General features: G+C 38.1%; 1 long non-coding RNA gene and 1 pseudogene across 1 annotated transcript; both read left to right on the plus strand.

Annotated features, from left to right (window-relative positions):
* The first annotated feature begins 21,930 nt into the window (after positions 1 to 21,930).
* LOC125185245 (uncharacterized) lies at positions 21,931 to 23,044 on the plus strand. Its single transcript, XR_007170085.2, has 2 exons — positions 21,931 to 22,739; positions 22,819 to 23,044. It is a non-coding gene; the product is annotated as an uncharacterized LOC125185245 (long non-coding RNA).
* Positions 23,045 to 41,227: 18,183 nt separating this feature from the next.
* Positions 41,228 to 43,228, plus strand: LOC148934165 (putative receptor-like protein kinase At5g39000 pseudogene; annotated as a pseudogene).
* Positions 43,229 to 72,089: the final 28,861 nt, after the last annotated feature.

Genomic DNA, 72,089 nt, shown 5'->3' on the forward strand with positions numbered 1-72,089 from the left:
CCAGGTGTGTGACAGAATCGCTAGATCCAGGAGATGCTGGAGGAAACGGTCTAGCGAAGGAATGAAGGAGAAGTGAACAGAATTTAAGGAAAAAAAAAAGAAGGCTAGAAGAAGGGAGTCAATAGCTGAGGGCAACAAAGTCTATCTATACCTCGCTGGGCCCCACTTCAACGCCTATAAATAGAGCAGCATGCAACACACAAGATATACCACTTTTTTCACTCTTAGCTCACACACAACACACACACTTGGGAAATGGGAGTTCTGGGGTAGTTAGGTATTAAGGGGTCGATTTACTTTCGGTGTTTTTTGCACTCTATTTCGCTCGAACTTCACTTTTGGAAGTCGATTTAGTTGTTGATGTTACTAATTTTCTATGCATTTCTTAGTTTTCGTTATATTTGAGTTATCTCGTGTTGATATTCGTTTATCCTGCTGTTAAGAGTTTTTATTTCGGCGAGTTGCATGTTGATCTCTGTTTTTGTCACTTTGGTGCTCGATCTGGGGAATTTGGCTGTAGATCTGCGGTGTTGTTGTTGATCGGAGGTTGTTGGTTGAATCTGAAGTTATGGAATGTTTTTTTTTTGCTGGAGTTTGTGTCGGATGCTTGGATCCGGAGTGGATTTAGCATCCGAGGTTGGATTTGAACAGGGGAAGTCGAGTTATGTATGGATTTTGAGTTTTCTGTTTACTTTCTGTTTTGCTTCGTCTAGCATCCGTAGATCTGTGTAGTTCTTAATTGTTCTTCATTTAATCGTTACAATCCAGTCTGCTCTGTTTCCGATTACGCTCATACCTGTTTCTTCTGAGTTTTTATGCAAATTGGTTGAAGAAGATGATGTCGCTGTCAGTTAGTACCTTAGTTAGTTGTTTTTCCAGCTTTTCGTCCGTACTCTGCTTTTTCAGTTATGGTCCCCACCGTCAGTTTATTTTCCAGATCAAGGTAATTAGAATAGTTTCTCAGATCTAGTGATTGTTTCGGTTCTAGTTTACGTGCATGCTTTTGTTGTTTCGCCTAGGTCTAGCTATTAGCGTAGCATGTTTAAAATCCCAAGTTTAGTTTAATTTCCTCAACCCAAAAAATGCGTGGCAGCAGCCAACCCAAAAACAATTTCCAAATCCTTGAGCATGATTTTTACGCATCCATCTCTGTGGGATCGATCCCTACTTCCCTGTGCTAGGTTTTAGTAAAGTGGTTGAGGGTTTTTGAAGAAGTGCTCTGTGTGTCCGACGACCAGGATTTCCCAACGACCAATGAGTTCCTAGACCGTGTGATCTAGCGGATTAGCTGGACCTAGGAAACATGTTATTTCTTTCTGTGCACACACTACACTACCACTACGTGTTCTTCAGAAGCCTACCCCCCAAGACTGCCAGGATCTGATGAATATGCACGGGGCTCAGCATGGGTTTCCTGGAATTTTGGGAAGCATTGACTATATGCCAACCGGTTTCAAGAGCAAGCATCCCACGATTGTCCTTGAGGCGGTAGCTGACTACCGGCTGTGGGTTTGACATGCATACTTTGGAGTAGCCGGTTCGAACAACAACATCAATGTCCTACAATCGTCCCCTCTTTTCAACGACCAAGAACTTGGTATTGGTCCGGCTGTCAGTTTCGTCGCCAATGGCAACCAGCACAACATGGGCTACTATTTGATTGATGGGATTTAACCTATGTGGCCCGTCTTCGTGAAGACGATCAGATGCGCAACAGAAGATAAGAAGAAATACTTTGCGAGTCGTCAGGAGGCAGCACACAAGGATGTGGAGCGGGCATTTGGTGTGCTCCAGAGTCGATGGGCGATAGTGAAGGGTCCATCGCGGTTGTGGCATATGGGCTGCATCGCTGATGTCATGTACGCATGTATTATCATGCACAACATGATTGTCGAAGATGAAGGTGCAACACTAACTGATTGGGCCAGTGACGATGATTGTCACACCTCAACCCTTATGACGTATGCACTTACTATAAATAAATTCACTATTTAAAATGGATAACCCACGCTTCAAGTACATAAAATGCACATATTATATCATTTCAAAAACCAACATTTATCAAGTACATATTTCAAAACATTCTGAACATTAGTGGGACCCTCTTACCACTTTTTATACTATACATTTATCTACATGCAAAAATGATGAGGAGGACAAGGTTGCAAAAACGCGTCAGCCGCCGACCCTGATAACATGTGGGGTTCCTATGACTCACATCAACCCAAAACGTTCGCTGATATCTTATTCCTGAAAAATATTAGTGGTTTATATGAGCCACAACTCAATGCATATAAACCTTACCTTTAATTCCACATCCCAGATATCAATATATTCTTTAACCAATATGTATAACAATAACCAACAAATATTAGAAACAAGTTCATGTACATATGCATATGCCACTTTGTTCAGTTTATTATTTTGTGACAAATCAAGCCTGACATCTGCCCGGGATTCCATTGTATGATGACCCGAAGGTTTCATTGCCATTGTACATATATATATGACCCGAAGGTCCATTGCCATTGTATATATGACCCGTAGGTCTCATTGTCATTGTATACATATATATGACCCGGAGGTCCATTGCCATTGTATATATGACCTGTAGGTCTATTGCCATTGATATCAGACTCAAGGCATGACTGTCACAGATTCTCTTTAATCCAATTATTCAAATAATTCCAAAACCATGTGCAAACATATCAATTGCACTAATCACATATTTCTATCATATAATTCATTCCATACCATATTCCACCATCTATATCAAATAACACATAATTATATCAGAGTCACATCATATAATCAAATTATTCACTTTATTTAACACCTAGCAAAGAAGCACATAAAACATGCAAAATTAAAAATGTGATTTATACACACCTGGCTAAGACAAATGATCAGGTCAAGCACTTGGCCCTGTTTCTCGATCTATGGCCCTTGTTCCTATATAACACATGTACATTTAAAATAATATACCTGAATATGTATTCTGCTTGATTATCGGATGACTAATATGTATGAATAATAGCAATTTAGCCATAGCGTATGATAACAATTGCTAACTGAATTTGATTGTATCAAGGACATACCATCTTCTGACTTATTCATTATACATCAATAATTTTTTTCTAATATATTTCAGAATATAATATAAATGCATTAAGCCATTTTTAGTCAATATTTCTCCTTAATTAATTCACCTTTATATATTAGAGAAAGATATACAGGTTGCCAAAACATAGAACCTTGCTTATTCATTTTGAATGGATACTATGCCATAATTTTCCAACCCAAACTTTATACAACACACAAAAGGTAAATATAAAATATGTTAGGATAGATTTCAAATAAATTCACATATACGAAGAGTACATGAATTGATTAAACTTCCTAAACTTACCTCTAAAACTCGAAAATTAAAAAAACATTTAGGAGCTCTCTCTTTCTCTACTTGGTTTAACCTCTTCCAACTCCTTTTTCTTTTATTTTTTTTATTGTATATTTGCTTTTATAAAAAAAAATAACCGCCTTACTATGTAGCTTAGGTTACACGACCCTAATTATCAAATGTTATAAAAGTTACACGTATCCATTGCCAAACTTATCTCATAAGTTAGATTAGTATAAAGAATTACTTTCTTTTCGTTCCCTACTCTCACTACATATTACTTTAAATCCCATGCACACACATGAAATTATATTGCATTAAAACAAAACTAAATGTACATATATAAATACTAAGTAGATTAATGTACTGACTATTTGTACATATATAAAACGCATGAGACATAATTAAGTTAGTCATCTAACTTTATAATTATGTTTAGCCTATATACAAATAATTTTATTTATTACTATTAAAATAAAACAAAACAAAACAAAACAAAAATGATTCTTATGATATCCACTAAATATGTATATTACGCCTTGACAATAAAATATGCAATAATGCAAAATGGTGCATGTTTCGGGTTAGGGATGTTACAATGATGACGGTGCCGGTCCAATCCACGGTGTGCGTGTGTTTGCCAACATGCGCCAACGACAAGCCCATATTCGACTCCAGAACGATTTAATTGAAGAGCTATGGTTGCGTCGAGGTTATCGTTGATACGTTCATGAGTGTAATTTGATTAAGTTGTTTTTTTTTGTTGTTTTTTTTTTATCTAATGAAATCATTTTGTACTTTGTTTAATTCCGTATTCGTGCCGAAATTTTAATACCGTACATTGTTTAATTCCGTAAATTGTTTAATTTGGTGAATTTGTGAATTTTTTTAACTGCGGGAAGTCCGCGCGGGAAGGCTATGGGATGTCCGCCACTGTGCAGTGGGAAGTCCTTATGACGTGGCAGTGCTGGGAAGGCTATGGGAGGTCCTTATGACATGACAGGAGGTATTTTTGGGAAGTCCGTCGGAAAGGCTATAGGAAGTCCGTCCCCACTGGGGATTCTCTAAGATGTAAATAAATTGATGTGTATAAGTAATAAGTTAGAGGAAACTTTCCATAAATAAAAATGAGATAATTTTATGGGATAAACTTATCCTTATTTTTATAGGACGGTGGACGTAGTATATACCACTTCGTATGCAATATGATCAGTTGACACTGCGGCATTTTTTTGTCAAATTATATAGGTCACCTATTAGCATTTTACATAAATAAATGTAACACCACATGTTTCTTACATTAAATACATGATATCTGATTGCATTTATATGGAAATTATGTTTCACGATCTTTTAATTCTTATCTACGACTTTATTAAAACAACCATATATTCATGTAAATGGCTAAGCAAACTCTTGTATTGTCTACATTCCTATTTGGGGAGAATAGTCCAATAATTATATTAGGACCCAATTACCAAACTCTTATTGTTTTGGCTTTGTATTCCACATGAATGATAGAAATGCATGTTATATCGATGTGGATCCATGTATTTTATGATCCATTTCTCAAGTATTACCCATTTAATGATGCTTGATCTAACTATTTTTGTGAGATTGATTTTCAATTTATCAACACAAGACACAAGATAATAAAGATCCAACAAACAAAAATTGGATCTAAACAAGAATGGATGGAAGATTAGGAATGGAAAGCATGTGTATAAAGATGAGATAAGAGAGCTACAACCATAGGACCTTAACCAAAAAGATGGAGACAACCCTAGGCAACTTTCATTAGCTCTATCACCCCTTGGCTCCACTACTAAATGGATACACTCCATTGATGCATACCTCTACTTGAATGAATCAAAGATGGAAACAAGCAACCTTCAAGGAAGGAATTGGATACAATCCTCAAAGAGGAAACTCTCTAGGGTAGAAACTTTAATTCAACAAAAACCTAAAGAAAATAAATGACATAAAAAGGTATTTATACTATGGGTCCAAAAATAGAAAGTTGGCCCACAAAATCTAAAAAATCGGCATAATCGCCCGGTCGGGCGTTTTTCACATGCCAAAATGCCCGGCCCGGGCGTTTTCCCTGTCCCCGGGCGATTTTCACAAGCGAAACGCCCGGTCGGGCGTTTTTCCCGAAGCTCCCGGCCTTCTCTGCGCGACTTCCGTAAAACCGCCATAACTCCCTCATTCGGACTCCGATTGGGATGTGCAAGATACCCACGCGAAGCTGTTTCCAAGACGAAGACAATGGTGGTAGTTTCATAGCTTTCGGATGTCATCTTAATAGGACGATTTCCAGTTGAATCCAACTGTAGTTGAAATCCTTGACACACGGCTTCCATGATCGTATCATCCTCCCTTTCTTGGAAAGGATTTGTCCTCAAATCCGAGCCGTCTCTATTCATTGCCTCATCGGGAATCCCTATAGCTTTGTTGGACCATTGGCTTGTCTTCTCTTTCATCCTTGGGCCCCAATCAACCCATGGCTCACGCCGAAATGAAGACCCTTGACGTCTAGCACTTGTGGTCATATCATCCTCCCCTCCTTGGAAAGGATTTGTCCTCAAATCCGGATTTCGTACACCTATGAAATGGAAAAAGAGCAAATAAAATATGAAAGTATGATGACAAGGATTAAGACCACTAACGGCTCTAAGAGACAATAATACACCAAAGACGTTGTGTGGGCCTCCAGAATCATGTTCCCTCAAGCTCAAGGCCAAGTGACAATAAACATGAGAGCACGAATTAATGATTCCTTTCATGTCCAAATCCCTCCCATAAGAAATCAAGACAAAATCATCAAGATACCCTTCATAACAAAACTCAAACAACCTCACAATATAGGTATAAGATATATGTGCAAATAAACATAGGCATTCCTTCACAATGTAGTCCCAAACAAAGCCATTAGATATAAAGTTCTTCACAAATAGACCATAAAACATCCCAACTCCATTGAATGGTTTGATGGACATGCAATAAAAGCAATCAACATGCCAAAACACAAATGCCCCAAGCACCTTGTTTCTATTTGGTTCGATCATCCTCATACAAATGATGTCCAAATCCTTGAACATCTTCACAAAAGATTTGGCATTCTCAACAAGACTAGGCATATACAAGAAAGGGTCCTCATAGTGTGTATATTCAAAGGTAACCGAATAAGGTTTATTCACAAGATTCCTATTCTCAAGGTTAAACAACAAAAGACCATAAGGAACCATTGATACATCATTCTTGCTCAAATGAGAGCTACTCCACAAATTGACAAGCCCATATTTAACACATAGAGTAGGTTCATCACAACACACATCAAGTTTGCAAGAAGGATTATCATTTAACAAACAAAGTTCATCAATATGGATTTCATCTCATGGCCCCATCAATTTCAAGAGATTATCAAACATAAGGGAGCAATGTGTCCATAAACCTTCATGCACGACATGGAGACAAGACACAACACCATGCATATGATACTTGTAAAAAACTACATCAAGTATCATGAGAAATGTTTCCAAATTAGCCCCACACAATTGCTCTAGCAATTTTAAAACAATACCACAAACATGAGAACGATGCAATTTTATGCCATTAGTCACAACATCATCCTCAAGAGACATATGAGTGGAAAAATCCTTCACAAAACGGCCATAGAATACTCCAATCCCATTGAAGGGTTTAATCACTTTGCAATGAAGACATAGCAAACACCAAGTTCTAAAGTCATTATCCATGTTACTCTTCTTGATCTTAGTATCCTCATCCACATACACACGAAGCTCAAAATTACCAACAAATGAAAGTTTAGGCATCTTAGCATGCAAGGAAGTCACTCCAACATTCAAGGTAGAAGCCACAAGAGAAATGTCATGTCTCTCAATGCTTGATTTTACCAAGAAAGGATCAATATATGGTGCAAAGGTAGATTTAGCATTCAAAGTTTCAAGCTCATGAGACCACTTTTTACACAAGACATCAATAACAAATTTATCAACACAAAGGGGCTTCTCTAATATAATCTCATTCAATGAAACATCACAAGGAGATAAGGATAGTGCACTTGAACCATGGGCAAGGAGTTCATCCACTTGCCCTCGTTCCTCTTGTTCCTTCTCCAGGTGAGTAGTTTCCGAGCCATGTACAATATGATGCCTCACTTCCATGCCTTCAATTAAATTTCCTACAAATTCATGAACACAAAAAGACATAGAAGAAGTGTTAGTGGGTAAGGGTTTAGTTTCCTCACCAAGGGCAAGAGGCAAAGGATCATTTGGTGCCCACCCAAGGTTGACCTTAGAATCTAACAAGCACCCTTTACTCACTTGTGCTTGTGGTTTTTCTCTCATCTGATATTTTTCTTTTCTCTCACCCCCACCACTCTCTCTTGACTTTTGCACCTCACACTCTTGTCTTTTATCACACTCTCTTGGCTTTTTAGACTCACATTCACTCTCAAGCCTTTTCTCTCTCTCTCGTTCTTTTTTTCTACTAATTTGGATTAAGCTCTTCGAAGAGGAGACATTTCCATATACATCAAGAGACTTATGTGATAAATGGAAAGAAGAGGGTGTAGCCAAATTACTTGATGAGTTACCTCTTTGGTTTGTGTCAACACCATCATGTGGGTAGGTAGGCCTCAATTGAGCTCTATATGAGACTTCTTCTTCAATTGGCCTCTCAAACCCCTTATGGCTAACTTGATCTCTCACCCTCCTAGAACACCACTCTCCATGAGACTTGGGAGCTCTTTTCCCATTATATCCTCTATCAAGCCCATCTCCATGGTACCTTGATTCATAGTCACCTTTAAAACGGCCACGAGCACCATTTCTTCCCCCAAACCGATCATTCTCCATGTGATTGACTCTATTTCTATCATTCCCCCTTTACCATCCCTCATACACCACTTCTTCCATCATCTCCTCCGGGGCAACATTAGGTAGATTGTTACCCCTAGAAGTAGGAGTCCTAGATGTGCGGCCTCCCTTCAAGGTGTTGAACTCCTCAAATAAAATGTTTTGGGCGGCAAGCATGCGGGCTTCGGATTCTTTTGATTGAGCAATGGATTCTTTTGCTCGCACATCCATTTGGATCATCATCTCTTATTTGAATTCCTTCATCATGCGTGCCATCATGCTCACAAGATCACCTTCGGGTTTGGAACTACTTGAGCCCGCCCCCTGCCTTACTTCCTCCTCATGGACGTCCCCCATCTTGTTAGATCGAGTAATATGAGGCATCCAAGTTACCTACAAACACAAAGACAAAGACTAGAAACTAGCCTTAGAGATTAGCAAAATAAGAAAAAGAGATTTAAGAAGCTAACTCACCCCAATGTAGTATCCCCTCACCCCCCCAAGTCACTCACCAATGTCACTCGGTAGGTTTAGAATATAGTGGGACTAGTATCACACACTCTCGATCCAATTCCCACTCATTGGCGCCCGGACAACTCAATCAAGGTATACACCTCAAGAACATATGGACACCAAGTAGTAAATACCAAAGTAATAATGATTAAACATATGAAAGCAAAGAAAACTAGGCCTAGAGCAAACACACACACTAAAGAACACAAGACATGGGATGAAGCTTTATGCTGAAATCTGGCTGATCTTTATGAATTTTTTTGGTATTGATCCCCGCGCCCAATTTGGATGAATTTTAGTGGATAGATTCTCAAACAACTCTAGATCAAGGGAAAAATAGCCATATATAGTCAGATTTGATGATTGGATATGTTTTGTATGGTTTTCCCCAACTATGCCAAAACAGGGCAATGATGTTAATCTCCACGGTTAACTAGGCAAACGAAGGAATTTTTTGATGAAATTTTGCAGGTACGTAGGTCACATAACATAGATCCATGTATTTTATGATCCATTTCCCAAGGATTACCCATTTAATGATGCTTGATCTAACTATTTTTGTGAGATTGATTTTCAATTTATCAACACAAGATACAAGATAATAAAGATCCAACCAACAAAAATTGAATCTAAACAAGAATGGATGGAAGATTAGGACTGGAAAGCATGTGTATAAAGATGAGATAAGAGAGCTACAACCATAGGACCTTAACCAAAAAGATGGAGACAACCCTAGGCAACTTTCATTAGCTCTATCATCCCTTGGCTCCACTACTAAATGGATACACTCCATTGATGCATACGTCTACTTGAATGAATCAACGATGGAAACAAGCAACCTTCAAGGAAGGAATTGGATACAATCCTCAAAGAGGAAACTCTCTAGGGTAGAAACTTTAATTCAACAAAAACCTAAAGAAAATAAATGACATAAAGAGGTATTTATACTATGGGTCCAAAAATAGAAAGTTGGCCCACAAAATCTAAAAAATCGGCATAATCGCCCGGTCGGGCGTTTTTCACATGCCAAAATGCCCGGCCCGGGCGTTTTCCCTGTCCCCGGGCGATTTTCACAAGCGAAACGCCCGGTCGGGCGTTTTTCCCGAAGCTCCCGGCCTTCTCTGCGCGACTTCCGTAAAACCGCCATAACTTCTTCATTCGGACTCCGATTGGGATGTGCAAGATACCCACGCGAAGCTGTTTCCAAGACGAAGACAATGGTGGTAGTTTCATAGCTTTCGGAATTCATCTTAATAGGACGATTTCCAGTTGAATCCAACTGTAGTTGAAATCCTTGACACACGGCTTCCATGATCGTATCATCCTCCCCTTCGTGGAAAGGATTTGTCCTCAAATCCGAGCCGTCTCTATTCATTGCCTCATCGGGAATCCCTCTAGCTTTGTTGGACCATTGGCTTGTCTTCTCTTTCATCCTTGGGCCCCAATCAACCCATGGCTCACGCCGAAATGAAGACCCTTGACGTCTAGCACTCGTGGTCATATCATATATATTGAAGGAAAATGGAAGCTTTTGATGCTATATTAACTCAACATATGTAATACCACACCAAATTTCACAAACAAAAAATAAAGTCTCACATGAAACTTTTGCAACATAAATAAATGACTATACATAAAATTCTTAGTATCATTTGAATAAATCAAAAGTATCATCCAAATAACAAATAATTCAAAAGAAATAGTATCTCAAATATTACGTGAACTCAAAAGAAATACTATCAAGCGGAAGCGTTCAAGAGCAAATGATGACATATGTAAAGCACATTAGAATACTAAATAAGAATACGTTTTCATTGATCTTCCTCAATATCACCCATCATCGTCGCCGCTCAACATGCACATTTTTAAAACATATGCAGGGTTGAGTAATTGATGCATTCGTGGACTCATACCGATAATACATTTTCATAAAAATATTTATTATACTATCATCGAGTGACCGATAAGTTTTAACTTGGAGAGAGTCCGAGACACAAAAACGGTTCATCATATCGTCCATCATCATCAACATCATCATAGGGTATCACCTGAATCAGGTTGATGATGTCTGCTTGATCAATCTGTGCTTATTTTCATCACAACCGTGCATTTCCATTTTGCTGAGTCTTTCAAGTATCTAGCAATAGAAAGTAAACCATTATATTATATGATTCCTATACTAGAAATCACTAATTGATTATGAATGATTCTTTTCTTTTAACTCTCCCCCTTAAGTTAAGTAGTGAGATCTCCAATGCTTAGCTTGCCAAATACTTCCTCAAAGTTTTTTGAATTCACGGCTTTAGTGATGATGTTTACCAACTATTGTTTAGATCAAACAAAAGGGAACTCCACAACTCGCTTTTCGATATTCTCTTTGATGAGGTTTTTGTCAACTTCCACATGTTTGGTTCTATCGCTGGAGCGGATTCTCTTTGATGAGGTGTTTGTCAACTCCATAGTCAACTGCCTTGTTATCGCAAAATAGCTGACTGTTTTTGTGGCTGAAAACCGATTTCTGTCATGAATCCTTAGCCATAATATTTCCGTCAATGCACTCTTGATTCCCTGAAATTCTCCAAGGTGAAATATCCTGAAGTGGATCGTCTATCTACTAGATTTCCTATCCATGTACTTCTAGATGATCCCCCTTTTTGAACAACACACCAAATCTTATTGTTCCCTTTAAGTATCTCACAATTCTCAGTGCAACGTCCATTTGGTCAACCTGTGGTCGATGCATAAACTGATTCATCAACCCGACCGCATAAGCAATATTTGTTCTAGTATGGAAGAGATAGATGAGTTTCCCAACTAGTCGCTAATATTGATTAAGATCTGCGAGTTTTGCTCATTTCTCAATTCTTAACCCACGATTCAGTACTATAGGAATGTCTGCTAGTTTACAATCCATTTAGACCTATCTCAGCGAGAATATTTGGTATGTATTTCGTTTGCCTTAGGAAATCGCTCCTTTGCAACCTAGGAAGTTCAATCCCAATAAAATACTTTAGATTCCCCAAGTCGTTCATCTCAAATTCGTTAAAAAAATTCTTCTTCAACTTTTCGATCTCTTCAAAGTCGTCGCCTGTGATAATCATGTCATCGACGTAGATAATGAGACATGCTTTCTTATCCTCTTGTTTCTTCATGAGTATGATCAAAGTGGATTTGATGGAATTCATATATTGAGCGACCATAAGTGATGTTCCCTTACCTTATTTATTACTCCCTACTTTTCCCATTATGCATATAAGTTTTTCATGTTTTTCTGTCGCTTAATTGTCTCACTTCATTTTTACTCCATGTGTCCGTTTCATTTTGCCATTTTCTGAGTGTTCGCAATTTAAAATCCCATTTACCCTTTCTCACTCTAAGTAAATGGACCCCATCATTCACCTAAGCCATTAAACTCACATTCTATTATAAACCAATATATAAAAGTGGTGTAATACCCCATTCTCTTAATCACGTTAACGTTTGTCAATACGTTTGTAAAACAAGTAAATGATTATATTAAAGTGAGTAGTACTTCGAACTACTATATTTTATTACTTTAGATCCTTTGGTGTTTTTTTTAAATAAGTGACAACATGTGAGTAACTATGCTCAATGACTTTGAGGTGCAATGAAATATAAGTTAGCGAATAATTATCCGTGTACAATTATAGCACTAATGGATATCAAATGTCCATATACAGAAAATAATCATTTTCTCTGCAAGTGAGAAATGGTCAAGTATATTTAATCTATGCTTATAACAAAGGCAAGTTAGAGCTTTTCAAGAAAGCAAGTGCTCTATCTATGGGAAGATCCAATTCTCTTAACCAAGCTTCTACATGCACCCAAGAAAAGGATGATACAAGACATATATATTTCAAACATCAAACAGTATAGAATAGTAAATCAATCAATCATGGTCCTTTCCGTATATATAATGAGCCTCCATGTGACTACGTAGTGGCAATAGTTAGCATGCAAGTTTTGGTCATCCCCATTTTGTGGGATTTTAATGGTAATTGAGATACAACTTCCCGAAAACATGTTCCCAAATATCATGCAAAAGAAATACATGCGTCAAGGAAGAGACTTGCTACAGTAATGAATAGTGTTGTGAATTGCATAGTGCCAAATAGTGCCATGAATAGTAAGTATGCATAGTGCAAAAGAGTAAATGAATAGTCGTGCATGCATTTATGGCCATCCGCATCCTTGTCTCTTATCCGTCTCTTAACTATTCATGGGCCCCACTGTACTTTTCATCTCATCTCTTAACTAAGAGACAACACCTGCATCCCTCCATCTCTGAACCATCTCTTAACCATCTCTTAACTATTCATTCAATTTAATTTTTTATTTTTAATTCCAACAAACTCAATTAATAAAAACACACTTCATTAAATAAAATAAAAATTACAATTTAAAAACCTAAAAAATAAAAAAATACATAATTTCAAAAATCCTAAAAAATAAAAAAATACATAATTTAAAATCCTAAAAAATAAAAAAATAGTACATAATTAAAATACTCTAAATTAAACTATAAAAACTACTCAGATGCTCCCAAGCTAGATCGATCCCGAATACCAAGTTGAGCTCTCAGATGCTCAATTCCGTCCATATGGGCTTCAAATTGGCGAGGATTCATTTTTGACATCTTTGTCGCATCGGTCCCAATGACTGCGGAGCATCTTCACGTTGCAGGCAAAGGTGTTCTTCGGCCTTCGTGCGTTGTAAACATCGGTGACTTTTTTCCAAAAACACTTGTTGGTTTGTTGATTCCCGACGACAGGATCGTACGAGACGCTGATCCAAGCGTCATATAGAGCCAACGTCTCTTTTTGGCTGTATGGATGACGGGTGCCGTCCCCCACAACCTCGTGGTCGCCCTCTTCCTCCTCGGCATTGACACCGATCCTGAGGCCGATCTTGCCGTTGCCGGAGCCTCCACCTATTGGCCAGTCGGGCAAAGTACGTTCAGGAGCCAAAAAATTCTCCGGAATTTGGGATAATCCCGGCGATTGCCCGTACCTCTGGGGGGGGGGGGACGATAGTATGCATCCACATCAAAATGTGGTGTTTGGTACGCCGGCGGAGTGGTCGAGGCTTGGGTGCCCGGCGACGAACCGGGAGTGCCCAAAAAGTTGTACATGCTCGCCCAATCGTCGAACGAGTTCAAGTCGAACCCGCCGGAGCGCCGCCTGCCGGAGCCGCCGCCGCTGGAGTTTCCATCGCCGGACATTTTTTCAACAATTTGAGAGAAAGGAATAGATGAGTGTAGTGAATGGAAGAGGAATGAGAGTAGTGTTTGTGTGTAAAATGGTGAATGGAGTATGAAATATATTTATAGAATAATAAGAGAAAAGAAAAAAAAAATTTAAAAATCGACCGTTTGATACAACGGTCATTTGACCGTTTAATTTTTTTTTTATTATTAAATTCGAATTTTTTGAATTTATAAAAAAAAATAATTTATTACGTCATAATTCCGACGCCCACTCACGGGACGGCGAGTGGGCAACACGCCATACTCCAGCACGCGCCACGTGGGGCGCGCGCGTCGTCTCGCGAGCTCGAAGCCGGCCTCGCCGGTACGCGTCGCGCGACGAGATGCCTCGTCTCGCCGAAACGAGACGAGCGTCGCAACGCTGTCTCGTCTCGTCGAGACGAGACCGAGATAGCATCGCGTCTGCGACGTGGATGCTCTAAGAAATGTGTTTATTTTAATCCTACATGATGCATAATGATGTCAAATCCCATAATTCAAGCTTTCGAAAGATTGGTTGAGGATTTCACAGTAGAATCCTTTAAAGAAGTAGTATAAAGAGAGGGTTGTTTTCTTCGCCATGACACACCAAAACTTTAGTTTCACAACACCTCTGACATACAATCTTCCATCAAGTTGCTACAAACTCAAAATATTTCAACCCACTTAAACCTCTTCCCTGTCAAGCAAACAAGGAGAAGGAGTTGTGAAGATAGTAAAAGGATTATTATTCCAATTCATCAAGTTTTGCAATTTTTTGTCTCGGTACGTGTTCACACCAAATTCATTCTGATTCAAGCATATCTTTTAGCACGTAGAAAAATCATAAATAGAACATATATCATAGTTAAGCATGCTCTTTTTATTATCAACTACTCCATATTTTTATTTCATATTCAAGAAACTAGAAAACCTCCTAACATGTTTCAATTTGGGAACAAGCACCTTAAAAATGGCAGCACCTTTGAAATATAATTACTGAAGTTCGAACCATTCAAAATTAAAATTTTCAAACGATCGGACAATGTTTGAACCTCTGATCGGGTACAAACCGACGCTGCTACTGTTGTAAATGGCATCAACTTCCATAGTTAATAATGGAAGATCTAACCTTTAAAATTTGATCTCCTTTTGTAAGAATGATGCTTCATGAGTTGTTTACCTTCGCTTAAAATTTCGGGATAGTTGGATAATGTTTGGACATCGGTCGTGATGAAAACCGAGGCTATCTCTTGTTTGGCGGAAAAGAAAAAGAAAGAAAGAGAAAGGGAGAGAGGGAGAGAGGTAGGGATATGTTGAGAGAGAAGGAGAAATCAGAAGATGAAAGCATGAGTGGTAGAGCATACTCTTTACTTTTATTTGTTCATGGACTCATAAAATTATTTTGCAGTGGGCTCAGATGAATTAATTTAATGGACTACAACTATATAAATCTTGTGCTAGAATAAGATAGCATGTGAGCCCATATCTTTTAATTAATTGTTTGGGCTCAAGTTCCTTTCGACTAATTTAAATAAGTGAGCTTGCATAATTGATTCAAGTAAATCTTTGGAAGTATTTTATGAATCTCTTGATTAATTACCTTTACGAATTAAATCTCTTAATTTAATTAAAGTAAAAGAAGCAGTGTTTGAAAGAACGAGATCATAGGATGCTCCATATGGCATATCATCCGCTTTTATTTACTTCCTTGAAGCTAAATAGATTTTTATCTTATATTGAACAAGGTCCATCACAAGGAATTTAACTCCAAGTGAGTTAATATTATTTTATGGAGTTTGGAAATATACGAGATGAACTCTTTTATCCTACATTAAAATGTGGATAAAAATATGACATATATTTGAGATAATATTTATTTATGCAAATGGTGTTGTCTTGCCATAAATGAATTGTTTTATGTTATGTGATGCCTCTCTGCTTTGGTTATACCAAATGTGCTATGCTAAGATTTATAAACTGAATTCGGGTCCAACAAGGGCAAAGTCCCTACTCGGACTAGTGTACACTTGGACTGTGTGTCATCAAAAAGGTTGGTCGGTCGGTGACCGTGGAAAGTGGCCACTTTCCCGTCACAAAATATTTCAGATACGACAAATTGTTGAAAGAACTTAGATTGCGCAATCAAACCTTTAAGTATGAGAATTGGGTAAGGCTTTTATGAAAAAGCCCTGAGTATTACTGTGATTTATGGCTTGACAATATTATAAATGTATAATTGTATCTTTTGGCAATGTGTTCACTGAGTGTCTTTGTACTAAGCCCTGCATGTATTTCTAAATGTGCAGGTTGAGCTGTGATGTAGTGGAGGGTGCTGATCCAAGTGGGGCTTACTCTTGTGTCTATAAAGTACTCTCGGAGGTTCATGTCTTCATACATGGAACCGCGTTCAATTGTTTCCGTTGTACTATTTAAGCGAGTCAAATCCTGCTTTCCCCTTATGACTGATAAATAATAAACACTATTGTAAGAACCTTTAACTCGAAACTTTATGCTCGAGCGTATCCTATTCAAGTATTCCATTAGAGATGCTTCGTAATCATATGAATTGTCCATATGCTTTTTCTTAATTTCGACCTCTATTCACGGTTAACTGAGTTTTACTATTGTTAGTAAAATGCTCGTGATAAGTGGGGTCAACATTCTACTAACTCATTTTTCCATTTTTCTTCATAAATTTAATTTTTGAAAACCCAGCCGAATCAAAATAAGACTATAAATTGCGGACAAATGGAGTATTATTTTTATTTTCGACTATATTCCACTAACTCATTTTGCTCTTGTTGTATAATAATAAAATACTCCCTCCGTTTCCACCATAGTTGAGTCGTTTTTTTCATTTTCGGAAATTGCTTCGTAGTTGAGTCATCTTCCTATAAGGTACTCCCTCTGTCCACCATTTAAAGAACCATTTTGTCATTTTAGGTTAATCACAATTTATAGAGCACCCACATTCCACCAACATTTTACACTTACAATTCAATAAAACCAATACTTTAAATGAGTCTCACATTCTACTCATTTTCTCTCTTTACTTTTCTTCATTAAGTCAAACAATTTCTTCAAATCCATGCCGAGTCAAAAAAGCTCAATAAATGGTCGACGGAGGGAGCAGTAATAATTAACTAACTTTTTCTTTCCTATTTTATTCTCTCTCTTATTTTATTTTCTCTACTTTATTCACATTTTTACTTTGTTCTCTCTACTTTTTCACGTCTCTTATTTTTCTCTCCCTCTATTTAACACATTTGACACTTTTTTCTTAAATTTTGGGCCGAAAAGAAATGTCTCAATCATAGTGAAACAGAGGGAGTATAAAAGTAGGATTCTCATTCTACTAACTTTTACAAACATTTTTCTTTGTAATTTTTAAAACTCATATAAGATCAAAATGGAATATATTATCATCAGACAATATGATCCACTTAGTGGACCACGCTATAGTTATCGAACATAACTGTTCAATATAGCGCCATTGACTTGTTCCAAATACTGCGAATCTTTTTTTTTTTTTTCCATGGGACTGCACGACAATTATATTACCAGTAGTTAAATGATACAAAATGTTAAAGAAGCTCAATCTCGCTAGCTATAACGATGATGTCCTACTCTCTTTACTTGTTCTTGCTTATCTCTATATATTCAACGGTCAGAATCACCAGCATCTCCACCGCGGCGTACACCGCCACAGAATTAATTCTCCTAAGCTGCGGTGCATCAACCATCACAAACGATACCAGCCACCGGAGATGGGACAGTGACCAAGGTTCAAAATACGTGCCATCAAACGCTGCCTCCTTATCTTCAGCTTCCAATACTTCCACTATGGAACCTTCGCTATCTCTTATCCCTTACAAGACTGCTCGTGTTTTCCATCCCCCTTTCACGTACACTTTTCCTCTTACCAGAGACCATAAATTCCTTCGTCTTTACTTTTACCCCAATGCTTATTCCAACGTCGACACTCGTCAATCTTTTTTCTCTTCCAGAGCTAATTCTTTCACCCTTTTCACAAACTTCAGTGTTTTGCTTTATTCCATCAATTTAAAACGACCTTCTTTTATGATGGAATTCATTGTTTACATTGGAGCAACCCAAAGACTCGATTTAACCTTCACCCCCAATCCGAAACATTCTGCTTTTGTAAATGGAATCGTAATTTTGTCCATCCCTGATAAACTCTACCTTCCGGAAGAAGACATGTAAGTTTTATGTCTCACATAGTGACACGTGATAAAATCCTAAATAAAATTAGATTTTTGATGTAATGCATTAACTTGGTATAAGACAAATTTTTTCCTAATAAAGTAGCTATTAATATATATTTGAATGGGACGTTTCTTAGTATGTGATTAATTAGCCATTTAATTGGCAGAATCAATTAGTAGTCTATCACCATAAATAGAATATTTGATTTCTATTAATAAGGAAAATATATGCGTATATATATAACTATTTGATTAGCATTACGTAGGCAATCAAATGAGAATATATATATGAGTGTGACTACAAAGATTGATTCATATTATTGACCAATTAGTCATTACCGATTTGACTATATATTTCATATGATTTGGATCAAATTAATAAGGTTATAAAAAATCGTCCATATTATTATATAGTCACTTTGATGGAAAGGGCTTTAATGTTTTATAATTAGAGTTTTTCCGTTCTCTGCCTATAAATAAAGTGCGATGATCTCATCAAATCACACACATTACAGAGAACACATAAACGAGGGAAAGAGAGAGAAACAAATACTTGGAGTTGGAGTTGCACTACTACACCAAAGAAAGTCCGAGGAAGTTCTCTCCGTCTTCCCTAATCGCTTCCGCCATGGATCGCCAAGGTATATTTCGATCCTATTATGTTTATGGTTTTACGTGAAATATATGATGTTCGAAGATCTTGGTTTATTTATATTCAATTATGCAATCTTGAATATATGATGATAAATAATTTCCAACATGTAGTATCAGAGTATGGTTGAGAACTCATGTATTTTCATATGATTGAAAACCATACTTTCTGAATTTATTTTTGATAAATTACTGTGAATGAATCGTCTGTTTTTAAAACATGTTTTAAGCATATTATGAATTCAAATTTGAGAATTATGTATACTTGTATATTTGGTTTCGGTTCGGCATTTTAATGGATTATGATTTCAAAGAAAATTAATTGAATTGATGTATGACGTGACTGTAATGAAAAACATATGCTTTAGTTGAACAATTATGTATTAATTATTCTCTCTTTATGGATTATTGTTCTTGCACGTCGTGGCAGTGAGATATTTGAATTGGAAAATTTAGTTTTATGCGCATGATTTAACTAAGAATTGTATTGGTCAATTGCTTTATTTATTGATGGTTGTTCGTTCTGTGTGAATATATTTGATATATATTCGCGTGATGTCATGTATAAGAATGATTGTTATCTATTGCCATAAATTTGAGAGAGAAATTTGTGCGTATTGTCTCTCAAATTTTAACTATATCAGTGTATTATTGATTATATTATATTTATTTTATAATTATCAAAGTGAGGCAAAATGAGAAAAGTCTATAATCAAACTCTTATTAAAACTGTTTAAACAATCAAGCACTATATGGTTTGGATTATATTATATTTATTTTGCAATCACTAAAGTGAGGTAAAATAATAAAAGTTTATAATCAAATCAAGTGAAAATTAGGTTAAGAAATCAATTACTATACATTCTTGATTATATTATGTTTATTTTGCAATCACCAAAGTGAGGTAAAATAAGAAGAGTTTATAATCAAGTTAATACGAAAATCTATTTATGCAATTAATCATCATGCTTGTTGTGACTATTCATTATCTAAATAGTTTGTTTGTCATAAAAGGTCTAGATTCCCAAAGGAAATAGTCTTTGCGACATAATGAACACTCTTTGCGACATAATGAACACTAATGGAGTTAATAATTTAATTTGGTGTCACGACCACAAACTTTCTAATGATAGTGACTGCATCTAAACGTGAATCAAAAACACCTTAGAGTCAAGGGATGAAAAAAATAAACACGATTTATAAAAAGAAACCTAGGACAAAAATCTCGCAGGTGAAAGTGAAATGGGACAATATAAAGTCAGAGTGCGGTCTGGGTTCACAATCCTTCTAACATAGAATCCTATTACAGCGGAAACGTCCAAGACAAGGCAGTATGTATGGAGACATACTACCCTGGGCTACCTATTGACTTATTCGAGGATTCATACCCAACACCATCGCCTGCCCGTCCACGTTCAACCTGCACATTTAAAAAGAAACATGCAGGGCTGAGTATTTGATATACTCAGTGAGCACATTGCCAAAAACAGTTTTGATTTTAATTGTCAAGCCACAGTTGAGAGATTTACGGGGTTTTTATTTAAAAGGCCCGAGTCTCTAAATACTTTTCCTTTCATAAAGATTTTGATTGCGCAATCACGTAACATAGATATACCATATCTGATCATTGTGTGAACCGGGAATGTGGCCACATTCCACGACGGTCACTGGACCGGCCAACCCCTTTTGTTAGCTCACGGTCCCCTTATGTGTACACTAGTCCGAGCAGGGTTTGCAGCCCTACTGGGACCCGAATTCGATTTTAACATAAATTGGCATAGCCAAGCAGATAGGTAATCATAAAACAAAACATGGCATGACAACATACTTGAGCAAAGTATCACGTTTTCATACTAACAACACATTTTAAAAGAAATGCCCACCTCAAAAGCTAAAGCTCCTTCCGAAATTTCCTTAACTTGGTCTTAGATGACGTTCGAAGACGTCCCTTTAGGAAATAAAATGATACTTAATTAGATTTTTAGATATCCATTAAGCTTAAACATGAATGCATCCTAGGTGCGATGATCATTTTATTCTCCCTTTAAAAATTTTCTAGAAGAGTCCTAGAATTTTTGAATATTAATTAAATCAGTAGATTTAATTAAATTAGTAAAATTATTCACTTAACTAGAGGACGCTACCTCCCATGCCATTTATTTAAACATACTAAAAATTTTGGCTCGAGGTCTAAAATACTCGTTAGCGTATCGTAATTTCTTAAAATTAATCATTTGAGCACTCTTGCTAATTTCCGGAAAAATTAGACTTATCTTCGTGGAATTAATTTGCGGACTATTAATTAATCCATAACATATGAAAGCCCATGATTTAAATAAATTCTTAGTCCATACTTTAATTAATTGGTGGCCCAAACTATTACTAAAGAGGCCCAACCAAAAAAAAAAAGGAGGCCCAAAACCTAATTAATAAAAATTGGCCCAAAACTCCCTACCCTATCCATCGACCCCTCTCTCTTCCTCCCTCATTTTCCCCAAATCAAACACAAAACCTAATCCGATTCACTCTCTCTCTCTCTGGGCGGAAATCGCCGCCACCCGCCGTCATCGCCTCGCGGTCGCCGCTCGTCCTCGGCTGTCCGACGAGCAGGTCCGCCGCCTGCTGCGTCGCTTGGCGCCACTCCGGCCATCTCCCCTTTTTTTCTCTTCCTCTTTCCTTCTCGGCGGAGATCGACTCCGTTCGCCCCGCCTCGCGGTCGCCGGTCCTGCTTGCTGTTTCCCTTCTCGGCGGTGCATCTGAGAATCGGCTTCCCACTCTCGAATTCCCCTCTCCGTCGAAGCCACGGAGGAATTTTTTTGGCTCGCGCCGCGTCGCCGCTTCCGGCGCGGCACCTACCTCTGCCCCCTTTCGGTTCGAGGCCTAAGTTGCCGCTTCCTCACGCCGCTGTTCTAGCAGCGCCGCCGTTACGGTCAGTTCGCCGGCTCCGTCGCCATTCGGCCCTAACTGGGACGGCCCTGTTTGGTCTCACTCTCGATTCCGAAGCTAAGCTATACTACCCCCCTTTCATTTCTTTGTATTTTGTTGAGACATGGGCAGTAGTTATGTTGGTGGCTTTTGATTATTGTGATTTGAGTTTGTGATCTCTGAGATAAGATTAGCTCACTGGAATGAGCTCGATTTTTGGGGCTAACGCATTGATCTTGAAAGGGTTATAGTTTGTTACAGAAAATTAGCCTAAAGGCAGCCTATTGTGCTCTTGTTCCATTCATGTTTTAAGCTCTAGGAATGCTACTTACTGTTTTGAGATTCCTATAGCCATGGTTCTATATTCTTGAGCTAGCATGATGTTCTAACAAGGGCAGAGGGTGTGCTTGTGTTATATTGGTTGTGGTTCTTAAATTGTGGTGCCTCTATATGATGACATGAAAATTTGATTGGGAGAAAAAGGGGTGGAGGTGTATTACCTCTGGAAAGGTTGAAGGAGTGGCTGTCTTTGTTGTTAATCTCGGCTATGTGCCACTCTTCACTCTCTATCTTGCTGAAAATTGAAGTGTGGGTGAAAGGAGTTGGTGTGTGGTGTGGAGGGGGATTTATAGGCAGATTGTGGGGTACTCTTGAGCCTTAAATGGCTGCTGTATCGTTTGTTGCTATGCTGCAGAAATCTCACTTTTAGTGATCTCCTTGTCTCTCCTTCATGGCTGCAAAACTTGCATCTTTATGGGTACCTAGTACTAGTTATTAATTGGGGTTTGTTTGATTTGTAGAGAGGCAGGGGATGTGGTGCCAAGGGCTGCATTATGAAGGGTGTGCAGGCTGGAATCCCCCTTTTTTTGGCAAGTTCTTGGTCTTCAAGGGAAAAGAAGGTTTGTTTTCTATCCCTTCCTAAGTGTTCTATTAATTGCTCTTGTCTCATGGTCATTAAGGCTCGTTTTTATCTTGCAGGTGAGAGGAAATCTCGGCTCCCATCCGGCAGCACTTCGAGCAGGCCCGGATTCACCGATTGGGCCGACGGACCGCCCGAAACGGGCCCTAAGTCGGGCCTGAAGAAAAGGCCCGGATGCACACCACATTTTAGATATTTTCCCTTCCATGTTTATCTTTCTTTGGGGACTTAATCCGTGTAACTTATCCTATAAATTGTTGTTCACTAAACAAAAGTCTTGTTCTATATTTTGAAGTGTTTGATGGTTAGTTGTTCTTTTATTGTATAAGTAAAGCTACTCGAAAATTTTTGATATCCTATAGTGTATTTCCAATACTTTTAGTTCATTTGATTATTTAGCTTTTACTTGAACTAAAAAAGAATTAAACCTCATAACAAGGGCTCGAGTTCCAATAACTTTTCATGAACGAAAAACTACACATCCTTAGTTCGTTCTAAAACAAAACGAAGGAAAGAAAAAAAAAGATGCGGGTATTACATTTGGTGTCGATTACCCAAAGGTAACGCCAATTTATTTTTACTCAATTATTGAATTAAGATATGGATATTAAAAGTATGATTTTTTTTATTGTATGAAGACTACCCAAAGGAGTTTTCATAATTGCCTCATGATATGGATTTTCAAATTAATGTTCGTGTTATTATTCAAAGCTTTTATATGTGAGCATTCATCTCTTAATTGCTCTCATAATGTAAAAACATATTTTTTTTACTAGTATGTTTACCTCAAACGTTTCCCAACTTAATGGAACTAACTTCTTTGAATGGAAAGAGAAACTTAAGTTCACTCTTGAAGTAATGGACTTGGACCTAACACTGTTGAATGATAAGCCAATTATTTTATGATCAAAGTAGTTGGCTGATTACCCATAATGCTAGGGAAAAATCTAACAGGACTAAGTTTACAGTTCATTAGAATGTTCGTTGCAGATAAAGTTCTCAACATTGCAAAAGAATGTTTGCAGAATGTTGAGGATAGCTTCACAACTGCATATAAAGTTTATTGCAAGAAAACTTATGAAGAATCTCATGAACTTGCAATATAATGATTCTCGGACTATGTACGAGCATGTGATGGACATAAATAACATCTCTTCTAAGCTGAAATTAAGTTTATAAGTGAATGAGGATTTCATTGTCCAATTGACCTTAATTTCCTTACCTCCTCAATATGGACCATTCCAAATTGATTCACTATAATAGATTAGTGGACTATTAAAGAATTGGGAAACATATTGGTCTAGGAAGAGCATAAGATGAAGAAGTATGGAAGAGGTGCATCTGATGCTCACATTGCAACCGAAGGAGCGTCTAAAGGATAATATTCATTCGAATTTATCATTCATATGGCATAAAGGAACTGGATCATATTTCTAGTGAAAGAATTAAGAGGCTTATAAAGGATAATATTCATTCGAATTTAGACTTTACAAGCATTACCGTTTGTGTGGATTGTATTAAATGTAAACAAACCAAACACAATGCTAAAAATGCCACAAGAAGCATTGAGCTCCTTAAAATTATACATACAGATATTTGCGGACCTTTTGATGTCTCGACTTTTGATGGAGAAAAATATTTTATCACCTTTATTGACGATTTTTTCGCGTTATGGGTTTATTTATTGCAAGAAAAATCTCAGGTACAGTTGAGAATTTTATAACTGAGGTTGAAAGGCAATTAAATAGAAAGGTGAAAATTATTCGATCTGATAGAGGTGGTGAATTTTATGGTCGTACCACTAAAATAAGTCAATTACATGGACCTTTTGCCAAATACTTAGAAAAGCATGGCATTTATGCTTAATATACTATGCCAAGTATGCCTCAGCAGAATGATGTTGTTGAGAGACGAAACCGAATTCTCATGGAAATGGTTAGAAGTATGTCAATTCTACCTTACCTATATCGTTCTGAATTTATGCTCTTATGTGAATTTATGCTCTTAGAACCGCTAATTATGTATTAAATCGGGTTTCTAGTATGGTTGTACCAAAGACTCTCTTATGAACATTGGACAGGTAGAAAACCCAGTTTGCAGCACCTTCATATTTGGGGCTGTCCAGCGGAAACTAGAGTATACTCTTCGCAAGAAAAGAAATTGGATTTTAGACAGTTAGTGGTTACTTTATGGGTCACCAGAAAAATCCAAAGGGTATAAGTTTTATTATCTTAATGATAGCATGAGAATTGTGGAAACTGAAAATATATGATTCTTTGAGAATGGTGAGATCAGTGGGAGTTTTAACACTCATAATGCGATCATTAATGAAATAAGGATATAACCTTCTTCCCTCATTTCCTCAAGAATTAAGTGTGTCAAATATTGTTGAACAGCCTAACAATATTTGAATGACCAACCACTTAATGATGATGCAAAAGTCATTGAACATGGGTGCGGAAGAAGCATCTACAGAAGTGCCATTTCTGATGACTATGTGGCATATCTCCAAGAATCCGAATGTGATATAGGAATACGTAATGATCCAGTTTCATATTCACTAGTCATTAAGTGTAATAATTCTAATAAATGGATTGATGCATGATAGAAGAGTTAAAATCTATGGATTATAGAAAAGTCTGGGACCTTGTTGAATTACCTAAGAGACAAAAGTGAATTGGGTGTAAATGGGTCATCAAGACCAAATTCGACATAAATGTTTTTGTCAAACGATTTAAAGTCAGACTTGTTTCCAAAGGTTATACTCAGAAAGATAGCGTTGATTATAAAGAGACTTTCTCTAATGTATCAAAGAAGGACTCACTTAGAATCATGTTGGCACTTGTAGCCCATTTTGAATTGGAGCTGCATCAAATGGATGTGAAAATAGTTTTTCTAAATAATGATTTGTAAGAAGAAGTCTACATGAAACAACCTGAAGACTTCATTAAGAAATGAAATGAAAATTTAGTCTACAAACTTAATAAATCAATTTATGGACTGAAATAGGTTTTTCGACAATGGTATTTTAAATTCCATGACACTGTTACTGCTTTTGGTAGTAAAGAAAACACTGTTGATCGGTGCATATACCTTAAGATTAGTGGGAGCAAGTTCATATTTTTGGTTCTGTATGTTGATAATATATTGCTTGCCAATAGTGACATTGGATCACATGACACTAAAATTCTCTCTCTAAAAAGTCCAACATAAAAGATATGTGTGAGACATCCAATATCATAGGGATAGAAATATCTTGTGATCAATCACGTGGACTTTGGATTGTCTCAGAAAAGCTACATAGATCGAATTTTAGAGAGATATGAGATGAGTGCATGTTCTCCAAGTGTTGTTCCAATTCATAAAGGTGACAGATTCAGTTTGAATCAATATCCAAAAACTGAATTAGAACATAACGAGAAGAAAAATATTTTTATGCATCTATCGTGAGAAGTTTGATGTATGCTCAAGTCTGTGCTAGACCAGACATAAGCTTTGCGCTCGAAATGTTAGGTCGTTGCCAAAGTAGCCCTGACATTGAACAGTAGACAGCTGCAAAGATGATAATGAGATACTTAAAGGGGACAAAAGATTTTATGCTCTTTAGAAAATCTGATCAATTAGAAGTGATTGGATATTCCGATTCAGATTATGTTTGATGTGTTGACTTTAGAAAATCAAGTTTTGGTTACATTTTTCTTACGGCTGGATGAGCCATATCATGGAAAAGTGTAAATCAAAGTTCTAATTCAACATCCACCATTAAAGCTGAATTTATGGCTTGCTTTGAAGCATTATTGATTTCAAATTTTATTTCAGGCCTTGGTATTGTCTCCTCAATATCCACGTCCTTGAAATTGTATTGTGATAATAGTGTAATCATATCTTTCTCTAAGTACGACAAGTATTCAAGGAGCTAAACACATGGAATAAAAGTTTCTTGACGTGAAAGATAAAGTTTGAGAACAAAGAACGTTTATATAATATATAAGCACACAGCTTATGGTTGTTGATCCATTGAGTAAGGCGTTACCGCCTAAAACATTTATGGAATAAGTTAACAGAATGGGTCTTGGGTATGGAACGTTTATATAATATACTTTTCCTGCATATACTTATTATTTGATATGCATATATACGTTTTTAGTATTAATGCATGAGGTATTGAAATAAGACAATTATGGACGCGGTGTCACTTATAGATTATATTAGAGTGGATATTGGTGATGTGGTACATGGAAGGAACTATATCGATTGAATGATATACGCCCGCCATGACCAACATTAGTAGTCTATCTAATATAATACTTATGATTGCCAATGATGAAAGTATTTATAAAGTCCAATATTATGCGTGCCTTATGTTTATTATATCTATTTTACTATGGCTATGTGAAAGCTACTAATGATGTGTGTGTTCACGGTGCGCACAGAAGGAAATAAACAGGTTCCCTTAGTCCAGCAAATCCACTAGATCACGCGGTCTAGGAACTCGTTGGTCGTAGGAAATCCTGGTCGTCGGACACACAGAGCACTCTTTCAAAAACCCTCAACCACTTTACTAAACCTAGTATAAGGAAGTAGGGATCGATCCCACAGAGAAGGATGCGTAATAATCATGTTCAAGGATTTGGACTTGTTTTTGGTGTTGGCTGCTGCCACGCATTTTTCTTGGGTTGAGAAAAACAAATTAAACTTGACTTGGGAATTTTAAAACTACTACGCTAATAGCTAGACTTAGGCGAAATAACAAGAGAACGTTGCAAAGAAAATTACCTACTCAATTACCAGATCTAAGAAAACTACTCTAATTACCTAGACCTAGGAAACAAACTGACTGTGGGGACCATGACTGAAAAAGCAGGGTACGAACGAAAAGCTGGCAGAATAACTAACTCGGGTACTAACTCATAGCGACATCATCTTCTTCAACCAAATTGCGTAAAAACTCATAAGAAAAACAACATGAACGAAATCAGAGCAGAGCAAACTAAATCTAAATCAAATTGATGCATAACGAAGAACTAAACGGATCTGCAGATGCTAGACGAAGTAAAACAGGAAACAAACAGAAAACTCAAATCCATCCAACAACTTCCTTTTCTCACTTCGGATCCAACCTCAGACGCTAAATCCACTACGGATCCAAGCGTCCGACACAAACTCCACCCAACAGAAACACTTCATCACTTCAGATTTAAACAACAACCTCCAATCAGTCAACAAACCACAGATCTATCACCAAATTCCCAGATCGAGTACCACAACATCAAAATAAAATAGAGATCTACATAAAACTTGTTAAAATAATCTCTCAGCAGCAAGATCTACGTAAATCAACTTGAAATATCACAACTAAACACAAACCAACAGAAGCGAAAAGATAACAAGTAACATCAACAGCCAAGTCGACTCCCGAAAGTGAAGTTCGACCGCAAAAGTGCAAAACAACTGAAATTAAAAGAGATTGTATCTTCGTCCACACGCGGACGGTGTTGCAACTGAGACTTTTTAAAGAAATGAACCCTTTCGTAACCCGAACTACCCCAGATCTCCCATTCCCAAGTGTGTGTTATGTGTGTGAGCTAAAAGAGAGTGAAAAAAGTGATATGTTATGTTTTGTGCGTTGCATGCTCTTCTATATATAAGCGTTGGAGTGGGGCCTAACGAGGTATAGATAGACTTTGTTGCCCTCAGCTACTGACTCCCTCCGTCACACCTTCTTTTCCTTTGAATTTTGCTCACTTCACTTCATTCCTTTGCTAGACCGTTTACTTCAGCATTCCCTCGATCTAGCGATTTTATCACACACCTGGCTTAGGAAACATGTTAAAACCAACAAATTGTAACGCTTTTCACCATATAACCTATGCATGAAATTAGCCTTATCAAACTGCTCACACTTAAACCATACATGTCCTCAAGTATAAAGACAAGAAAAGAAAAAGAATAAGGCGAATTTCAAGCAAGGTTATCCCCTGACCGACTCCTTGGACTCTAGACAGACTCCTAGACCTAGACACAATTAAAAACTTAAAAAGTTTAAGAAAAACATACAAACACATAAACACATATACATGAGCTAGCTTCAACTTTTATGCATCCGTCCCCACAAGATTAAGGTCAATTCAATAGGTTGCACTCCAAATAGGCCATTTCCCTTCCTTTACCTAGCCAATCTGTCAGCTTGTCAAGATAGCCTTTTACTTACCCGATTGTTGGATTCACTCGATCACTCATTCCTCACCAGGGATGTTAGGATCGATTCTCTCTTAAGTTAATGCTACACCACTGAAGCGTCGGGTTATGAGAGTTCCTCCTTTTCCTGGGTCAGGCTATTATCATTCCTGCCTTTTAGACAACTTCCCTCTGAACTTCGTCCAGCTTATTCCTCCTTTTTTTTATATATTTTTTCCTTTTTCTTCTCCTTTTATATATATATTTTTTTCTTTTTCTTTTCCTCTCTGGACTTCGTCCAGCTTATTCCTCCATTCCTCCTCTCTTCTGGACTTCGTCCAGCTTATTCCTTCATAACCCAATTTCCCATTTTTTCTCCTTCACAGCTCTTCTCCCTAAGCATTCAGTGGTGGCCCTTAAACATGTATTAGCTCGAAGTTATTTAAGGCTTATAACTCACTATTATAGTAGGGCTTCACAACTAAGTAAGTAAGGGCATCCTCCATCGTTCTCACTTCACTCAGATTAACTTGGCTTATTTAAGGAAAAAGCTTCTAAGTTGGAATGCCTCCTACTTTCAATTACTCTCACTAAGGGAATCATGCCGTATTATATTCACTGGCTCATGCGACAAAACTTAGACTTACAGACTCTTAATATGCAGACAAAGTAATGCATTGACTCCTCTCCCCCTCCCACTTCACTCAAGCTTGTCCCCAAGCCATCGTCGTGAAGGGGGGAAATAGAGAGATCAATGCAAAACAACAAAAATAGAAACTTCTCACACTTAGACCAAGCATTGGGCTAAGTGGGAGAAAAACACAATAAAACAGAAAACAAAAACTTCTCACACTTAGACCACGCAGTGGGCTAAGTGGGAGAAGACACAAACAATTATAAAACACAAATAGGTAACAGAAATAATAAAAAAAACTAAAAGAATGAAAATTAAAAGTTACTTGGTAATGGGATGGGGATTCACTTCTGGGGCTGGCTCCCTCGAGAGCCATACTGGGGTGGGATTCCGGGTCGGGTCATTCTTACTTTCTTCTTTGCTGGCTGCTCCAGCTCTTCCTCCTCCTGTGCTGCTTGTTCGAGTATTGGCTTCCGCACTATAGACTTTGATTTAGATGGGGCTGGAACTTGTTTGGGAACGGGCGGGGAGATCAACTGCTTGAGTGATTGCGGTTGCCTGACGGAGGGACTGCTCTGAATGGGCTTCTTGACTTCACTGTTGGACCCAGGAGTTGCCTTCGACTGGGTCTAGGGGAGCGTCTGCTGCATCCACTTCAACATTTTCATTGAAAGCTCCACCGCTTCCGTCATTCGCTCATTTTGTTTGGTGCACTTCACCGCCAAATCTGCAATGTTGCCCCTCAGGGTCTTCACTTCCTCTCGATTCCCATTCAATTCCTTTCTGATCCCACCAAGTTCCTTTATCATTTCCCTCCTCATTGGCTGCATTTCCTTCTTCACATCCTGGACTTCCTTGCGTAGCTCTTCAATCTCTTCACTTGGCATGGCTTCCTCGGCTTCCTCAGGCTCTGCTTTCACCTTATCTCCCAACGAGTAGAAGAGAGTTTTGGTGCCGTGAGTCTGCAGCAACCCCTTGTTGAAAAAATAATCAACACTGAACACTTCCGGGGGTTCGCACATGACTACCAACGGAGCGGCCTTGGCGATCTTCATCTCTATGTTTCGTTGGAGGTAGGCGCCGAGGAGGTGGCAGGTATACATATGACGCGCAGGGTTGCTCATCATTTGGTGGCATGCCTGAGCCAGCCAATATCCTAGGTGCACTTTCACGCCTTTCGCCATGCACCATGTGAAGTAGAGGTCGGTAGTTGTGAGAGCTGAATTAGCGGTACCCATCAAGTTGTAACTGACAAACGTCTGAGCAAAGCGGAGAATTCGGTCTTCAATGTGGGAGGCCTTGGAGTAGCTGGACTTAAACATCCCCGCCTTGGGGTGCGTGATCAGTTCCCATGCTGTTTGCACCTTGAAACCGGGCGTGTTCTTCGGCACTCCAACCATCCTATCATTCCATGCCCCCTCTTCATCCTCAGCTTGGGTAAACAACCCCATCCGCAGAGACCATTCCCGAATGCTCATCTCATACTCTTCATTAAAAAGCCTGAACATTATAGAATCCGCGTCGAGACCAGTGGTGTTCTTCAAACGAAAGGTGGAGAAAAACTCCCTTGCTAGATCCACGGGCACCCTCTCCTGGCTGTGCTGTAATAACCACTCAAATCCTATCGAATAGATACAAACGTGAAATTCCTTGTCACATGCAATCATTTTAAGCTCCCTTGAGTTGTACTGCTTCCCAGATTTGGCCATCTTCCTAGCGCTACATCTTTCCTTGTACACTGCGATCCTCTTTTGGTCGTCGAACTGCCTCATCTCCTCTAACAACTCTTTAGTCAGCCAGACTTCCGGACGTCCTGGAATAGGCTCCTCTTCAGCTTCTTCAGAGTCATAGATGGGCTCAGGGATGGGCTCATCTTGTTCCTCGACAGAGGGTTCCTCGGTTATAGGGGAAAGGGTCTCCTCGACCTCCTTGACGAAGGGAGCTTTCCTAGAACGGGTAGATGAGGTCGCCGCCGCCTTTCCTTTCCTCGCCCTTTCCTTGGCCAGGCGGTGCTCCTCTGCCTCTGCAGCATCAGGAACTAAGTCATCGACTTCATCGAGGAGACTCCTCCTAGTGCGCCTCCTTTCTACCCTCTCATCTATCTTAGGTTCATCTTCATCCTGGTCATCCACCAGGTCCACAATCAATTTCAGCCCTCCCTCGGGCTCCGGTACTCCAGTCGTGAGTAGATCTGCTTCTTCCAACAGCTTTTCCGGGATTTCCCCTTCACGTTCCACTATCGGGGTCGCCCCCTCAATATAGATGGGGTTCTCCCCCCAGACACCGCTTGGGGTCGCCTCCTCTTCCACGAACTCAGGGGTCGCACCCCTGAAATCAATTGGGGTCTCATCCCCAGTTTCCAAAGGGGTTTCCTTCTCAGCAACATTCTTCACAATAGGGGTTTCCCCCTCAATCACACTATCCACAATAGGGGTTACCCCCTCCACAACTTCATCTAAAACAGGGGTAGCCCCCTAACAAACTTCCCTACCTTCAAGATTAGGGTTCTCATTTTCTTGCCTTTCTGTCTCCACCATGGTTTCGTCGTTCGTCGGTCCGTCACCCTTCGGCGTTCGTGTACCGCCTCCCCTTCCTCCGCCTCTTGTGAAGCGGTTTCTGCACGTTGAGATATAGAATCTTGCGGTCCTTCTTCACGAAGATTCGCCGGTTGTGCAGCCGAGTCTGCCGGAATCGTCGGTGGTGGTACGACCGGTGCGGACGGCATCAGGCTAGCGGCGAACAGGGCATACACTTCTTTTGCTTTCTCGACGCTCCCCAATTTCTGCGTCAATTCCGCCAACAGGGTTGGGTCGTACATCGTGCATTGTGAACTTCCGGTGAGTTGGGTTGAATCCATCACTGCAGATCTGAAATTGAGAGAAAAAACTGGTCGAATTTGGTTAGGGTTTGTTTTCTAGAGAGAGAGAACAAAAGTAGAGAGAAGGGAGAGTAAATTTCAGATTTCTGTCGATTTGGGATTATTGGAGAGAGAGAGAGGTGACGGTTGCTTTTCTGATGAAAGGATGGTGCAGTTTCAGGCATGATGTAAGCAACCGTACAACTTCCATAATTATCGGCAGATTTGAATTTCAAAATTTTTTTGTCCCTCCTTGACCTTTTCCTTCAAGTTTCCCTCGATTTCTTCCTTAAGATTCTCCTCCAAATGACTTCCCTAGACCATGACCTATATAAAAAAATATGAAGGTTCCAGACTCCTAGGTCAAGGTTAGAGTATAAAATATCGGTTTCCTTCGGAGTCTGGTGCTTCGAAAATATTTTTGGATTTTTTAAGTTTGAAAAGTAATTAAACTATTTACACACTTTTTTAGAATATTCCCGAGATTCCCTGGTTCAGTTTGTATTTTCAAAATTGTTAACTTACTCCTTGACCCAGGAATTCATCGGGAATATCCCCTCGTCTGTCTAGGCGATAGTAGGGAGTGCATGTAGTGGAACTTCGTCCACTACACACAACTCGGAATTATCCCTATAGACTTTTACTCTATGACCGTTGACAAGGAAAGGAACAGAGTTCGGAGCACTTCCCTGGATTTCCACTGCTCCGTTTGCTCGGATGCCGATGATGGTATATGGGCCGATCCATTTAGATTTCAATTTTCCTGGCATTAGCTTGAGCCGGGACTGGAAAAGGAGCACTTTCTGTCCCACATGAAGTTCCTTGACCCGGAGATTCTTATCATGCCATAACTTCGTCCTTTCTTTGTACCACATGGCAGACTCAAATGACTCCAGCCGAAGTTCCTCCAATTCTTGCAATTGTAACCTCCGCTCTTCTTCGCAAGCTATCGGTTTCATGTTCAGTTCTTTCACTGCCCAGTACGCCTTGTGCTCAATACCAACAGGTAAGTGACACATCTTGCCAAACACAAGTCTGTAAGGCGACATTCCAATAGGCGTTTTAAAAGCAGTTCTGTAAGCCCACAATGCGTCTCCGAGCCTCTTGCTCCAGTCCTTCCTTGACGGATTAACTGTTTTCTCCAATATTGCCTGGATCTCGCGATTAGAAATCTCTGCCTGGCCATTAGACTGAGGATGGTATGGAGTCGACACTCTATGGTGAACACCATATTTCTTCATCAAAGCCTCGATGGTGCGATTACAGAAATGAGTTCCCTGATCCGAGACGATGGCCCGAGGAACTCCATATCTGTTGAAAATATTGGCCCTCAAAAATTTTGCCACCTCCTTCGATTCGCATGTTGTGGTGGCCTTAGCTTCTATCCACTTAGACGCATAGTCCACTGCAGCCAATATATACGTGTTCCCACAAGACGATGGGAACGGTCTCATAAAGTCCATTCCCTAAACATCAAAAATTTCACACACGATCACCGGGACCTGAGGCATCTCGTCTCTCCTTGAAATTCCCGCCGTCTGCTGGCACCTCTCGCAACATTGGCAGAAATTAAAGGCATCCCTATTTAGCGTCAGCCAATAAAAACCGTTGTCCAAGACTTTCCTCGCTATCTTCATAGGTCCAAAGTGGCCTCCACATGCTAAGGTGTGGCAATGAATTAACACATCTCTTTGTTCCCATTCGGGAATGCAGCGTCTAATCACTTGATCTGAGCACATTTTCCATAGGTAAGGGTCGTCCCAAAAGTAATATTTAGCTTCACTCCTAATTTTCATCCTTTGGGCCCGGGAAACTTCGTCTGAACTTGGCATCTCTCCCGTGACCAAGTAGTTGGCTAAATCAACAAACCACGGTTCTGCATTTAGTGTGCGCTTCCCCTTATCCGATTCCCCTAGACCGGTCAGAGCCAAAACTGCTTCCCAGTTAGGTGGTCTAGGAAATTTCTCCAGAAGGTACAAATGCTCCTCGGGGAAGGCATCGGGTATGGCCTCTTCTGTTTCCCCCTGATGTATTCTGCTCAAGTGATCAGCTACTCTATTCTCCGTTCATCTTTTGTCTCTTACTTCCCAATCAAACTCCTGCAAGAGTAACACCCAACGGATTAATCTCGCCTTAGACTCTTTCTTAGCCAGCAAGTACTTAATCGCCGCGTGATCCGTGAAGACTATAACCCTCGACCCCAGGAGATAGGGTCGAAATTTTTCAAACGAGTATACGACAACCAACATTTCCTTCTCCGTGGTGTCATAATTCTTCTGAGCCTGATTCAGCGTCTTGGAAGTATAGAAGATCACATAGCTTTTATCATCAATTTTCTGTCCTAGGACAGCTCCCACAGCAAAATCACTCGCATCACACATTATCTCGAAAGGATGGTTCCAGTCTGGTGCCCTGATAATTGGTGTTGATACTAAATTTTCCTTAAGCAACTGGAACGCCCTTTCGCATCCTTCGTCAAAGACGAATTCCACATCATTATGTAGCAACTGAGTGAGTGATTGCGTGATTTTTGCGAAATCCTTGATAAACCTCCTATAGAACCCTGCATGGCCTAGGAAGCCTCTCACCTCTTTTTGGTTCGTAGGGTATGGTAATTTTGATATCACATCCACCTTTGCTTTGTCTACTTGAATACCTCTCTCAGAAACCACGTGACCCAGGACAATGCCTTCAGTCACCATGAAATGGCATTTCTCGAAATTCAACACTAAATGCTTCTCTTGGCATCTCTGTAACACTAGATCAAGGCTGGCTAAACAAGTATCAAATGAGTTCCCATATACGGTGAAATCGTCCATGAATATCTCAATGTATACTTCCAACAGATCCGAGAAAATGCTCATCATACACCGTTGGAAAGTTCCCGGTGCATTACACAATCCAAACGACATTCTTCGGTATGCATAGGCACCAAAGGGGCATGTGAATGTGGTTTTCCCTTGGTCCTCTGGATTAACGTAGATTTGGAAATAGCCGCTGTATCCATCAAGGAAACAAAAGTACTGTTTGCCAGCCAGTCTTTCCAGCATCTGATCAATGAAAGGTAGGGGAAAATGATCCTTCTTTGTGGCTTCGTTCAACTTCCTGTAGTCGATGCACATCCTCCATCCTGTCACTAGTCTGGTGGGTACCAACTCATTCTTTTCATTCTTAACAACCTGTATTCCAGATTTTTTTGGCACCATATGGACAGGACTGACCCACTCACTGTCAGGAATGGAGTAGATAATCCCTAGAGCAAGCAATTTTAACACCTCCTTTAGGACCTCCTCTCTCATGTTCGGATTCAATTTCCGTTGTGCATCTCAATGAGCCTTCGCACCTTCTTCTAAACGAATGTGGTGCATACAAAGATCCGGACTTATTCCCACCAAGTCTGAGAGATTCCATCCTATTGCTTTCTTGTTTCTTTTGATGACTTCCAATAAGTCCTTCTCTTGCTCCTTGGTCAGGTTACTGCTGACTATTACCGGAAATGTCTCATCCTCCTCCAAGTAAGCGTACTTGAGGCCTGGTGGAAGTTTTTTCAGCTCCTTTTTTGTTCCATTCGTCTCCTGGGGCAAGGGATTTTTGTCCGCAATTTCTGGTGATGCCTCCTTCCCAGACCCAGGAGATTTTTCCAGACTAGCCACATGAGCCGATCCCTTAGATTTGGCCGACTCAGGACTTCTGCAGAATTCCATAATGGCCTCAGTGAGTTCTTCATCTGTCAATTCCACTGTGTTCATTGCTGCACACCATCCTACAACTTCTCTGTCAATCGAATGAATCAACTCCGAGTTGTCGATTTGTTCCTGTATCAATTCCGTCTCAAGATACTCTTGGACCAAGGGGTTAATAACATCAATAGCATAAAGATTCTCAACATCTAAAGGCTTTTTCATCCCCTCATCTATGCTAAAGGTATACTTCTCCCCGTTATAGTCTAAGCAAATTGTTCCATCAAAGACATCGATAATGGTCTTAGCGGTACGCAAAAATGGTCTCCCTAAAAGTACCCCACTAGACTCAGTAGACCCATTATCATTCATCTTGATCACATAAAAATCAGCAGGATATAGAAAATCATGCACTTTGACTATAACATTTTCCAACACTCCTTCAGGGCAGATGCAAGTTCTATCTGCTAACTGGATCACTACCTTGGTAGCAACCATTCTCACCCCAGTCAACTTCTTATAGATCGAAAGCGGTAAAACATTTATTGACGTCCCTAGATCACACATAGCATGCTCGACCTTGATATCCCCTAGAGAGATGGGTAATGTGAACATACCTGGCTCGGTGCATTTTGAGGCATCCTTCTCTTTTGTATCACAACAGACACATTCTCCCCGATCACAATCTTCCCATCTGGCTTAGTCTTCCCTGCAATGAACTCTTTGATGAACTTGCTGAAGGCAGGCATTTTTAAGGCTTGCAAGAATGGCAGGTTGATCTCCAACTTGCTAAAAATCTCCATGAGATCCTCTGTATCATCCTTTTTCTTCTTCGCTTCCCCGCGGTATGGAAATGGCTTTGGTCGCTTTACTGCATTGGTGGAAGTCCCAACCTGGGTTCCATCAACTCCACTGTTTCCTTTCTTACTCACTTCTTCAGGTTCGGGGTCTAGGAAGAACGGGTCCCTTGGTCGAGGTAGGGATCCCCTTAAATCTCCCTTCTGGAGGTCTTCCTAAATAAGGATTTCCCTGGGTCTAGCGCTTTCCTCTTGATGCAGCTGACTCTGTTTCCCTTCACTAGCCTGCATGGGCACTTCCTCATCGATTTCCAACGTTGGCCCTTCATAACCCCGCCCAGATCTCAAGGTGATATGACTAATGTTTGCTCGGTCTTGCGGTTTGACGGTGGCGGGAAGTTTCCCTTCATTTCCTCGCATCTCATTCAAGGAGACTGCAATCTGGGACAGTTGCTTTGCCATCATATCCATGGCGGCTTTATGTTCAGACTGAGCATCTTGTAACTTGTGCACCACGTCATTGTTAGAGTGTAGGTTACTCTGCATGAACTGCTGTGAATTCACTAGTTCGTGGACCATGTCATCCAAACTCCTCTATGGTCTGGAGTTGAATTGACCAGAATTCGGTCCTTGACCTTGATTCTGACGATAGTTACCTTGATGATTGTTGTATTGGTTCCCTGATGGTTGTTGTAGTGGCTACCAGACCCTTGATTCCCTTAATGATTTGGTTGGGAATTCTGGTAGTTCCCTTGGTTATTCCTCTGATGAGGCGGCACATAGGAGCTCCCTGGATTGTTCTGATTCCTATTTCCCCAATTAGTATGGTCCTGATTCCTGTACCCCAGCTGCAATTGCCCCTCTTGACCTTTCCCTGACCAGTTGGACTGCCTCTCCGGAGGGTGTGCATAATTCGTGAGCTGAAGTGGGGTGGCTGGCCTTGATCATGGTCAGTCCATCTGAAGTTTGGGTGAGTCCTCCATGGAGCGTCCCTCTGTCTTCCTTGGTTCCAACTTCCGTCGGGATTCCAACTTCCCATCGAATTTGCCTGAGCTTGACACTCCCCTTTGCAGGGCTGACTGTAGTACAATTGAAGTTGCCTTTCCTCCTGACCAGGGGGTTTCTCAATTTCCACTGGAGCATGCGGATTGTATTTCTCAATCGCATTTAGCAAGGCCTTTTCCAGTTTATCGATCCTATCTTCCACCTTCTTGTCTTCTTGTTCCATCACTGCATTGGCTGATCCTTTCCTCAATATGCTTCGCGGGTTATCATAGGCCTTCTTCGCCTCGATCAGCCTTTCCAAGGTTTCCCGAGCTTCACTTGCTTTATTCTTGGTAAAATTTCCCCCGCTCGAGGAGTTCATCAAGTCCTTTGATTCAGGGTTTGCACCTTCGTATAACAGATAATAAGTCTCCGCTTCTATCATCCTGTGGTTCGGACAAGCATCCAGCAGCCCCTTGAAACGGGACCAATAAGAACTCAGAGACTCATCGTATTCTTGCTTGCACTCCTGAATCTTCTTCTTCAAGGCATTCGTCTTGTTGGATGGAAAAAAGTAATCCAGAAACTCTAGTTTAAAATCCTTCCACGTGTTGATCGAGTCCGGTGAGAGCCTTAGCAGCCAAGTGTTCGCCTCCCCTTTGAGAGCAAACGGGATTGCTCGAAGACGGTAGTCCTCCTCTGTTGCCTCGTTGGGTCACTTTTGAATGCTGCATAGTTTACTAAACTCATTCAAAAATTCATAGGGGCATTCGTTCCTACGCCCAGAGAAAGTGGGTAGAACTCCGAGTACATTCGTCTTGATATCGATCGACCTCCGCCGTGGGTTTGAGACTATAGCATGAGCGGGTTCACCGTCGAGATGTGCGGTGAGTAACCCTATTTCCGGATCGGGATAAACTAGATGAGCCATATTCGGGTCTTCCTCCTCCTCGGTCTCGGAATGCTCTGGTTCTGTTGACGACTTCGGGTTCTCCTCTGTCGACGAATTCCACTCTTTTTCACTCTCTGACTCGAACGGGAATGGATCCTCCGTCCTCAATCCTGATCTGGTGGTGATGGTAGATGTAGATTCCTTGACTCGCCACTTGTATTGGCCACTCCCTGACCCAGATGAGCTTGCCCAACTTCCAGAATGGAAGCCTGCGTTCATAAACTGTCAAGGAGAAAGAAAATAACAGAAATTAAAATATTTACACCAGATCCTTAAACGAAATAACAATAAACGCCATCCTTCCCCAGCAACGGCGCCATTTGAAAGCTACTGATGATGTGTGTGTTCACGGTGCGCACAGAAGGAAATAAACAGGTTCCCTTGGTCCAGCAAATCCACTAGATCACGCGGTCTAGGAACTCGTTGGTCGTAGGAAATCCTGGTCGTCGGACACACAGAGCACTCTTTCAAAAACCCTCAACCACTTTACTAAACCTAGTATAGGGAAGTAGGGATCGATCCAACAGAGAAGGATGCGTAATAATCATGTTCAAGGATTTAGACTTGTTTTTTGTGTTGGCTGCTGCCACGCATTTTTTTTGGGTTGAGGAAAACAAATTAAACTTGACTTGGGAATTTTAAAACTACTACGCTAATAGCTAGACTTAGGCGAAATAACAAGAGAACGTTGCAAAGAAAATTAACTGCTCAATTACCAGATCTAAGAAAACTACTCTAATTACCTAGACCTAGGAAACAAACTGACTGTGGGGACCATGACTGAAAAAGCAGGGTACGGACGAAAAGCTGGCAGAATAACTAACTCGGGTACTAACTAACAGCGACATCATCTTCTTCAACCAAATTGCGTAAAAACTCATAAGAAAAACAACATGAACGAAATCAGAGCATAGCAAACTAAATCTAAATCAAATTGATGCATAACAACGAAGAACTAAACGAATCTGCAGATGCTAGACGAAGTAAAACAGGAAACAAGCAGAAAACTCAAATCCATCCAACAACTTCCTTTTCTCACTTCGGATCCAACCTCAGACGCTAAATCCACTCCGGATCCAAGCGTCTGACACAAACTCCACCCAACAGAAACACTTCATCACTTCAGATTTAAACAACAACCTCCAATCAGTCAACAAACCACAGATCTATCACCAAATTCCCAGATCGAGTACCACAACATCAAAATAAAATAGAGATCGACATAAAACTTGTTAAAATAAACTCTCAGCAGCAAGATCTACGTAAATCAACTTCACATATCACAACTAAACGCAAACTAACAGAAGCGAAAAGATAACAAGTAACATCAACAGCCAAGTCGACTCCCGAAAGTGAAGTTCGACCGCAAAAGTGCAAAACAACTGAAATTAAAAGAGATTGTATCTTTGTCCACACGCGGACGGTGTTGCAACTGAGACTTTTTAAAGAAATGAACCCTTTCGTAACCCGAACTACCCCAGATCTCCCATTCCCAAGTGTGTGTTATGTGTGTGAGCTAAAAGAGAGTGAAAAAAGTGATAAGTGATGTTTTGTGCGTTGCATGCTCTTCTATATATAAGCGTTGGAGTGGGGCCTAACGAGGTATAGATAGACTTTGTTGCCCTCAGCTACTGACTCCCTCCGTCACGCCTTCTTTTCCTTTGTATTCTGCTTACTTCACTTCATTACTTTGCTAGACCGTTTCCTTCAGCATTCCCTCGATCTAGCGATTTTATCACACACCTGGCTTAGGAAACATGTTAGAACCACCAAATTGTAACGCTTTTCACCATATAACCGATGCATGAAATTAGCCTTATCACTATGTCACGTGTGACAAGTGGGAGAATCGAAAACTTTGTGTCCCACATGTTCGCCAAGTGGGAGAATGTAAGTTTTATGTCTCACATATATGACACGTGATAGAATCTTAAATAGAATTGGATTTTTGATATAATACATTAACTTGGTATAAGACACATTATTTACTAATAATTAGCTATCAATTAGCTATTAATATATATTTGAATGGGACGTTTCTTAGTATGTGATTAATTAGCCATTTAATTGGCAAAATCAATTAGTAGTCGATCATAACACACATTTTTTCCTTTAGAGCATCTCCGGTGGCACCCTTCCCACTAGGACTTTCCACAAAAACCTCATGCCACGTCACTAGGACTTCCCACTAGGACTTCCCATCCCACTGCACAATGTAGGACTTCCACTAGGACTTCCCGCAGTAAAATAAAATCACAATTATTCAATTTATACGTTTCAAATTTACGAAATTTAACGAGCCGTATATATAGAGCCGTATTTATAGAGTTTAAAAAAAATTAAATTTTAACTCGGATGTCCGACCGGGACGTCCGACCCCCTCCACAATGGCGGACGTCAGGTAGGACGTCGCGAGGATATCCGAGGACATCCGACGGGCTAATGGGACGGGCGTGTCCAACCTTTTGCTCCACAATGGCAGACGTCGGGTAGGACTTCCGCGACGTCTTACCGCGACGTCCGCTGTTGGAGATGCTCTAATAAATTAGCTATCAATTAGCTATTAATATATATTTGAATGGGACGTTTCTTAGTACGTGATTAATTAGCCATTTAATTGGCAAAATCAATTAGTAGTCGATCACCATAAATAGAATATTTGATTTCTATTAATAAAGAAAATATACGTGTATATATATAACTATTTGATTAGCACTACGTAGGCAATCAAATGAGAATATATATATGGGTGTGACTACACAGATTGATTCATATTATTGACCAATTAGTCATTACCGATTTGACTATATATTTCATATGATTTGAATCAAATTAATAAGGTTATATTAATGCAAAAGAATCGTCCATATTATTATATAGCCACTTTGGTGGAAAGGACTTTAATGTTTTATAATTATGGTTTGTCCTCTCTATGCCTATAAATACAAGTGTGGTGATTCCATCAAATCACACACATTACAGAGAACACATAAACGAGGGAAAGAGAGAGAAACAAATCCTTGGAGTTGGAGTTGCGCTACTACGTCAAAGAAAGCCCGAGGAAGTTCTCTCCGTCTTCCCCAATCGCTTCCGCTATGGATCGCCAAGGTATATTTCGATCCTATTATGGTTATGGTTTTACGTGAAATACATGATGGGTTTAGGGTTTATATTCAATTAATCAGCAACACGGCTATGGGTGGACGCCGCATAAAGAGCAATTTGTGATCAACTACACCCGCAATACTCCTCCCTATACTGATCCGCCTCAAGTATATGTATCTGCTAGAACAATGATGAACCTCAGCACAAGTTTAGAGTGTGGATTTTAGGTTGATTCTGGATTCTACTATCTGCTTCGCTCCCACTTCAGTGAGTTTGGGCGTGGAATAGAAAAGGCAAATGAGAGAGTGTTTTCAATAAATATCAACAATGATCAGACGACAGATGCTGAGATCGATGTCATCTACTTGGCCGGCGGCCCTGATATTCCCATCTCCAGAGATTACATAACATGGGTTCCTGATGATGGAAATTGTGGAAAGCAAAATCTGCGGCTACCTTTGGGGCCTAACCTTCAGAGACGGCCAAGATATATTAGTGCTATGCTAAACGGCTTGGAAATTTTCAAACTTAATGATTCAAGAGGAAGTTTTGGAGCATCCAACCATGAACTCTTGACCGATTCACCACTGGCGTCAGCAGCGGTGAACCCTCCATCGAAGAAAAACCGTGTTGTAATTTACACGGTAGTAGGGAGTGTTATCGGCGTAGTTGTGGTGGCTGCAGCTATGTTTTTATTGGTTCTACGGAAATTGAAGGATACTGGCACGAGTGTGACCAAGTCAAGGTCCACTGTGGGAACTAGTGGATCAGCCATCTCCCTAACTTCAGATATATGCAGATACTTCTCCCTCAACGAGATCAAAACTGCCACCCGCAAGTTCGACGACAACTTCGTCATCGGCAGGGGAGGCTTTGGCAATGTCTACAAATGCCTCATCGACAACGCAGCCACAACCGTTGCAATCAAAAGGCTCAACTCCACTTCCAACCAAGGCGCTAGAGAGTTCCTTACCGATATCGACATGCTCTCAAAGCTTCGCCACCGGAACCTGGTCCCCCTCATCGGCTATTGCGATGACAAGGGCGGGATGATACTGGTATACGACTACATGGCTCATGGCAGCCTCCGCGACCACATCTACAACTCCGACAATCCACCCTTAATGTGGAAGCAGTGCCTCCAGATCTGCCTTGGGCCGCCAGGGGACTGGACTACCTCCACAGTGGCAGAAAGCACTCCATCATCCACCGCGACGTCAAGTCCAGAAACATCCACCGCGACGTCAAGTCCACCACGATGGACAATTAATGTCCGTCGGTAAGGAACTAGTCGGTAATTTTTTTTCCCAATGGAATTACCGACGGAATATACATTAATTAAAAAATGAAAAAAATTAGCGACGGAATATTCCGTTAGTAATTCCTAGCGAATAGTTTTCCGTTGGTAATTCCGTTGGTAATTTGACTTTTTTTGTAGTGTCTGAGGATCCATCAACATGCTACTGGACGAGAAATGTGTAGAAAATTGGTTTGAGATCGGCTTCTCCAGGAATAAAACAGTGTTACACGCATTTTTACTACTCCATCCGTCTCTTGTTACTTGCACTTTTCATTTTAACTTGTAAATTAGGGATTAAATTTTTAGCATATTATAAGTTTAATAAGAGAGCACCGAATTTAAAGTGAATATTTAATTACCTATAATATATTAATTAAATAACCTAATTCTTCATTCATTCCCTCATTAAATTAAAAATTATTGAGAACGTATACTGTACCCTAAGTTTTTGGTAATATATATATATATATATATATATATATATATATATATATATATATATATATATATATATATATATAGGGGAGTGTTAGGGTGCCACCACCCCTTAAAATAACACCATATCACCATTCCTAGCCAATCATTTGTACACGTGGACGAATAATAAGCTGCCACGTGGCCAATTTTTTTTTTCAAGGATAAAAAAAGACGGGCAGCAATATTTAATACCTTATACAACAATTTTTCTTGAACAACAATATCCAACACGCTAGACAGCAATCTATTGAATATTGCTGTTTAGCGTTTATAATATTGCTGTATAAGTGGTGTCACAGTGTCACTTTAAGAGGGCTTGTCATTTTAACACAAACCTATATATAGGATTGTGATCAATTGAGATTTTTTAGGGTAATTGAGAAATTAGATGCAAAATCAGCCACTCATTTTTATTAAATGAGTGGTCCAGATTTTGCCAGATGGAAAATATTTTTAGATTAATTAATTATGAAAAGGCAGAATGGTAATATCATGGTACATTTAATTCAATAAATATTTTTTTAATATTTCATTTTATTTTTTTTAATTTTTTTAATTTTATTTTGTTTTTTTTTATTTTTTTAAATTTTTTTGAATTTTTTTGAATTTTTTTAAATTTTTTAAAATTTTTATTTTTCAACTACATATACAATTCATATCAATTACACACTGATAATGTCAACTACATGTACAATTCATGTCAACTATGTGTACAATCCAACAACATACACAATTCATGAAACACATATAATGTCAACTATGTGTACAATCCATGTCAACTACATATACAATTCATGTCAACTACACAATATAATGTCAACTACATTTACAATTCATGTCAAAAAGTATTTATTGAATAAAGTTGTTGACATTTGACGTGTAGTTGACATGTATTGTATATGTAGTTGACAAAAATAAATTTAAAAAAAAAATTAAATTTTTTTAAAAAAAATTTAAAAAAATTTTAAAATAAAATTTAAAAAATTAATTAAAAATAAAAATTAAAAATACTTATTGAATAAAGTTGTTGACATTTGATGTGCAGGCTAATGACGATAATACCCCCTAGTTGACATAAACTACATGTTATTGATATTTCATAAATATTCTAGATGAGTGACTGAGATTGCATCTCAATTCTCAATTAGATTCAAAAATCTCAACCTAACAAGACCATATATATATATATATATATATATATATATAGTTAGGATGAGATTTTTGGGCATAATTGAGATATGAGATGCAATCTCAGCCACTAATTCACAAGATTAACTTAATGTCAACAACTATCACATTATGTCAACACGGGGGTATAATTGTCTTTTCATTAAATTGTATTTGAAATCATTTTCTAAAATCCTCTCTAAAACTCAAGCTGTAAAGTCTTCAAATCATCAACATTCAAATCTTCAAATCTCTTCAACATTCAAATCTTCAAATCATCAACATTCAAATCTTCAAATCTCTTCAACATTCAAATTTTCAAATCTTCAACATTTAAATCTTCAAATCTTCAACATTCAAATCTTTAAATCTTCAAATATTCAACATTTAAATCTTCAAATCTCTTCAACATTCAAATCCTCAAATCTTCAACATTCAAATCTTCAAATCTTCAAATCTTCAATATTCAGTAAAATAACACTTAATAAAATGTCAACAACTAACAAATAACACTTACAATTCACATATCAATACTGAGAATATCGAATGTCAACAACTCGTATTAAAATGTCAACAACTAAAAAATAACAGTTATAATTCACATATCAATATCGAGAATATCGAATGTCAAGAACTCGTATTAAAATGTCAACAACTAACAAATAACACTTATAATTTACATATCAATACCGAGAATATTGAATGTTAACAACTCGTATTAAAATGTCAACGACTAACAAATAACACTTACAATTCACATATCAATACCGAGAATATCGAATGTCAACAATGCTGGGGTTTGGAGCCCCTTGCACAGCGGAAAACTTGTACAATAACAAATAAATCAGACGAGGATCTATTTGACCGATTATGCAATTAATCAATTCACATGTTAAACAGATAATTGCATGCTAGAACGCAAATAATTCATGCTCATAGAAAGTAAACCCTAAAACATGAATTCTATGGTTTAGGGTTACCGATTTTGATTCTCCAAAGAATCGTCGATTGCTCGCGCCTTCTCCACGATGATCTTCAATACTAGACCACGGATCTTCTCTCTGGTTCCCGAACTATATCTCGATATCAGGGTGTGCTGATCTTATCAAAATACTAGAACTCGAATAAAGAAGACAGAAGAAATCCTTCTCCAATTAGGAGATAAATTCGAACTCCTCTAGGTAGAGGGGGACGAAAATTATGAGTAATAATAATTAATGATTTCTGTCTCCTTTATTCTCCTATTTATATTAAGTTTCTTTTGGGCCCAGACAGGGATCTATGGAAGGTTTTGGATATGGGTTCCCCCAATTAGCTTTTTACTAATTAAATTGAACCCACAATTTAATACAAGCTTATATTGGAATATTACGAGCAGCCACTACAGAAGTAATATTGAACTCTCCCCATCCAAATCCGAAATTACAAGTAATCCGGATTTCCTCTTTGTTTATTATTTATTTCTCGCGCTTAAGATATAAATGTCCATTAATTAATTAATTAATGTCTGCTATGGACTTAATTAATTAATATCTTATTAATTCCAAGAGTGGACTTAGCAAGAAACATTTAATTATTATTCATAGAGTAATAAAACTCCAACTGGCCAGTTTTTCGAATAATAAAACCTTGTTCGAGCTCCTCTTGAGGACATTATCAAACGAGACTCACCCCGCGCACGATTCAACATAATAGCAATCCTAGCACCGCTAGATATTAATCACCACTACCCAATATATCAGGATTATTGGGTTGCGAAAAACCCGCGCCATTTGATAAGTCAAAGTAGTGCATAATCAATACCGTATGCTCAATGCTAATGTATGTAGATTAAGAAATACTCCCTCCGTTCCACTTAAAATGAAACATTTGGAAATCGGCACGAGATTTTATGCAGTGTTGTATTGTGAGTTAAAGAAGAGAGAGTAAAGTAAGAGAGATGAAAAAGTAGAGATAGAGTTATTTCCATTTTAGGAAACGTTTCATTTTTAATGGGACAAACAAAAAAGGAAAACGTTTCATTTTTAATGGGGCAGAGGGAGTAGTATTTTATCAAGACCTAGTCTTTCAGTAGATAGCATAAAGACACGTCTTGCTGTTAGATCCGTTCAGTGCTATACCACACCAATGTTATCTTATTTCAGTAAGGCTTAGAAATATGCGGATTGACATTGCAACCTTTCACGATAGGTAGCCAAAGCCTATCTAGGTTGTGAAATTCTTCTTTTTCTTTTGCAAAGCATTGCATAGATCTGACCGTGTTACCTTAAAGTGGACGACGCCCACAACCGGTCTACTAAGCAAAAGACTTAGACTTTGTTTACTTCTTATGCATTTAAATGTTTGTAAAACATCTTATAAATGCACAAGCAAACACAATGTAATAATAATAGTGATTCTATTCGTGCGAGACTGCTCGAATAATACTGAATCGGGTTAAAAGTGGATTATAGAGTTTTACGTATACAAACAAGATTCTATTCGAGCGAAATTTGCTCGAAACATGCTTTTCAGTATACCAAACCTAACAAACAACGCGTATTAAAATGTCAACAACTAACAAATAACACTTACTATTCACATATCAATATCGAGAATATCGAATGTCAACAACTCGTATTAAAATGTCAACAACTAACAAATAATACTTATAATTCACATATCAATACCGAGAGTATCGAATGTCAACAACTCGTATTAAAATGTCAACAACTAACAAATACTCCCTTCGTCTCGGAGTATTAGACTCACTTCTTTTGGGCACATGATTTAAGGAATTGATATTTAAATAGTTAAAGTGGAGAGAGTAAAGTATGAGAGAGGGAAAAAGTAGGGGAGAGAAGAGAGAAAAAAGTAGGTGGAGAATAAAATAAGATAGATGCTTTTTGCTGAAAAAGGAAATGAGTATAATATGTTGGGACATCCCAAAAAGGAAAGTTGGTCTAATACCTTGGGACGGAGGGAGTAACACTTACTATTCACATATCAATATCGAGAATATCGAATGTCAACAACTCGTATTAAAATGTCAACAACTAAAAATAACACTTATAATTCACATATCAATACCGTGAGTATCGAATGTCAACAACTCATATTAAAATGTCAAAAACTACAAAGTAACACTTATAATTCACATATCAATACCGAGAATATCTAATGTCAACAACTAAAAAATAACACTTATAATTCACATATCAATAGTCAGAGTACCAAACACCTAGAGTGCAAGCTTGATTCTCACATCCAACACAATTGATAATCCAATTCCTCCCGACTACCATCACTAAATCATATATCAAAAGCAACCGATCAGAAAGAGAATTAAAAATTACTGAAGCGATTGAATTATGAGGAAAATAACACAGACCAAACTCACTGGATAGAAGAACACCAAAACCCCCAAATTGAAAAGGGGGAAACGCAGCTGCTTCAATAGTAGAGATTAAGAGTTTATAATATTAGTATAACATCAAATCGATAGGAATTGAGTGAAAACATAATTGCCACAATCCAAAAAGAGTTATCAAAAATCACCGAAACAGTCGAATTTGGGGGGAAATGGTTAGGTTTGGTATATTGAAAAGCATATTTCGAGCAATTTCGCGCGAATAGAATCTTGCTTGTATACGAAAAACTCTACAATCCACTTTGAACTCGATTCAGTATTATTCGAGCAGTTTCGCACGAATAGAATCATTATATTATTACATTGTGTTTGCTTGTGCATTTATAAGATGTTTTATAAACATTTAAATGTATAAGAAGCAAACAAAGTCTAAGTCTTTTGCTTAGTAGACTGGTTGTGGGCGTCGTCCACTTTAAGGTAACACAGTCGGTTCTATGCAATGCTTTGCAAAAGAAAAAGAAGAATTTCACAACCCAGATAGGCTTAGACTACCTATCGTGAAAGGTTGCAATGTCAGTCCGATTATTTCTAAGCCTTACTGAAATAAGATGACATTGGTGTGGTATAACACTGAATGGATCTAACAGCAAGACGTGTCTTTATGCTATCTACTGAAAAACTAGGTCTTGATAAATAACTATTTCTTAATCTACATACATTAGCATTGAGCATACGGTATTGATTATGCACTACTTTGACTTATCAAATGGTGCGGGTTTTTCGCAACCCAATAATCCTGGTATATTGGGTAGTGGTGATTAATATCTAGCGGTGCTAGGATTGCTATTATGTTGAATCGTGCGCGAGGTGAGTCTCGTTTGATAATGTCCTCAAGAGGAGCTCGAACAAGGTTTTATTATTCAGAAAACTGGCCAGTTGGAGTTTTATCACTCTATGAATAATAAATAAGTGTTTCTTGCTAAGTCCACTCTTGGAATAAATAAGATATTAATTAATTAAGTCCATAACTGACATTAATTAATTAATTGACATTTATATCTTAAGCGCGGGAAATAAATAATAAAAGTGGAAACCCGGATTACTTGTAATTTCGGATTTGGATGGGGAGAGTTCAATATTACTTCTGTAGTGGCTGCTCGTAATATTCCAATATAAGCTTGTATTAAATTGTGGGTTCAATTTAATTAGTAAAAAGCTAATTGGGCGAGCTCATATCCAAAACCTTCCATAGATCCCTTTCTGGGCCCAAAAGGAACTTAATATAAATAGGAGAATAAAGGAGACAGAAGAATCACAATTTTCATACTTGAAATTTTCGAAATTTTCGCCCCCCCCCCCCCCCCCCCAGCTGAAGGAGATTTCGATTTCTACTCCTTTTCCCAAAAGGATTTCTTCTGTCTTCTTTATTTGAGTCCTAGTATTTTGATGAGATCAGCCCACCCTGATATCGAGATACAGTTCGGGAACCAGAAAGAAAATTCGTGGTCTAGTATTGAAGATCTTCGTGGAGAAGGCGCAAGCAATCGACGATTCTTTGGAGAATCAAATCGGTAACTCTAAACCGTAGAATTCATGTTTTAGGATTTACTTTCTTTGAGCATGAATTATTTGCGTTCTAGCATGCAATTATCTGTTTAACATGTGAATTGATTAATCGCATAATCGGTCAAATAGATCCTTGTCTGATTTATTTGTTTTGTACAAGTCTTCCGCTGTGCAAGGGGCACCAAACCCCAGCAGAAATAACATACACCGAACTCACTGGAGAGAAGAACAACAAAATCCCCAAATTCAAAGGGGGAATGAAAACTGCCTCGTGAATTAAGCGAATTTAATACCTAATTCTACAGAAGAAGAGAGAAATTATCTCACCAGGCTTGAAAAACACAGACAATCCAAAATCAATAGCCTTGAGAGCCGAATTCTCCTTCTTATTCGCAAAAAGGAAGTTCTCCGGCTTCAAATCGCGATGCATAACCCTATGCTCGTGCAACATCCTGACCATCTCGGCGATCGTCCTGGCCACGCCAGCGGCTACCCGGTTGCTTAGTGCCCGCGCGCCACGATCTGGTCGAACAGCTCCCTGCCCTCGCAGAGCTCCATGACGAGGTGCACGGCCTTGGCGAGCCACTCGTCGATTTCACCGCCGCGAGACTCCTTGAGGACCGTGCAGAGCTCGATTAGGATCTTCTCCTCCGCCGCCGGATTAAGCGTGAGCAGCCAGAAGAACCAGCTGAGTGCCACCGACGAAGTGTCGCGGCCGGCGAGGATGAAATTGAGGAGATTTGGCAAATTATCATGAAATTACCGTTATACCCTTTCATAATTAATTAATCTAAATTATTTTTCATGTGGCAAATTCTGGACCACTCATTTAATATTAATGAGTGGCTGATAATACATCTCAATTCTCATTATCCACAAATCCTATATATATATATATAGAGAGTCTCATTATCCACAAATCCACTCTTAAAGACCGAACCACTGAACCCTACCAAATTAGGGCTTTTAGATCTAGTTTTTTATGGATAAGATACAGAAATTTATAAATTAATTTCGCCTTCATCACAAGCCTATTTTAATTCATCCGAAGGTAAATAAGTCATACTAACATGTTACGAAGATTTAACTTCATTCCAGAATATATTACTTCATTCTAGTAGGTTTTTACTTCATTCTAGTAGGTTTTTACTTCATTCCAGTAGGTTTTTACTTCATTCCAGTACGTAAATGTGGTTTCGCTGTCGTGTGCCGTCCTTTCTCTCTACAATATCTATCACCACCGCCATGGCGCTAATATTGGTTTAATAAACACATGGAATAATGTAATAAATTATTGGAATGAAGTATGTGTAGAAGCATTTGAAGTCCTACTGGAATGAAGTAAAAATCTTATCCAATGAAGTAATAACGTTCATGAATGAAGTAATAAACTCACTTGAATAAATTGCATCTTTAAATGTCAATCAAGCAAAAACCCACGTCAATGAATTTGAATGAAACATACGTTGAATCATTTCAAAACCTACTGGAAGCAAGTAAAAACATGTTGTAGTTTCAAGGTATTAGGTACAGAATGAAGTAATAAACCTATACAATGAAGTAAAATGGGCTAGTAATGAAGCAGAAAAAATTTTCACAGCAGCACATCTCATCAAAAAAACTAGATCTAATGGCCCAGATTTGGTCTCTAGTTCGGTCTTTAAAATTGGTTCGACATTGATCACAACTCTATATATATATATATATAAATTGTTGAGAACATACCATTTTTTTTTTTAAGATAATCAACCTTTATTAGTAATAGCATATCTTTATAAAAGTTTGTTAATTTTGAACATTTAATTTTAAAATATGTTGAATAATATGAAAAGGCTTATATTGAGGAAACCCACACTGAATGTAATCTTGGAATTCACGTTTGACACAAGTAGAAAGTATTTTCCTATGTAGGAATTCACCTAAATATAAAAAGATCGAATGAATCGATGTTTAGTTTAATTAATATTTATTGTAAATCATAAAGGTTTTCATAATTAATTAATACTATATATACTCCATCCATTCAAGTTATTTAGGATTGACACGAGTTTTAATGTGTAATCGATAAAGTAAGAGAAAGAGATAAAATAATTGAAATTGTGCGGCGGACGTTAAAAGCCATTAATAATAAAGCAAAAGAGAGAGAGAAAAAATTATTGCCATAAATGGACTATAGAATAATATGAGGACAACATTGATGCATTTCTCTTACACAAAATCAGCCTTGTATTCACTACACAACGAAATACCCATCATCTCTACACAGAGACCATGAAGATCCCTTACATATTACAACAGAATCAAACATCCACATAAAAAACATGACGAAGAAGCACTACGCAGTTAACATAGATATTCACGCAATTAGCGATCAAGGCTACGTTACATGGAAGGACTTATCGATTGCGGCATAAATCGCGAAAATTGCAGTCCCGCGAATTAGACTGCCTAATAAATCTGTCGCATAGTGCATTGGCACTGCCAGACAGGCACATGGCCATATTGTTCGCATTCACAGTGTCATACGTAATTGTATTACCTTGCTCCAGAACCCTTCTCGCTGTTTCAGACGCCATCAGGAACTCCTCGGCGTCCAGCATACTGTCGGCAATTGTGGCGGTGTCGAAGCCCTCCCCGTTTCGCACTTGTGTGCTGAGGAAGACGAGTGATAATACCGTTACCATTGCTGCCAAGTGGAGAGAAAACTTCTTCATTTTTTTAAGCTCTACTTTATTTTTTACTACACTACTTTGCTTTTATTTCACGTGAGTATAAGAGAATATAGTTGAAATAAATTATTGGCGTCTTATAACTATCCGAATGAATCAGCAATCGAGCGTTGGTCTTTTTCGATAAAGTACTAAATGTTATTGGATCCGTGAATGTGGTCCGAGGTCACAATTTCCTGCCCTATAATCCTTATCCTCTTTGTTCACATCAGGCCACAACTCTTGGACAGTCTCCTCATGCTATTTGATACAATTTGGACTAATATTCATTGATTTACTTTAAAACTGAACTACGAAGTAATAATATATAATACAAAATTATTCATTAAAAATTACAAATATTAAAGAAAAACGTAAAAGTATTTCAATGCTGGAAAACGTTGGTGCGTGACAAATTTCTTCAATCGGGTCATCTTGGAGGTTGGCGGGATTTTTCCTTCGCGCATTGAAGCACGGTGGGCTGCAAACTAGCAAAATTCCCGAGGCACACCATAAGTGGGGGTAGCTTACGACACTCGAATTGGAGGGACTCATTTCAACTTGCCAAATTGTGAAGTTGTCCGCTTCGTCTTCAACTATCATTTTATGCATTATGATACATGTGTACATGACGTTGGAGACTATATTTCGGTGTACATGCATATTCCCTCCTCAATAGACTTCTGAACCAGTGGCGGATGCACGTTAGAGTGGTGAGGGGCTTAAGCCCTCCGCAAAACGTTTTTTTATTTATTTAAATTTCTATTGCAAAAATTTTCAATTTTTTTAGAATGTATCTTTTAACCCTTTCCAAGGTAATATCTTTGGTGTCTAAATTATTCGCGTAATTATCACATGTATCATGCTCATAACTCAAATAAAACATGCATTAAATTAATTGAAACCTAAAACATGCTTTTCTAGGGTTTAGCCATTATACCTTGATGATTCTCCAAAGAATCGAAGATAGCTAGCGCCTTCTCCATGTGAAGATCTTTAGTACAAAACCACGGATCTTCTGTCTGGTTCCCGGACCGTAAACTAATATCAGGGTGGGCTGATCTCACCAGTGTACTAGGACTTAAATAAAGAAGACAGAAATCCTTTCCCACGGAGGAGAAGAAAAATTTTTGAAGAAAACAAGTGTGTTTTCTGTCTCCTTTATTCTCCTATTTATAATAAGTCACATATTGGGCCCAGACAGGGATCTATGGAAGGCTTTGGATATGGGCTTCTCCAATTAGCTTTTTACTAATTAAATTAAACCTAATTTAATATAAGCTTATAATTGGAATATTACGAGCAGCCACTACAGAAGTAATATTGCACTCCCCATCCAAATCCGAAATTATAAGTACTTCGGGTTTCCATTACTTGATATTTATTTCCCGCGCTTAAGATAGAAACATCCATTAATTAATTATCGTCTGCTATGGACTTAATTAATTAATATCTTATTTATTCCAAGAGAGGACTCAGCAAGAAAATCTTATTTATTATTCATAGAGTAATTAAACTCCAACTAGCTAGGTTCCGAATAATAAAACCTTATTTCAAGCTTCTCTTGAGGATGTTATCAAACGAGACTCACCTCGCGCACGATTCAACATAATAGCAATCCTAGCACCGCTAGATATTAATCACCACTACCCAATATACCAGGCTTATTGGGTTGCGAAAAACCCGCACCATTTGGTAAGTCAAAGTAGTGCATAATCAATACCGTATGCTCAATGCTAACGTACATTGATTAAGAAATAACAATTTACAAGACCTCGTCTTTCAGTAGATAGCATAAAGACTGTCTCGCTGTTAGATCCATTCAGTGCTATACCACACCAACGTCATCTTATTTCAGTAAGGCTTAGAAAAAATCGGACTGACATTGCAACCTTTCTCGATAGGTAGTCTAAGCATATCTAGGTTGTGAAATTCTTTTTTTTCTTTGTTTAGAACTGACCGTGTTACCTTAAAGTGAACGACGCCCACAGCCGGTCTTCTAAAACAAAGACTTAGACTTTGTTAAGTTACTTTACATTTAAACATGTAAAAAACATCCATTAAATAATCTGTTTATTCCTTTGGAAAATAAAATAAGAGTTTTAACAGTATTCAATCGCTCGAAAGATGATTTCTAGTTACAAACTCTAACACACTCCTCTTCCAAAATGTCGATTTTACCCTCCGCTTAAGTGTCCTTGGGGATATGCTCTATCTCTTTTCGCTACTTCCGTTCCCCCCCCCCCTCACTTAATTAGTTTGAAGCACAATGCAAAATTGCTCCATTTCCTCCTTGAAGCACAATGCAGAATTGCAAAGTAAGGGTCAAATCCCATAGAGATCGATGCGAGTGAAGTTGGGAATGAGACATCTGGGAGGTTGGCTGCGGCCACGCTTAAAGTGGGTTAGGTTTAACTAAGGGGGAGAACTGATCAATTAAATAACTAAACAGATCAAGTTAAATTAGAGACATTATAAACTGAGAAAAGATAACTGGATCAACCGGCGAAAAATGGAAAGACAAGATGTATGCGGGACCATAGACACAAACGCGCGCACTACTCAAAAGTTGTAAACATCTAAAAGGTGACAAAGACTGCAGTTTTAACAAACTCCTATCTTCTTCTTCACTAAGCAACTAAATAAAAACAACGAAAGCAGATCTGAAACAGAGCACAAACGTAAGACATGAAATCAAACAAAACGAACGTAGATCCATATGAAATTTACGTAAATATAAGAAGATCTAAACAATCTAACCTATTCTCATGCAAGTTGGCGAATAGAAATGTAAATCTATTTACGCGAAAGCATAATCAAAGTTGAACTAAGACAAATAAAAGCAATCACAGCAGAAAATGCTAGATCTAAAAAAACTTGAACTAAAAACTGCTAGGTTTTGTATACTAAAAAGCATGTTTCGAGCAGTTTCGCGCGAATAGAATCTTGTTTGTATACGTAAAACTCTACAATCCACTTTTAACCAAATTCAGTATTATTCGAGCAGTTCCGCACGAATAGAATCACTATTATTATTATATTGTGTTTGCTTGTGCATTTATAAGATGTTTTATAAATATTTAAATGTATAAGAAGCAAACAAAGTCTAAGTCTTTTGCTTAATAGACCGGTTGTGGGCGGCGTCCACTTTAAGGTAACACGGTCAGATCTATGCAATGCTTTGCGAAAGAAAAAGAAGAATTTCACAACCTAGATAGGCTTAGACTACATATCGTGAAAGGTTGCAACGTGAGTCCGCATATTTCTAAGCCTTACTGAAATAAGATGACATTGGTGTGGTATAGCACTGAACGGATCTAACAGCAAGACGTGTATTTATGCTATCTACTGAAAGACTAGGTCTTGATAAAATACTATTTCTTAATCTACATATGTTAGCATTGAGCATACGGTATTGATTATGCACTACTTTGACTTATCAAATCGTGCGGGTTTTTCGCAACCCAATAATCCTGATATATTGGGTAGTGGTGATTAATATCTAGCGGTGCTAGGATTGCTATTATGTTGAATCGTGCGCGAGGTGAGTCTCGTTTGATAATGTCCTCAAGAGGAGCTCGAAAAAGGTTTTATTATTCGAAAAACTGACCAGTTGGAGTTTTATTACTCTATGAATAATAAATAAATGTTTGTTGCTAAGTCCACTCTTGGGGAAATAAATAATATAAATAACGAAAACACGGATTACTTGTAATTTCAGATTTGGATGGGGAGAGTTCAATATTACTTCTGTAGTGGCTGCTCGTAATATTCCAATTAAAGCTTGTATTAAATTGCGGGTTCAATTTAATTAGTAAAAAGCAAATTGGGGGAGCCCATATCCAAAACCTTCCATAGATCCCTGTCTGGGCCCAAAAGGAACTTAATATAAATAGAAGAATAAAGGAGACAGAAAAAATAATTATTTTCATTATGAAATTTTCGTTCCCTTCTCTCTACAGAAGAAGCCATTTTTATTTTTTCCTCCGTGAAAATTTCAGCTCCTCCTCCTCCGTGAGGAATTTTCTGTCTTCTTTATTCGAGCCCTAGTATTTTGATAAGATCAGGCCACCCTGATATCGAGATACAGTTCGGGAACCAGGGAGAAGATCTGTGGTCTAGTATTGAAGATCTTCACGTGGAGAAGGCCCGAGCAATCGACGATTCTTTGGAGAATCATATCGGTAACTCTAAACCGTAGAAATCATGTTTAGGATTAATATTTTTCTAAGCATAAATTATTTGCGTTCTAGCATGCAATTATCTGTTTAACATGTGAATTGATTAATCGCATAATCGGTCAAATAGATCTTTATCTGATTTATTTGTTTTGTACAAGTCTTCCGCTGTGCAAGGGGCTCCCCCCAGCAAAAACTCCATCTCATAAAAAAAGATCTTCAGTAAAAGGTGATGAAAATAGAATTCAAGCACAAACGTAAAGATTAAACGACAACAGAAAGGAAACTAGAGTATTAGCTAATATAGACATGAAAAACAACTAATCTACGAAAGTAATGAACTAAAAATAGAATTGAAATTGTTTTAACTCATCGGTGTGCTACAAAAGCTTCTAACTTAGAGGACTTCTATGAAGATCCGGTCTCTACTTCTTTTATAATGAAGAAGAGGTGAAGACTTGAGGAGGTAACAGTGACTTCAGCAGCTAACTAACTTCTACTCCATGCTAAGAAACTAAGGAAATTTGAGGTGACTGAAAATGATGAGTCCCCCTAAATCTGTGCACTCTCACCTTATTTATAGGATGTTGTTGGGCCCAAATCCCTAGGGCAAGCCCATCCTAACTTCAGGTGATCGACTCCACTGGATCAGTTTGTCGGTGCAGTGGATCAACTTGGCTCTACTTTTGGTTATTTTTACTTATTTTCTAAGTTGATCCGATCATTCCTAACCTTGCCATTTTCTTCATTTTATAGCTCCTGCACACTCAAATTCAGCATTCTTTTTGCACATTATTAGCCATGTTAGTGCAATAAACCTTATAAGACCATGCTTGTAATGAGCCCTATCAAACTGCTCACAGTTAAACCATGCTTGTCCTCAAGTATGAAAGAACAACAAGAAAGGGGCAAGTTACATGCTTGGGTCCCTGACCTGTTAGGTTTGGTATACTGAAAAGCATGTTTCGAGCAGTTTCACGAGAATAGAATCTTGCTTGTATACGTAAAACTCTACAATCCACTTTTAACCCGATTCAGTACTATTCGAGCAGTCTCGCACGAATAGAATCACTATTATTATTACATTGTGTTTACTTGTGCATTTATAAGATGTTTTACAAACATTTAAATGCATAAGAAGTAAACAAAGTCTAAGTCTTTTGCTTACTAGACCGGTTGTGGGCGTCGTCCACTTTAAGGTAACACGGTCAGATCTATGCAATGCTTTGCAAAAGAAAAAGAAGAATTTCACAACCTAGATAGGCTTTGGCTACCTATCGTGAAAGGTTGCAATGCCAGTCCGCATATATCTAAGCCTTACTGAAATAATTTGACATTGGTGTGGTATAGCACTGAACGGATCTAACAGCAAGACGTGTCTTTATGCTATCTACTGAAAGACTAGGTCTTGATAAAATGTTATTTCTTAATCTACATATGTTAGCATTGAGCATACGGTATTGATTATGTACTACTTTGACTTATCAAATGGTGCGGGTTTTTCGCAACCCAATAATCCTGATATATTGGGTAGTGGTGATTAATATCTAGTGGTGCTAGGATTGCTATTATATTGAAACGTGCACGAGGTGAGTCTCGTTTGATAATGTCCTCAAGAGGAGCTCGAACAAGGTTTTATTATTCGGAAAACTGGCCAGTCGGAGTTTTATTACTCTATCAATAATAAATAAATGTTTCTTGCTATGTCCACTCTTGGAATTAATAAGATATTAATTAATTAAGTCCATAACAGACATTGATTAATTAATGGACATTTATATCTTAAGCGCGAGAAATAAATAATAAAAGTGGAAACCCGGATTACTTATAATTTCGGATTTGGGAGAGTTCAATATTACTTCTGTAGTGGCTGCTCGTAATATTCCAATATAAGCTTGTATTAAATTGTGGGTTCAATTTAATTAGTAAAAAGCTAATTGGGCGAGCCCATATCCAAAACCTTCCATAGATCCCTGTCTGGGCCCAAAAGGAACTTAATATAAATAGGAGAATAAAGGAGACAAAATTATCACAATTTCATTATTTGTAATTTTCAAAAATTTCAGCTTCCCCAGCTGTAGGAATTTTCGAATTCCACCCCTTTTCCCAAAAGGATTTCTTCTGTCTTCTTTATTCGAGTCCTAGTATTTTGATAAGATCAGCCCACCCTGATATCGAGATACAGTTCGGGAACCAGAGAGAAGATCCGTGGTCTAGTATTGAAGATCATCACGTGGAGAAGGCGCAAGCAATCGTCGATTCTTTGGAGAATCAAATCGGTAACTCTAAACCGTAGAATTCATGTTTTAGGATTTACTTTCTTTGAGTATGAATTATTTGCGTTTTAACATGCAATTATCTGTTTAACATGTGAATTGATTAATCGCATAATCGGTCAAATAGATCCGTATCTGATTTATTTGTTTTGTACAAGTCTTCCGTTGTGCAAGGGGCACCAAACCCCAGCAATTGGTATCAGAGCTAATTTTTAGCTCTGATCATGTGGATTAATTTCACGTTATGTGAATTGCTTGAATGCATGAGTTTCTTCGTCGGTTTGTGTGTTTGTTTTTCTTGTCACAATAATGAAGAATCGTGTACGATTGCGTTGCCAAATTGGCAAGCCACGCCGTCGAGAATAGCCGTGATGTGCTGGAAAGTTTTTCAAATTAGATGTAATCAAAAATTAATTATTATGTAATTGACCTGTTTTGAATTACTATGTAATGATTAATTGCCATGATTACATGACTCCCACCTCTAATTGTTTGCTGCTGCACGAGAATTGCTTAATTCTCAATTTATAATTGCGGCTGCGGTGGTTGATCATTGTTGATCGGCGGACACCGAAATTGCTGCAATTTTGACGATCGCGGGCCAGCAGAATTTGGGTTTCGAATGGGAGCTCCTTGTGGGCAGTTTCCCGGGCTCGGAAAACCACCAAGACAGCAGCCGCAGCGCAGGCAGCGTCGCAGCAGCAGCCATGAAACGAAGCGGCGGCGCTGGCAGCTGGAGTGACAGCGATGTCCCAGCAGCAGCGAGCAGCGCCGGTGGTAAACGTCGGCGGTCTTCGCGCAGTGAGAGCTCTGGATTCACCGAGTAGCAGCTGCTGCGAAGGCGACGTCGACGCAGCAGCAGCAGCGCCGGAGAGAATCGAGCAGCAGCAACAGCAGCTCCGGAGGAGCGACGTCGACGCAGCAGCGTCGGAGACGTCAGGCTCGGAGAGCTCGCGAGACGAGTGGGAGCCCAGCAGCGGCTGCGGTTCAGTGGGAGTACGACGACGCAAGATTAGAGTTTCCATATGCGTGATGTCGTTTTGTCTCGTCTCACGACTTCGCTTTCCAAATTTAGATTAGGATTTCCAAATCCTTGGATTCAAATTTGGAAATAATTCAAGAATAATTTAGAAATAAGATTTGGATATATCTTTTGTGGATTTTATATATTATATAAGATTTAATTTTGTATTAAATCATGGATTAATTATAGATTTTATCCTTATTTTATGGATTTGTAGGGATTTAATTCCTAGATGAATCCTAGTTAAATTTGGATAATGACAATCTAATTTTTTATTTATATCCAATGGATTAATGTGGATTTATCCCTAGACAAATCCTAGTTGGATTTAGATAAAAATAATATTATTTTATTCTTATCCTATGAGTTTATTTGAATTTATTCATAGATAAATTCTTGATGGATTTGAATAGTGATAATATAATATTTTATTCTTATTTTATAGATTTATATGGATTTGTTCCTAGATAAATCATGGATAGATTTGAATGATTATAATATAATATTATCTTATTCTATGGATTTGTATGGATTTATTCCAAGATAAATCCTAGATGAATTAGGATAAACATTTATATTAATTTATTTTATCCTATAGATTTGAATAGATTTAATTCTATTAAGACAAATCTTAGATGGATTAAAATAAGAATTAATCCAAGTTATCCTTATCTTTTGGATGTATATCCTAGATAGATTAGGATAAAGATGATATATAAGAGATCCTTAATTAATTGGATTTAGATAAATTTATTTATCTAAGAAATCCTAAGTAATGTTTGATATATTCTGGATGTCTATTCTAAATAGAATTAAGGTTTGTACAAATCTTGGTTGATAGGATTTTATTTTTATCTTATGGATAATGATGGAACTGATTCTATCTAGTAATACCCTAGTACGATTTAAATAATGATAATCTTAGATCAACGTTATCTTGAATTGTAGGATTTGATTTTATCGAAATAAAATCTTGAATAATCCTAAATGGATTTAGATAGTTAACTCTATCTTGATAAATCCTATCAGTAATTGGATAATTATGATCCAATATAAAACTTAATTATTTAATTAATTCTCCCTTTACTAGATTAAATAATTGTCGATAATTATCCTGTGTTTAAATGCCATGCATTAGATGGATTTATCTGTTTATTTGGTGTTTATCTATTTTAAGTGGATTATCTGCTTTATCTGCTTATGTGATAATTATGCAAAAACCATATAAAAATATCTAAGTGATGATTACAACAAGTGCGTTGTATATGGTTTCCATCGGTTGGACTGTAAAATTTTGTGAAGCTGATTTTCTAATATTATCGCCACCTACAGAGTAGGGACAATAATCCTACGAAAACAGTAAGTTCATAAGGGCAGACTTCTCACATAATAAATAGAATGAACTAGAAAGTGGTTCCCAATATTATTGCCACCTGCAGAGTGGGGACAATAATCCTAAGGAACTGCGAGTTTCAGGGTTCAATCAGAATTTATGAGATAGCTTGATTTTGTTATCAACACATGAACATTGTTATGGGAGTGTGTTGTAGAAATAAAATTCTGTAATGCTAAATCTGATGGTCGCGCTTAGGCAGCATTAGGCGTGTCAACCTCCAGAGGAGGAAGCTATTGATGCGTTGGTGTTGTGACATAATTGTTTTGTGGTTATTTGTGATTATGTATTGAGCATGAGTATGTGATAATAAGTTTATTTGCCAAATCTTCATTATGTCTTTTAATATTTGTCTGTGATCCTTATAGAAAGTAAACTCGAATGCCTAAATTATGTAGACCGAAAACGAAAGTGGATAAGATTCTCATAGCTGAAAGCTTGGAGTTTATATTCAAATGATTCATGTCCTCCATTTCCTCGACATAATTCCACGAAGAATGTTCAAGAATGCATTATGCATGTACTTGACAAACTCTTTGAGGAATAAGGTCAAGCTATTTTCCTTTAAGTAGCTCGACAAGTCTTGGTTAATGACGATGAAAGATGGATATCAATAGAATCTGTCAAGATGATTCGATTGGAATATCCTAGAGTGACAGAATGTTTTGAGGATCTTTTGATCACTCAAATAGTTTTTGACACAAGTCATCGCCTAAAGTAACAAGAAATGACTATAAGAAGGTTTAACTGAAAAGTAGAAAATCATCAGAATAATAGTCGTTGTGTTACTATTAGAGGAAAGTAACATGATAGATGACGAATTCATAAAGGCTGCATTTTTCTTAAGTCCTAGTTCATTTGAACAAAAGACTAGATATGAAAATGGGAGAGCCTGGATTGTCATCGAAGTTTGTTTAAAGCGAGTAAAGATGCTTTGTGAGTTGGATTGACCTATTTTATAAAAGGACAATGACTTACATGACAATGCAACTTCTAAATAAGAGATCTTGATCCAGTTAGGTTTTTGTTGCAGTGGGAGCTATTAATGTTCAACTATTGTTTTATGGTTGATGCTTAAGGCATCATAGTATAAAAATAATATAAGTGCGACAAGGTTGAGTATTCAACAACACATCAACTTCTTAATCATTGGATGATAAAGTATTTATGGCTCTTAGCCTTAAGGCCAAGAAAATACTTAGAGATTGTTCGAACTGATCTAAACTATCAAGATTTTAACATATCGTTAAATAGCTTGAGAGTTTAGAAAGTCTAGTTGATGCACTATGAGTTAGAATCATTTGATTTTTCAAGAGATTCAGAATACTTATAGAAGTGCAATATAGAAAGACTAGCGAGTCTTAATGGTTTACACCATAAGAAGACGAGCAAAGGGTTATGATCAGTAGTGGGAGTCTAATCTCCATTAACGAATCCAAGCATTCATCTAATGAATGGGATAGTTATGTAAGAAGGAATCGAAGTCTTTCTAAAACAAGTTTGATTATGTGATGAGTTGTACTCATTAAAATCTTATCATTGATGGGATAAACATTAAAGAAACTACCAACATCAGTACCTTCTACAAAACACGAGCTGTGGACTAGAGCGTCTCTAGTCTAGCACATCTCAAGGTGTAATGTTGTTCCAACACGTGTTGGAAAAGTGTCCAAGAAATTGGAGTTGTGTACTGAGGCATGTTTTAAGGTTTTTCCCAAATGATGTAAGGTTATAAGTTCTGTAATCTTCAAAGATATAATTCTTGTATGAAGATCTAGAGATGAACTACAAGCCTAGCAGCGTGATAACTCTCAAAATAAAGAGAGAGATATCGGATTTTGCACATTACCAAGAAGTCATACCATTAGAAACTTTTGCACTAATAAAATCAACTTCAGTACCTAAGATTGTAAGAATCATATCGTAGTGGGAGCGTTCCACTGGAACACAACAAGTTCATGGGTCTAAGAGTGTCGTAAGACTCAGTCTTAGATCAACTTGAACATAATCCCTTTAACTACACTGTAGTATTGGTTCATTTGGATATTCATCCTTGAAAAGGTGATAGATTTCAAACTACAATCTATGATAGACAACATGTTTTACAAGACTTGCAAAACTACCTATAGGCTGTGTCAGTCAGTGGGAGCTAGTATATTTTCAAGTGTAAATATGGATCTCAAAAGGCTAGACAATGACAATGGGTTATCCCCAAAGAGAATTATCTTCTCGCTATCGTTGTGCCAGGATTTATTCGATCATATTGTCTATTAGAACTCACATAAATTAGAATATATGTATTATGATTGTCAAGACAGCCTTCTATAAATAGAAGTCTTGAGGAAATCATCTCCTAGAACATTCTAATAGATATGTAATTAAGGGCAAGAAACGCATGATTGGAAGCTCATATAGACCTTCGTGGTCTTAGGCAAGCATCTATATCATAGTATATGCGTTTTATCAAAATTGTCAAATATTTGGAATTTGACTTGTGTCCTTAACAGTGCTGTAAGCACAAGGAAGTTGAAAGTGCATTACATATGGTATTATTGGTACTCTACGATGATGAAATCTACAAAAGTTGCAAACAACTAAGATTGGCATCTGGCGTAGGAAACTGGTTGTCTACCCAGTTTAAGATAAATGATTTAAGAGAAACTAATTACATTCTTAGCATCTAAGTCCTTTTAAGATTGCTAGAAAGAATGTTGAGATTCTCTTAGGAATCCTATATCTACACATTGCTTGGAACATTTAAGGATTAGAAATTCCATGAAAAGGTTTATACCTCTCAAGATGGAATTGTCTTGTCTCTAGTCAAGTGTCGTTTGACACTTAGTGAGATTAAGAATTATGAGACTAGTTTCGGAGATAGTTGTCTCATGTATGCTATAATGTGTACTAAGTTTGATATTAGTTGTGCTTATGCATAGCAAGTATATATCATATTAACCATGGCAAAGGATTTTGATTGAGGTAATGAATATACCCTAGTGCTTGAGAAAGACTAGTAATTATATTCTAGTTTACCAGTCATTCATGTAATGTCCTTGGGGTTACACTGTCTTAGTTTTATGACTAATCAGTGATTGAGTAAGTCATCCTCTGAATATGTGTTTACCTTAGGAATATCTTCCTAATAGCTTTAATAGTAAGTTTGAGTACGCCTACGAGTATTATTTTTGGATTACTCTAGTAAAGGCTAACTCAAGGGACACACGAGTTTATTAAGCTAAACAATCACATATGGGGATGAAATTAATTAAAGATCAAGTACAGCAAAGACATTATGGTGAAAAAGATATTATCAGAGAACAACCAAGCAGATTTTTCTTTCACCTTGTGAAATGAATGGTAGTTCGATATATCTAGTATCAATACCTGCTTTGTGTATAAGTGGGAGAGTTTTTGGCAGTGGGTATACTCGAAAGCATGTTTTGAGTATAAGTGGGAGATTGTTAGGTTTGGTATACTGAAAAGCATGTTTCGAGCAGTTTCACGCGAATAGAATCTTGCTTGTATACGTAAAACTCTACAATCCACTTTTAACCCGATTCAGTACTATTCGAGCAGTCTCGCACGAATAGAATCACTATTATTATTAAATTGTGTTTGCTTGTGCATTTATAAGATGTTTTACAAACATTTAAATGCATAAGAAGTAAACAAAGTCTAAGTCTTTTGCTTAGTAGACCGGTTGTGGGCGTCGTCCACTTTAAGGTAACACGGTCAAATCTATGCAATGCTTTGCAAAAGAAAAAGAAGAATTTCATAACCTAGATAGGCTTTGGCTACCTATCGTGAAAGGTTGCAATGTCAGTCCGCATATTTCTAAGCCTTACTGAAATAATTTGACATTGGTGTGGTATAGCACTGAACGGATCTAACAGCAAGACGTGTCTTTATGCTATCTACTGAAAGACTAGGTCTTGATAAAATGTTATTTCTTAATCTACATATGTTAGCATTGAGCATACGGTATTGATTATGCACTACTTTGACTTATCAAATGGTGCGGGTTTTTCGCAACCCAATAATCCTGATATATTGGGTAGTGGTGATTAATATATAGCGGTGCTAGGATTGCTATTATGTTGAAACATGCACGAGGTGAGTCTCGTTTGATAATGTCCTCAAGAGGAGCTCGAACAAGGTTTTATTATTCGGAAAACTGGCCAGTTGGAGTTTTATTACTCTATGAATAATAAATAAATGTTTCTTGCTATGTCCACTCTTGGAATTAATAAGATATTAATTAATTAAGTCCATAGCAGACATTGATTAATTAATGGACATTTATATCTTAAGCGCGGGAAATAAATAATAAAGGTGGAAACCCGGATTACTTATAATTTCGGATTTGGATGGGGAGAGTTCAATATTACTTATGTAGTGGCTGCTCGTAATATTCCAATATAAGCTTGTATTAAATTGTGGGTTCAATTTAATTAGTAAAAAGCTAATTGGGCGAGCCCATATCCAAAACCTTCCATAGATCCCTGTCTGGGCCCAAAAGGAACTTAATATAAATAGGAGAATAAAGGAGACAGAATTATCACAATTTCATTATTTGTAATTTTCGAAAATTTCAGCTTCCCCAGCTGTAGGAATTTTCGAATTCCACCTCTTTTCCCAAAAGGATTTCTTCTGTCTTCTTTATTCGAGTCCTAGTATTTTGATAAGATCAGCCCACCCTGATATCGAGATACAGTTCGGGAACCAGAGAGAAGATCCGTGGTCTAGTATTGAAGATCATCACGTGGAGAAGGCGCAAGAAATCGTCGATTCTTTGAAGAATCAAATCGGTAACTCTAAACCGTAGAATTCATGTTTTAGGATTTACTTTCTTTGAGCATGAATTATTTGCATTCTAGCATGCTATTATCTGTTTAACATGTGAATTGATTAATCGCATAATCGGTCAAATAGATCCGTATCTGATTTATTTGTTTTGTACAAGTCTTCCGCTGTGCAAGGGGCACCAAACCCCAGCATGACCAACTCCTAGAAGAGAAAAAACAAACAAACTCATAGAACTGACTAAAAAACAACACTTAAAACCACACTCAAACAAACAATAACATCTACATGTTTGAACCTAGCTTGATGTCTGGCAATGTTCCCCACAAGCTTAAGGTCATTCCAAATATTTTTGCAGTCTCAAATTCGTCCCTCCCCTTTGGTTCAGTCTGATCAGCCTATCACATCGTCAAGATAGACCAACCCTGGCTAACTATTTGATTCACTTGGTCACTCATTTCTCACCAGAGATTATAGGACTATTCTCTCATTCAATTTTCCATACCACTGATGCTTCGAGTTACATAGGCACATACTAGTTCCTTAAGGCCTTTTATTGAGATTGTAATGGCGGTAGGAGTTATGATGTAGATAGGTAAGGGTCCTATGGGTCTTAAGTTCTGGAAAAAAAAAACCTTGAAAACAATGAAGGACATGTGAACTTGGAAACAAAATTGGAGCAGCCTCCCTATTACATCTTTAAACTTCCCAAAATTGGACAAATACTCTTTGTCCCTTGTGGCCCTATTTCTATATTTATGTCTACTGAAGGGTCAAGTTACATTTTTCTCATGCCCTTTATCCTACTATTTCTCTCTTTTTTTTTCGGGTCAGGTTATAAGCGGTAATGCACTATTTTTTAGCACTATTATTACCTGCAAGTATACAAAATAGCAATAGTATAGCCTAAGGTCAGTACCGGGATATCGAATACGGGAAAGACGAACACAAAGTGTCTATCTTCTACTAGAACTCAATTACTATCTAGAGAACTGAATGATTTTGGAAACTCTTAAAAACTAAAAAATATTTGAAAGCAAATAACAATTAGATGCAGATAAAACACATAGATAAACGATAGAGATAATGGGAATTCCATGGATGTGCGTGCACAGTTATGGTTATACAAATTCCAACTACAATACCCTAGCACAATTATTACTTTGATAGTACGAGTCACCTAGCTTATGCTCATGCGATGCAAACGTTGATTACTAACATTAGGGTTGTCAATCCTAACACGTAACTCCAAAAAGCTCCTAAGACCCTTGAAAAGTCCTCACTCTCAATTAACAGTGTCGTTTTAAAGGAAGCTAACTGTAGCGTCTACTAAGTGGACCTAATTCGCTAGAACTCTCTCACAGTTATGAAGCAAATTATGTTTGATCAACACAGAGTGTGTCACTCAGACGTGAAGCGTCAAGAATAACTTAGGGAAGAAACAAAGTAAAAACAAAATGGATATTAAATAGAAAACTGGAATTGTACAACCAAAGTCATTACTAACACATCCCTAGAATCCTATGAGTTTAGTTACACATAGTGGAATAAGCTAAACACATAGATTGAAGGGAAAATAATTTGAACATAAAACTAAACCCGTAGGTTAAATCCTTGTCGTTCTTGATGTTCTTGAATCCTTATTCAACTCCTTGCACAATGACGTACTCTAGCTTTTAATCTCTGGGAATTATTTTGCAAAAAGAAGCTCTCTCTTTGATGAAGCTTGAGGGTCCTATTTATAGGGGAAAAGATCTTCAAAATATGGTAAATCTTGGTGCTGAATCTAGGGCTCTCGGATTCACCGCCTTTCTCCGGCGGGCCGCCGCACCACAGTCCAGAGTCTCTGTCTCTTTGGCGGCGGGTCGCCGGACAAGACTCTTTTTCAAGCATGAATTTCAGGCCGCTACACTTCGCTGGCCGCCGGGCGCCGGCGGTGGCCTTACACCTTGCGGCGGTCGCCGGTCACCGTCTGAACTCCAGATTTCCAGAATTTGCATTTTGATTCTCTTTTTCGGGTCAAATATGCACATTTCTCACAAAACACGTAAAAATCCCAAAATGTATAAAATATGCAAATAATGGACATGTAGAATGACTTTGACATTAAAAAAGGACCAAAATAATGGCCTTAAAACAGTGCAAAATCTGAGTGTATCAAGCACCTGTCCTTTTCTTCTTTTTTTTTCACCAGCCTAGATGTAACTCTTTCTTTCTATCCCTACTACCCTGGTTAGTTAGCTACTCCATTATATCCCCTTACTCACATGGCATAGAGGCTCATGGTTTCAAAAGAAAGATGGATTTGAATGTAGGCTCAACATTGGTCACTAGGGGCTGCCTTTACAATGAGGCGGGTTCTTCTAGTTTGAAAAGAAATAGGCCCAACTGGTTATTTCCTAATGTCTTTAGTCCTCACTAGCCTATGTTATTTCCTTCTCACATCAAGTGGCAGTCACTCTAATTTCTTATTTTTGTGCTTAGTAGAAAGTGTTATACTCTGGCTTATAACTCACCTTTAGAGGGCTTCAAAGTTGGCTAAAAATCTGGGCTTTCCCATCGTTCTTACTTCGTCCAGACTGACTTCAACTTACTTTTTTAAGAAAGAGGGGTCTCACAAATCAATATGCATTTTTTTTCTTCGTTCACTCTAGCTAAGCACATAAGGACATATTCGACCTGCTTCGCTCAAATGACTCACTATTTACCAACTAACATGTCAACTAATCAAGTTATGATTCGACATGCTTCCTTTAGTTGACTCACGTGATCAAACAGGCAGGCAAGATAAACATAGATAAGTCAAGTCATGCTTACGTCCAAATACTCCACACTACTCTTCCCCTCTCACTTTATCTTAGCTTGCCCTCAAGCTAATCTGTTAAAGTGGAAAAGAGGAGTAAGTGCTGCAACAACAAACATCCTAAAAACTAAAAATTGAACTATCAATTAAAAACTTCTCACATTTAGACCAAACATTGGGCTAAGTGGGACAATGCAATATACCAAATACAGAAAAACAAACAAACAAGGCATAAACTTCTCACACTTAGACTGGGTACCAGACTGGGTACCGGGCTGAAGAAAAAAAACAGATACAGAATATAAAAACAAAAATCTAAATTACTTCGTCATTGGGGAGGGGGAGGTTTATCTCCATGGCTGATCCCTTTTGGAGTCAGCTGCTCTGGGGTGGGAATCATCTCTTCCAGTTGGTCACCTGCTGCCTAAACCTTGAAGTACGTGCTGAGGAGCCCTCTACCTCTGCGGAATTAACTCGCTGGCCATCAGAGATACCATCTCTCCGAAAGGACTAGCAACGGAAGCGTGCGATGAATTTCAATTCTAATAAATCAAATAATCAAGATCTATTTAGTCGATTATTTAGACAAATACTATTCGTGCCATTATCACATGTATCATGCTCATAACTCAAATAAATCATGCTTTAAATTAATTAAAACCTAAAACATATTTTTCTACGGTTTAGCTATTTTACCTTGATGATTCTCCAAAGAATCGAAGATAGCTAGCGCCTTCTCCACGTGAAGATCTTTAGTACTAAACCATCGATCTACTATCTAGTTCCTGGACTGTAAACTGATATTAGGGTGGGCTGATCTCACCAGTATACTAGAACTTAAATAAAGAAGACGGAAAACCTTTCTCACGGGGGAGAGAAAAATCGTCCCTCTTGTATATAGAGAGGAGGACGATAGTTTTGAAGTAAAACAAGTGTGTTTTCTGTCTCCTTTATTCTCCTATTTATATTAAGTCACATATTGGGCCCAGACATGGATCTATGGAAAGTTTTGGATATGGGTTCCTCCAATTATCTTTTATATAATTAAATTGCACCCCAATTTAATATAAGCTTTTAATTGAAATATTACGAGTAGCCACTACAAAAGTAATATTGCACACCCCATTCAAATCCGAAATTATAAGTAATCCGTGTTTCCATTGCTTGATATTTATTTCCCGCGCTTAAGATAGAAACATCCATTAATTAATTAATGTCTGCTATGGACTCAATTAATTAATATCTTATTAATTCTAAGAGTGGACTCAGCATGAAATTCTTATTTGTTATTCATAGAGTAATCAAACTTCAACTAGCTAGGTACCGAATAATAAAACCTTATTTCAAGCTCCTCTTGAGGATGTTATCAAACGAGAATCACCTCGCGCACGATTCAACATAATAGCAATCCTAGCATAAAGACATGTCTCGCTGTTAGATCCAATTTAGTGTTATACCACACCAACGTCATCTAATTTCAGTAAGGCTTAGAAATAATCAGACTACATTGCAACCTTTCACGATAGGCAGTCTAAGCCTATCTAGGTTGTGAAATACTTCTTTTTCTTTGTTCAGAATTGACCGTGTTACCTTAAAGTGGACGTCGCCCACAACCGGTCTACTAAAACAAAGACTTAGACTTTGTTATGTTACTTATACATTTAAACATGTAATAAACATCCATTAAATGTAAAACATAATAACTTTATGACAAAAAGAATCTATTTTATTCCTTGAAAAATAAAATAATAGCTTTAATAGTATTCAATCACTCGAAAGGTGATTTCTAGTATACAAACTCTAACACTCTCTCACTGATGAAGAATGATGTCCTAACATCCTCATGATATGTCTTTTGTATTTCTGTCTAGGATGTTAGCAGCAGCGTCTGGGCATTGGAGTGCAGGGCTATTCTTTCAATACTCAGGGCTATCCTCTCAACCAGCCCCTCCATTCAGGCTCTCCAGTCTTCGTGGTGTCGAAGATGGAAGTCTTGAGTGTTCGAGACGTCCAGCGACCCGCTGCGTGTGTTGCAGCGACCGCTGGACTACAGCGACCGCTACACCTTAAGCGACCGCTGAGGAGTGCACAGCGACAGCTCGAGAAGATCCCTAAGCCACTAGACTAATTTGCAGCGACCGCTACACAAATGGGCAGAAGCTACGGGCAACGTACAGCGACCGCTGGCTAAGGTGCAGTGGCCTGCTGCAAAAACGCGGCCAACGATTTGATCTAGATTTTCTCCAGATTTTACTAAAATTAGCCAAACTATTCCTTATATCAATAGGACTCGAGTTAACCCCTATATATACCCCCTCAAACCTCTTCAATAAGGACACACTCGTACTATATTTTACGCACTTTTTGCCTCACAATTCTAGAGCATAATATTTGAGAGTTCTTCACTGTGCAAGAGGTTGAAGACGGATTCAACTGAAGATCAAGGCTACAAGATTCTACCTTTAAATTTTATCGCTTTTGTTCTTATTTTTACATTGCTTTCCCTTCAAACTATGTTTTTAGGTTATTCTATCATGTGTAACTAAATTCATAGGATTCTAGGGATGTGTTAGTAACTTTTATCGGTTTATACAATTCATTTTTCTATTTAATATCCGTTTTGTTTTTACTTCGTTTCTTCCTTAAGTTATTCCGTAATACTGCATGTTTGTGTGACACATTCGATGAAGATTTAATATAACTTGCTACATAATCATGAGAGGAGGTTGGCAAGTTAGATCCACTTAATAGACACTACAATTAGCTTTCCTTAAAACGACACTGTTAATTGAGAGTGGAGACTTTTCAAGGGTCTTAGGAGCTTTTAGGAGTTACGAATCTAGGATTGACCACCCTAGTGTTAGTAATCTACGCTTGTACCGCATGGGCATAACTAGTGTGACTCGTTCTATCAAAGTATACATTGTGCTAGGGTATTGTAGGTGGAATTTGTTTAACCATAATTGTGAACGCACATCCCTGAAATTCTCTTATCTCATATATTTTACCTCTAGTTTGTGTTGCAATTTGTTATTTAGGGTTGCAATTTTACCTCTACTTAGGGAAGAAACAAAGTAAAAACAAAACGGATATTAAATAG

Source organism: Salvia hispanica, chromosome 1 (genome assembly GCF_029641045.1).
Source record: "Salvia hispanica isolate PSC_SH4W2 chromosome 1, Shi_PSC_v1, whole genome shotgun sequence".
Lineage (NCBI taxonomy): Eukaryota > Viridiplantae > Streptophyta > Magnoliopsida > Lamiales > Lamiaceae > Salvia > Salvia hispanica.